Source organism: Peromyscus californicus, unplaced genomic scaffold, assembly GCF_007827085.1.
Source record: "Peromyscus californicus insignis strain IS unplaced genomic scaffold, ASM782708v3 Scaffold_6__1_contigs__length_162567912, whole genome shotgun sequence".
Taxonomy (NCBI): Eukaryota; Metazoa; Chordata; class Mammalia; order Rodentia; family Cricetidae; genus Peromyscus; species Peromyscus californicus.
In genome coordinates this window covers 83,183,107-83,255,195 of record NW_026294584.1, presented here as the reverse complement: position 1 = coordinate 83,255,195, position 72,089 = coordinate 83,183,107, and the positions used below count along the sequence as shown (strand labels likewise).

The 72,089-nt window shown below is 40.8% G+C and overlaps 2 pseudogenes and 4 gene segments (V, D, J or C); 2 read left to right on the top strand and 4 right to left on the bottom strand.

The window, feature by feature from the left end:
- Positions 1–1,530: 1,530 nt before the first annotated feature.
- On the bottom strand, positions 1,531–2,024 carry LOC128099573 (immunoglobulin kappa variable 1-39-like). The segment is given in 2 exon segments: positions 1,531–1,853; positions 1,976–2,024. Coding segments are annotated over 2 exon segments (372 nt in total).
- A 25,915-nt stretch (positions 2,025–27,939) lies between these two features.
- Positions 27,940–28,439, bottom strand: LOC128099572 (immunoglobulin kappa variable 1-12-like). The segment is given in 2 exon segments: positions 27,940–28,262; positions 28,385–28,439. Coding segments are annotated over 2 exon segments (378 nt in total).
- A 14,029-nt stretch (positions 28,440–42,468) lies between these two features.
- LOC128099413 (immunoglobulin kappa variable 1D-33-like) lies at positions 42,469–42,969 on the bottom strand. The segment is given in 2 exon segments: positions 42,469–42,791; positions 42,915–42,969. Coding segments are annotated over 2 exon segments (378 nt in total).
- A 5,747-nt stretch (positions 42,970–48,716) lies between these two features.
- LOC128099571 (polynucleotide 5'-hydroxyl-kinase NOL9-like) lies at positions 48,717–50,762 on the top strand (annotated as a pseudogene).
- A 2,511-nt stretch (positions 50,763–53,273) lies between these two features.
- On the top strand, positions 53,274–54,033 carry LOC128099885 (gem-associated protein 8-like; annotated as a pseudogene).
- An 11,072-nt stretch (positions 54,034–65,105) lies between these two features.
- Positions 65,106–65,672, bottom strand: LOC128099570 (immunoglobulin kappa variable 5-2-like). The segment is given in 2 exon segments: positions 65,106–65,470; positions 65,618–65,672. Coding segments are annotated over 2 exon segments (420 nt in total).
- Between the last annotated feature and the right edge of the window lie 6,417 nt (positions 65,673–72,089).

Here is a 72,089-nt window from a genome sequence, read left to right as displayed (position 1 = left end):
GCCACCAGCTAGCCTTAACTCACCACACCACCATAACTTCCCAAGAGAGATACTTCCTGTCTACCCAGGCTTTTGTTGCCTTGCTGTTCTGCCCTCTCATTGGCTCTTAGCCCAGCTACCTCACTTCCTTGTCACCGCCTGTCTTTACAGAACTCCAGGTCTCCATGGTTGGTACTGAAATTAAAGATGTGTGTCACCACACTTGGCTGTTCCCTAGTGCATCCTTGAACACAGAGACTCTGCTTGCCATGTGATCGGATTAAGGGCATGTGCCACCACTGCCTGACTTTTGTGTTTACCTTAAAATGGCTTGCTATGCCCTTTGATCTCCAGGCAAACTTTATTTATTAACATACAAATAAAATATCACTACAATAAGGCCTTCCCTGTTATTAAATAAATGAGTTTGTTGTTTGCCTTCAACTGACTCCAGGTGTCTGTGCCATTGACCCACAAATTCTCACCCCCTCCCCCAAGGGAGCCATTAGGACCCAGCAACATCTGCCCTCCCCCGAGGGAGCCATTAGGATCCAGCAACATCTGGCACTTGAACTTGGACTTTGACAGCACCCCCATGACAGTGTGTTTCGGTGAGAAGTCCCCTCAGTGTTGTGTTCTTTCAGTCCCTTTGACAGTTAAGCATTGGGACCCCCATTTCTTTCCTTCTTTTGTGTTGTCTGTCATGTTTGTCTGCCTATCCTGTTAGGAAGGCACATTTTTTTTTTCTCTTTAAGTTCACCTGGCACTCCACATAAGGACTGACCCAGCCCAGAGAAGGCTGAACCAAGACTTGGCTCCCAAACACCATCCCATTTCCAGAGACACCATGTGGGCATACAGTCATGGCCTAAAAACCTATGGTGTATCCCCCTAAGCACATACATAAGGGTCTGATACAAATTACACCCCAGTTGACTGTCATCTTCTGACTGTTGTTTGCTTGCTGTTTCCCTCTAAAAGATGGGTAATCTTTTTATCAGCCACACCACTTCCCTGTCAGATATCTCTATAATATTCGACAATGATGAGACAGATAGTTTGGGCCCCAATAAATCTGTCAGTTTTGGCCCCATAAAATCTGTCAAGGAGAATGTAGCTGTCAGTTTGGTTCCCCAAAATCTGTCAAAGAGAATGTAGCTGTCAGTATGAGGCCTGTGAAATCTCTCAAGGAGAACTTAGGTGTCAGTTTGGGCCCCACGAAATCTGTCAAGGAAATGTGAAGTCGAAGGAAAGGATTTTCACCATCCATCAGCACCTGTCCTGTGATATGTCACATGCAGACTGAAGCATCAACAGTATTTCCTTGAACTTCCCAGATGTATCCAAGGACCGCACAGTTAGGCAGTTTATTGCCTGTTGTGGTAGATGCACACTGAGTGCAGGCAGAGGACCACAGAGAGAAGGATTACTATGCAGATATCTGGGCACTTTGAAGCAAAACCATTTCTTGATATGCAAGCAGTATGAGCACACAAACAAGGAACAGCCGCTGGGACAGCACAGCCTCCAACTTCTACTTCTCCCCGTGGTTTATGTCATGGCTTGTATCACTGTGGGAGGAGCACTGTAATGCTGCAGACAATAATAAGTTCCAACATCTTCAGGCTCCAGGCTGCTGATGGTTAGAGTGAAACTTTTCCCAGAGTACTGACCACTGAACCTTGATGGAACACCAGATTGCAAACTATTTGCATAATAGATCAAAAGTGTAGGAGCTTGTCCTGATTTCTGCTGGTACCAGTTTAGTGCATTGCTGATGCTCTGACTTGCCAAGCAGTTGATGGTGACTCTGTCTCCTAAAGATACTGACAGGGAGGATGGAGATTGTGTCACTTGAATGTCACATCTGGAACCTGACAGTAGAAAAACAAACAAAAAATAACACAATTAACAATGTTATAGTAGGAATTCCCTGATTAGAAAGGAAGTGATGGCTACTCTGGACTGAATAATTTTTCTATCCTATGCAACTTACCTGAGAGCCAGAGAAGCCAAATTGCTAGGGCCTGAACAGGAGCCTTCATGACCATGCTGTGTTCTGACTGGACTGACTCCTGCAGGGACTGTGAAGTCAGCTAAGAATCTGTCAGTTAAGGGGGAAATGCTCTGGGCACATGCAAATCAGCAAAGTTTTTCAGTCCTAGGGACAGCTTCAGGGTTTGCTCAGTTCAGTAACACAGGAAGTCTCAGTCTATAGGGACCCTCCACCAGACCTGGGAGACACACACTTGCTGCTGAGAAATGTTTTCCCCTTAGGGACTACAGGATATAATTAGTCTAGAGTCTTTTAAATGGGGTGGTTTGGTTTTGTTTTGTTTCTTACTACATGGATAACATCATACTTTTCTTTTTAACTTTTAATATAAGTTAATTGGAGATGAATATAACTTTGAATATAAGTTAATTAATTCTAAAGTTGAATATAAGACAATTGGAGATTTAATTCTTTGGAAACTGCAAGAAATTTAAGTTGAGGATAAAGTGTTTTCTTTTTTCTTCTCTGGGGTTTTATGTGATAAATCATCAGGACAAGTGATGGACAGAGATATAACTTTGGCTAAAAGTTATATGCATAGAAGGAAACAAAGGGAGGTCAGTATATGCATACATTTATAGCTATATGGTAAAATAATGAAATGTGAAAACACCATATGATAAACATAGTTTAATGATCTGTAGGGAAGGACCTAGATACTGAGTGTCATAACTAAACTGTCACCCTCACATAAGGGTTTTCCTCTATTTCTCAAGGCCTTTTTTCACTTACCTATTCTCTGCCTTTTGAAAGTCTCTGGAATGTCTCTTTCTCTAAGAACACTAAATAATTCCCAATTCAATGTCTCTTATACTCTGGGATAACCACTCATGATCTTTCTTATTCAGACGTTTCCCTGTTAGAAGAAGGGGCATTCTATAGACTGAGTCCACTTTTGAAATCACTCTGATCCACAAACCTGCAAATCCCACATCAAATATCTCTTCTAGTTCTATTTCACACCATGATGATTATTTTTATGTCAACTTGACACAAGCTAAAGTCATCTGAGAGGCGGAAACATCAATTAAGTATATGTTTCCATAAGGTAATGCTGTATAAAATACTATACATAGTTTTCTTAATTAATAATTGATGAGGAGAGGGCTCAGTTCGTTGTCGGTAAGGCCATCCTAGGACTAGTGGTCCTAGGTTCGATAAGAAAGCATGCTGAGTAAGCCATAAGGAAAAAAACTGCCCCATGGCTTCTATATCAGCTCCAGTCTTCAGGATCCATCCCTGTTAGAGTTCCTGTCCTTTCTTCCTTGGATGATGTACAGTGCTGTGGAAGCATTGGCCAAATATACCCTTTCCTCCCCCGTCTGGTTTTGGACATGGTCTTTCATCACAGTAATAGTAACCCTAACTAAGATATACATTGAAAACAATTTTTTTCCTGGCTTTTTGGAGCCCACTACCTATGATGAGACACCTTGCACAGCCTCGAGGCAAGGGGAGGGGTTTGGACCTGCCTCTACTAAATGAATGTCCTCATGGGAGGCCTTACCTTCTTGTAGGAAGGAATAGGGGAGAGGGGGAGGCTGGAGGGATGGGAGAATGAAAGAGGGGGATCATTGATTGGTATGCAACATAAATTTTAAAATGTTCTTAATAAAAAAGAAAAAGAAAATTTTAATTTCCTCACGCTTCCTAACAATGAACTCTGGTGTGTCACCAATCTGTAACTTAACTAAATTATCGTATCTTTGTTCCATAAGAATTTACATATCTAATTATGTTTTCCTTAATTCCTCACAGTTTTGTACATTGACTTAAACTTTTTAAGGAGAAAGTTTTTAATTTAATGGGCTTTACTGTTCATTTATAACCAGTGAGCTTTTAAAGTCAGTTTAGGATTCCCCCATGGCACTGAAAGACACTGCAAAACTTCCACAGCAGGATATAGAGGCCCTGGTTACTTGAGCATCAGCGCAGAAAATGCATGAAGTAAGAGCCACAGAGGTCAGATCTCCAGGAGGAGGCAGCAGAGCAGAATCCAAGGTGGAAAGGATTTTAAGTAACTCACACTGTTTTTTGTTTTTTGTTTTTGTTTGCTTTTTTCTCCTGGCATTGTATGTCTGTGGCAATTAACATGGTGTAGTTTCTCCAGTGTCGATTCTGTGTTGTTCTTGGGAGAAGTCTGCATCAAGTCCAGTGTCCCCACCAGGTTCATTGTGATCTGATAATGCTGTGGGCTTCCTGCAGCAGGAGGCTATAAACAGGGCAGACACATGGGCTAAGGCTCTACAGAATTTCCCCCTAAGACTACTGGGTTTCTGTTTCCCTATTGGCACCTAAGCTGTTCTTAACACAGTGAGAGACTGAATCAATAACATGCTCCATCAGCAAGTGTGTCCCTCACACACCCACCGTCATCCAAACTGCAAGACTCTTTGACACTCAGGTTAAGAGGACTTGGTTTAGATACCCCTCTATTTTTGTGGGATATTTGATCACATTGTGAACCCTGAATTTGTATTAATTAAATAAAACCTTGAGTCAGAAGGTGGCGCCAGCAACTATTTGATAGAAAGTAGCTACAGAGAGTTAGAAGGAGTCCAGAAACTAGATAGAGAAACACACAGGAAGTAGTAGGGAGGGACTTTGAGTTTGGCCGTCTTTTTTGGTTTAGTATCATAGAAGTTTTAGTATCATGGAAGAGAATCTATCTTTCTCAGTTGCTGTGTAAGGAGGAAGACAGCTGGTTGCTTCTCTGCCTTTCTGAGCTAGCAGGATTTCACCCCAGCATCTGACTCCTGGGTCTTTATTGGTAAAAATAGAACTATAGAGAATTAGTCAAAAACTAAATTTGGCTGCAGAGTCAAAGGCAGTTCCAGCACAGTTCACACAAACCTCCTGTCTGAGCAGTGGGGCAGTGATTGAGGAGCCCCAGTCAGTAGCTGGAATAGCAGTAGATTCAGGTGCAGCCACTGTGAGGACAATAAAACAACCTTCCGTTCCATGCTGTCCTTAATCTTACAGAGAATCGGTTTCCTGAACTGTCACTCCTCCCTTTCTAATGCATAAGATCACTCTAAAAATACTTACTGTGCAGTTAGCAATCACTCACTTTAAAGAATATTATTGATAATTCAAAAATATTTTCAGAGTCTCTGTTTCCCTGCCTCTGAATCTGCATCTCTCTCCTCTCTCTCTCTCTCTCTCTCTCTCTCTCTCTCTCTCTCTCTCTCTCTCTCTCTCTCTCTCTCTCTCTCTCTCTCTGTGTGTGTGTGTGATGAGATGATCATCTCCCAGCACTCTTGGAAGTGGCCTTGATCATCTGTATCTTACAAACGTTTCTCCCCTCTTCCTTGGTGTTACAGTTGGACAGGAGTTGGATAGGACTGTTGACTCCTTTTCTCCACTGGGCGCTTTCCAGTAAATTTAAAGAGAAATTTATTTTTAGTCTCTCAAAAATTGGGGAAGCATCTAGCAAGAACCAACAATCTGTGGAGGAATGATAAGAATACTCAGCCCCTGCAACAAACAGTTCAAAGGCCACAAATCACATTCATCCATCTTTCATACATATTAAAAATCCCTTGTGGTTTTTTAAAATTATTTTATTCTTTTTAGAGAACAATGGTCAGGTTAAAAGGTGAAAGAGATATTTCTTTGATGACGGGTAATGTGGACAGGAGGAGACATATTGAAAATGTGGTTAGAGATTATGCTAGTTTAGTTAAGTGTGAGTTGTGGTCTCCAAGATCCTGGGCCTCACTAGCTCCAGGGAGTTGACTGGGTTTCCACTACCAAACATAATTTTCCTTTTGTTTAATGGGCCCTGTACTCAATTAAAAAGCTGCTGATTACCTCAAGCTATGTAGACCACTACTAAACTGCACACTTAGTCACACTGTCCTGGTCACTTTTTTAGTTCATAGTCATCACAACTGGTAGGACTATTGGTGTCTTCCCTCCCTTAACAGCGTGCATAGCACATTCTGAAACAATGAAAGCTAATATCTTGAATGATGCATGCTATAATTTAATTATAATTAATTTTATAATTAGTATTAATTTCAAAATAAGTGTTTAGGCTGAAGAAAAACATTATAAAATTTATAAATCTCTATCACAAAATGTATTTATTACGATGTATGGAAACTAAGAATATTGCATTTCAATTAGTTAAAAAAATATAAAAAGAAATTTGGTATATGACATAAAATGGTTAAATATTTTGAATACATAGGTAAGATAAGTATACTTATGAGGTCCTCGTACCATTGGTGGAGAATAAGGAAGGAGACACTACACTGAAGAGGCATGTTGTAATGAGGTGAGGGGACCTTAGAACAGAGCTTAGGGTGTCTTGGAGATGAGAAGGCAGAAACGGATTCTCTTATTAGTGCACTAGATGAAGCACAGCCATCCCACATCTGATTTTAGCTCAGACAGAGTCCTGTACACTAGTACAATGAGATCATCACTTTGTGATTCTGGATGGTATTTAGGTTGTAGTCATTAATCACAGGAGATACAAAAAACAAATACATGCAGTGTCCTTTTCCCCTTTGAGAGGAAGGTTGCCCTATGATTTTGGAAATCTTGCCACATGATTCCATCTTGGGGGGAAACCTTCAATTTGAAATGTACACTAAAAGAAAGAAGTAAGAAGCTTGAAGAGGAAAGAGTGGTAGTATTTTATTTATATCAAATAATTTCATGTAAACCAGTCCAATAAAAATACTTGACAGAAAAGAAAATACCAAAAATTATTCATCTACATCTATATCAATATTTAAATTTGACTACCGCGAATCATCTTTCCCTTCAGCAATGCAGCTATGCTCATGAACAAATTCTGAAATTGTATTTACAAAAGGTAGGGAGAATTTAAAACAGACAAAAAGTCAGCTTTTCTCTCTTCATGCTCAGCTGATCTGAAGGCCTTTGGACCCTCTTCATGTTGCTGCTTCTTATATAATAAAAGAATGTAGGTATTGGCAGGTGGTTCCTAAGGAATAGCCAAGGCCTTTCTTGTCTACCAGTCTCAAGTTTAACCTACTCCCTGGATGTTTCAGTCTGATCCTCCTATACATGCTTGAAAATCCTGCTGTACTGTTACCCAAACTAAAAAAAAAACAAGGCAGCTGAGCCATCTAAGGCAAGATTTTTTTGGAGTTTGTATCACAGTGGTAGAAACTGTCATAGAATCCATGAGACTATAAGCTTTCCAGCAATTCAGGCTTCATTAAGTTAATTTGTAATATGAAATTGGTCATTGACTCAATGTCAACAAATTGGTCTGTGATGCCAAGAAACTGGTTGGAAATTCTATAGCTGAAGAGCTGCAGAGACTGGACTGGCTTCAGCATCTACCAATCTAAATTGTGTTTCCAATAATCTGTATTAGGTCCTGACTTGATCTGCAGATACTGAAACAGCTTCTCTAGGGCCTACTGGCAGAGTGAGCAGAGTCTGGGTTATCATGATATTACCATTGGATATGAAAAGAATCATAATACAGAAATGTTATTTAATATAGACATAGAAAAATATTTAAAGATTATTTCCTCTTATCCTTTGTTTCCTACTAATCACACCCATAGCTTTTGTTCATATTATAAAAGGTAGTTCATTCAAAAAGAAAAAAACAGATATGTACAAATCATAAAACATGATCCAGAATTAACCTGTACCATACTCTTCCATCTATGGCAGATCTACGACCAGGACACAAATTCTTGTTCATTATGGCTTCTCTCTCAGTCACATATCTAAAACCACATAACCATACTGGAACACTAGATGCCATCTCACACACTGACAAATCATGAATGAGCAGTGGTAAATTCTCAGAGCCCATTTTATGCTAGGAACCTAAGTATTTCTATTGCTGCAAAAATTGATCAAAAAGCAATTTTAGGGAGTAAACAGTTTAATTGGCTTATACTTCAGCATTGCTGTTCATCACCAAAGGAAGTCAAAACAGGAACTGAAACACATCAGGATCCTGGAGGCACGAGCTTATGTAGAGCCCATGGAGAGAAACGGCTTACAGGCTTGTTTTTCCTGGCTTGTTTATCCTGCTTTCTTACAGAAACCAGGACCACCAGCCCCAGGAGTACACCACACCCATGGGCTGGGCCCTCCTCATTGGTCACTAATTGAGAAAATGCTTTACAGCTGGATTTCATGGAGGTTCCTTTCTCTCTAATGGCTCTAGTTCGTATCAAGTTGACAGACAAAACCAGCCAGTACAGCATCCATCTTGGCACCTATTAGCCATCTGTTTCTGACTCCAGTTCCTGAAAGATAAGTTCCCAGTAACTCTAACTCAGTCACCCCAACCCCAAAAATGTGCAGCCATGAATATCTACTTGTTATGATATCACGTGTTCATTCTCATGAGTGAATTATACCTATGAACTGTCATATTTAAATTATTAATCTACAGTCTGCAATGTTGGAATAGAAAGGGTTGACTAGAGACGGATTGAGAAGAAAAGATGAGGGGAGAAAATAGTAGAATGTGTGTGATGTGAAAGTAGACAGTAAGGATAGCAGGGGCCAAGAAGTTTAAGCAGAAATAGGACAGGGAATAGCGGAGAAGAGAAGTTGTTGAGTAACCAAAAATAAGAGTGTATTTAAAAAAAAACCTGTGGAAACACACTATTTTCTTAGTCTATTTTAAAAGGAGACTCGATGATCAATGAAACACACTGCATGGTAGATAATCCTCCTCTAGAAACCACAGGTTATAAAACAAAGGTCCTAGTATCATGTATAGAAATCCTCATTATGAGAGAGGCCCCAAAGCTATAAAACAATACAGGATATTGCCAGTTTTTTTGATTGCCCACCAAAACTAGGGCACAAATACTACTGATAAAGACACTATACATTTTAGTTGCAGAACATAGAGAAATGGTGCTGGAATTCACCTTAAAATCTCCTCCTGGGTGGTTAAATTTTTCAGTTCTGGAAGTTGCTCTGCAAAACCCTGATGTAGAAAAAAGTTATCAAAAGTCTTGCTCAGCTGTGAACTTTATAACCTACAATAATGGCGATCTGCTTGGCAGGATGCTACCTGCTGCAATGATCCTTATCCCCGTGCTAACGTAGAGCTTTCTGGTTAGATCTGTGACCCACTCACTGGCAGAGAACTAGTGTCTGGTATTTTAAGTCCATCCCAGAGTCCATGGCTAGGGATGTCATACAAACAACTGGTGTTTTTCTGAATAGGCATCCTGTCAAATTGTTTTCTTTTCTTTTTTTTTTTATTTTTATTTTGCAATACAATTCAGTTCTACATATCAGCCACGGATTCCCTTGTTCTCCCCCCTCCCGCCCCCCTTACCTTCCCCCCAGCCCGCCCCCCATTCCCATCTCCTCCAGGGCAAAGCCTTCCCCATGGACTGAGATCAACCTGGTAGACTCAGTCCAGGTAGGTACAGTCCCCTCCTCCCAGGCCGAGCCAAGCGATCCTGCATAGGCCCCAGGTTTCAAACAGCCAACTCATGCATTGAGCACAGGAACCGGTCCCACTGCCTGGATGTCTCCCAAACAGATCAAGCCAATCAACTGTCTCACCCATTCAGAAGGCCTGATCCAGTTGGTGACCCCTCAGCCATTGGTTCATAGTTCATGTGTTTCCATTCGTTCGGCTATTTGTCCCTGTGCTTTATCCAACCTTGGTCTCAACAATTCTCGCTCATATAAGCCCTCCTCATTCTCGCTAATTGGACTCCCAGAGATCCTCCCGGGGCCTAGCCATGGATTTCTGCATCCAGATCCCTCAGTAGTTGGATGGGGTTTCTAGCACAACAATTAGGGTGTTTGGCCATCCCATCACCAGAGTAGGTCAGTTCGGGCTGTATCTCGACCATTGCCAGCAGTCTGTTGTGGGGGTATCTTTGTGGATTTCTGTGGGCCTCTCTAGCACTTTGCTTCTTCCTATTCTCATGTGGTCTTCATTTACCATGGTCTCCTAATCCTTGTTCTCCCTCTCTGTTGTTGATCCAGCTGGGATCTCCCGCTCCCCCAAGCTCTCTTTCCCTTGACCCTTGCCCTTCACTACCCCTACTCATGTCCAAGCTGTTCATGTAGATCTCATTTCATATCTCTGTCATTGGGCGATCCCTGTGTCTTTCTTGGAGTCCTGTTTTCCAGATAGCCTTCCTGGTGATGTGAGTAACTGTCCAGTCATCCTTGTTCTACGTCTAGTATCCTCCTATAAGTGAGTACATACCATGTTTGTCTTTCTGATTCTGGGTTACCTCACTCAGGATGATTTTTTCTAGATCCATCCATTTGTCTACAAACCTCATGATGTCATTGTTTTTCTCTGCTGAGTAGTATTCCATCGTGTATATGTACCACATTTTGTTTATCCATTCTTCAGTTGAAGGGCATCTAGGTTGTTTCCAGGTTCTGGCTATTACAAACAATGCTGATATGAACATAGCTGAACAAGTGCTCTTGTGGTATGATTGAGCATTCCTTGGGTATATGCCCAAGAGTGGTATAGCTGGATCTTGGGGGAGATTGATTCCCAATTTTCTAAGAAAGCTCCATATTGATTTCCAAAGTGGTTGTACAAGCTTGCATTCCCACCAGCAGTGGAGGAGAGTTTCCCTAGCTCCACATCCTCTCCAGCATAAGGTGTCTTCAGTGTTTTTGATCTTAGCCATTCTGACAGGCGTAAGGTGGTATCTCAGAGTTGTTTTGATTTGCATTTCCCTGATGATTAGGGATGTTGAGCAATTCCTTAAATGTCTTTCAGCCATTTGAGTTTCCTCTGTTGAGAATTCTCTGTTTAGTTCTATAGCCCATTTCTAAATTGGACTGTTGGGCATTTTGATGTCTAATTTCTTGAGTTCCTTATATATTCTGGATATCAGTCCTCTGTCAGATGTGGGGTTGGTGAAGATCTTTTCCCGTTCTGTAGGCTGTCGCTTTGCCTTGTTGACCTCAACCTTTGCTCTACAAAAGCTTCTCAGTTTCAAGAGGTCCCATTGATTGATTGTTTCTCTCAGTGTCTGTGCTACTGGTGTTCTATTTAGAAAGTGGTCTCCTATGCCAATGCATTCAAGACTACTTCCTACTTTCTCTTCTATCAGGTTCAGAGTAGCTGGATTTATGTTGAGGTCCTTGATCCACTTGGACTTAAGTTTTGTGCACGGTGATAGATATGGATCTATTTGCAGCCTTCTACATGTTGATATCCAGTTTTGCCAGCACCATTTGTTGAAGATGCTTTCTTTTTTCCATTGTGCACTTTTGGCTTCTTTGTCAAAAATTGTATGTTCATAGGTGTGCGGATTAATGTCAGGGTCTTTTAAACCTAAAGATTAGTGATGTTATCAGCCTTCATCAGAGAAACACCTTTATGTAGTGGGTGGTACTTAGTGTAGAACCTCACAACTCTTGAAAGTGCTGGGAATAACTATGGTGTGTTCACACTTATCCTCAACAGGATAAGTATATCCCCCCTTCAGTCTCAAGGGACATCTCCAACAGGATGTAGGAAGAATGTAAGAAGAAAAGAATAGCAAGGAACGCTGTCAAACAGTGGGTTCTGGACATAATCATTGTACTTGTGAAATCACTGCTGTGGTTCCCTGCACAAGATTGGATCCATCAACATTTTTTCATGAATGGAGGAGAGCCTGATGAGTTTCTAATCTTCACTAACAGACTATTAACAGTTAATGGCTTCTAGGAAAGGCTGTGCTGTTCTCCTCAGTGTTGTACCATTATTGCTGTTAGCCAGTAACAAACTGCTCTGTTCCAGTGCATAAGACCCAACTCATGTTCATGCAAGCAAAGAAAATTAACTCAGTAACTTCAAAAAAATCATTATAGTTTGAGGAGGTTGTGGAGAATAAGAGTTTCAGTGTTAGAGGGAAGAAGATAATTTGGAGTAAAAATAAAAATATAAAATAATCATTATTTATGTTTTTAAATCTCCAAAGTATATAATGAATTAAAATAAAACAAAATTAAAAATGAACAACACAGGCAGTATATAGGACACCACCGAGTGAATAGAAATTATATTGCTGGGTTTATGGGAAGAGGAGAGAAAGGTGAAGATACAAAAAACATAGTTAATGAAGTTCTATCTGAACATGCAGGTCCTGGAAGCTCAAAAACTCTCAAATAAATTCAATGCAAAACAACTGTCCAAAATATCAAATCTCAGAGAAAGAGAGCAAGAGAGACAGACAGACAGACAGACAGACAGACAAGAGACAGAGAAACAGAGGGAGAGACCTAAGATACATTGAAGGGAATCCTGCTAGACTCACACTAATTTCTTAATAAGAATATAACATGTAGAAGATAATTGGGTAATATAGCCAAAGTTCTAGCAAGAAACAACAACAAAAGTTCCCTGCCTCCACTGATGACAGCTTATGATGGAGAGGATTCGGAGCAAGAAGAACACTCCTCCAGTGTTGGTGGGAGTGCAAATTTGTACAGCCACTTTGGAAATCAGTATGGTGGTTTCTCAGAAAATTGGGAATCAATCTACCTCAATATCCACCTATACTACTGTTGAGCATATACCCAAGGAATGCTCAATCATACCACAAGAACAAATGCTCAACTATATTCATAGCATCATTATTTGTAATATCCAGAACCTGGAAACAACTAGATGCCCCTCAACCAAAGAATGGGTTAAGAAAATGTGGAGTACTACTCAGCAGTAAAAAACAATGATGTCATGTGTAGATGTAACCAACCTTCTTATTAAATAAGAAACACAGAACCAATGCAAAGAAGAAAGCCAAGAGGTCAGAGCTAAGAGCTAAAACCTTACCCTCCCTCCTGCAGTGGTCCTACCTCTCCGAACCAGAGCTACCCCTGTGTTAAAGTCTTTATATAGAGTTCCTGTTCTGCCTTCTCATTGGTTGTAAACCCAACCACATGACCGCCTCATCACGGCCTGTCTGTATAGGCCTCCAGGTTTCAATGCTTGGTATTGAGATTAAAGGTATGTGTATCCAATAATGGCTGTATCCCTGAACACACAGAGACTTACCTAGCTCTGCCTACCAAGTGCTGGGATCACAAGTGTACACCACCACTGCCCTGCTTTCCTATGGCTTGCTAATAGCTCTGACCCCCGGGCAACTTTATTTATTAATATACAAATAACATTTTAATACAAATAAAATATCACCATAGTCATGAAATTTGCAGGCAAACGGATGGAACTAGAAAAATATCATCCTGAGTGAGGTAACCCAGAATCAGAAGGACAAGCATGGTATTTACTCACTCATAAGTGAATACTAGATTTAAATCGAATGATAACCAAACTATAACCCACAACTCCAGAGAAGCTAGCTAACAAGAAAGATCCTAAGAGGGACACATTGATCACCTTGGGAAGGGAAAACATGAGATCTCCTGAGTAAACTGGGGGTGGGGGGTCAATAGAGGGTAGAGGATGGAGGATGAGAACATAAGGGAACAGGATGGTGGAGGCTGAACAGAGAGGGAGTAAAAGGGCAATAAAAGAGATACCATGATAGAGGGAGACATCATGGGGATAGGTAGAAACCGGGTGCTAGGGAAGTTCCCAGGAATCCACAAGGATGACCCAAGCTTAGACTACTAGCAATAGTGGAGAGGGTGTCTGAAATGGCTTACCCCAGTAATCAGATAGGTAAATACCCTAACTGTCATCATAGAGCCTTTCTCCAGTAAATGGTGGAAGCAGAAGCAGAGATCCACAGCCAAACACCATGCCGAGCTCTAAGAGTCGAGTCAAAGAGATAGAAAAGGGGTTCTATGAGCAAGGGGCATCAAGATCATGATGGGGAATCCTACAGAGACAATCAAACCAAACTAATGGGAACTCATGAACTTTAGATTAACAGCTGTGGAACCTCCATGGGACTAGACAAGGCCTTCTGCATAATTGAGACAGTTGTGTAGCTTGATCTGCCTAAGGGGTGCCCTGGCATTAGGATCAGGATCCATCCTTGATTCGTGAGCTAACCTTTTGGAGCCCACTACCTATGGTGGGATTCTTGCAAAGCCTTGATGCAGGGGGAGGGGCTTGGACCTGCCTCAACTGAAGGTACCAGGTTCTGCTGACTCCCCATGGGAGGCCTTACCTTGTCTAAGGAGGGAATGGGGGTGTGTGTTGTGGGTAAAAGGCTGACGGACAGGAAGAGGGAAGAGAGCAGGATCTGTGATTAGTATGTAAAATGAATAAAAAGTTTCCTAATTAAAAAAAGACCAATAACCTGCTTTGTATTCAGCCTGTTTTCCCTGCATTTAAGAGAACATTGTTACAAGCTGCCTTGCTTCCTTAAGTTTTGAAAAACTGAGCATTTACAAAAAAAAGAAAAAAGAAAAGAAAGAAACAACAGCAAAAGTTCCCTGCCTCCCAAAAAATACAATTAGTGGAAACCTTCAGAAATGAAAGAAAAATAAGCACTCTCTGGAAACTAAAGAAAAGTAATTTAACCTGAAAGTAGGTTTACATGAAATTCACCACATTTACACAACTATAGAAGAAAAAAGTTAAAACTTTATCAATACATAAAAACACCAAACAAAAAACAAATTGGAACAATGGAAAGAAAATATTAAAAACAACCAGAAACTTCCAGCATGGATATGTTCCTGCCCATCATTAACTGTGCATGTACTTGGAATGAAAATAAACATGGAGTCAAAATAGTAACAACAGGTAGATGGAGATTAAACAGAACTATTTGTTCATCAGAAAAGTAAGACTTCATGAGTAAAAAATATTCTAAACTTAGGGAGTCAATGCACATACTTTACTCAAAGAGAAAACAAAGAGGAATAGAATATACAATATTTATATTAATAAAATGGAATTTAAGTCATAGGCACAAAATGTGACAAATGAAGTAATTATATATTAAAGAGGAAAGTTTAACAAAGAAATACGTCTCAGTTTCTTGTCTGTTTTACAGGATAATTTTGAGTGATGAAGGCAGACAAGAACTATTTGATCAGAATGGGTTTTCACTCAGCCTTAGCCCAGTCGTTCAGGGTTGCTGAGAATGCATGTGTTCACCATTTTTTTTGAGGCAATTTCATTGTTACTGCAGCTGAAGAAAACTGAGTTGTGTGACCCTTGAGGTGTAACCAAGGCAGGCACTCATGCTCCAAATCCCTCAGCTGCAAGCAATAATCTGGAGATTCTCAGTGCCCCTCCCTCTCTCACACAGATAAGTAACATATTTGGCAGCTGGGCCTCCCCAAGCAGGGATGTTTTTGTTAGGGTCTGAATCACTGTGGGTGGAATATATGAACCTTGCATGAAGTAATACACTCCTAAATCCTCAGGCTCCACTCTGCTGATCTTGAGTGTGAAATCTGTGCCTGACCCACTGCCACTGAACCTGTCTGGGACTCCAGAAAATCGGTTGGAAATCTTGTATATCAGGAGCTGTGGAGACTGGCCTGGCTTCTGCAGGTACCATTCCAAATACGTGTTTCCATTACTTAGTAAGAGGCTCTGACTAGACCTGCAAGAGATGGAGGCTTGATCTCCAAGGCTGACAGGCAGGGAGGTTGGAGTTTGGGTCATCACAACATCACCTCTGGAAGCTGAAATAAAGACAGAGAAGTACAAACTTAAGGACACACTTCATGAAAATCTTCATATATTCTTTTTTTATATTTATTTCAGATGAGATGTTCATTTTTACACACAATTCTTTATACACTAAAATTCCCTTATTTGACAACCAAATGGATTAAAAGTCCTAAGGGGCTTCAAGGCAAGAATTATACCATCCCATTCCACTGTGCCATAATCTTCATTATAGAACAGGTTCTCTCCTATCTGAAACCTCCCTCCAATAGATGTATACCTCACAGTCCCCATCCTGGATGATAAAACCCCTCTGTCCTCTCATACATGGACAGAATATACATATGATGAGCAGGAGCCCAGGGTTCATTCTCCCTACCCATTCTCCTTTCTCACTTCCCCCTGTCCTCACCAGGAATCCTGAGCAACAGCAGCACCAACAGCAGAACAGGCAACTTCATTTTGAAGAGGCAGTCTGTGGAGACTGATCAGTCGTCACAGGATGCCAACTGAGCTTTTATCTCAAACTAGCAAGGGTGGGTCCTCCCTAGAGAGCAATATGCAAAGGTTGAGGCTAGTGTTACAGTATAGATGGAGGAAAGAGTCATGCAGGCTTCTTATGATTGCAAAAGTCATGGAACATCTTCTATGTCAGGGGTGACAATAATAAAAGTGTGCTTACAGGAAAAGACGATGCTAAAAACTGTCAGTCTGTACTACAGTAGACATTCAATAAGTGCTGTATTACAGAAACACTAGAAGGAGTGGAAATGAAGACATGTATGCAATCATTCTCTATGAGTTGAATAATCATGCTTTTGCTCCACTCTCATGAGTTTTACAGAGAAATCCCTCTTTTTACGAATGGTGAATGTAGAAGTTAGGAGTTGCCTTTCCTGAGATATATTGAATTTGTCTCTGTAGGAACACAAAATTAAATAAACATATCACGAAGGTATATCTTAAATTTTTATCATACAAATGTTAAAGTGATGGACACAAAATTAAATAAACATATTTGGAAGGTATATCTTAAATTTTATCATAAAAATGTTAAAGTGATGGATATTAAAAATAATTCTTCATGGGTGGTAGTGGCACATGCCTTTACTCCCAGCACTTAGGAGACAGAGGCAGGTGGATCTCTGCAAGTTAGAGGCAACCTGGTCTACATAGCGAGTTCCTGGAAAGGCAGGACTATTACACAGAGAAACCCTGTTTCAATAATAATAATAATAATAATAATAATAATAATAATAATAATAGTCATAGAAAAGATGTTTTGAGGAAGGGTCCCTGGTGTTTATGTCTATTGATATTTAACAGGTGAATTTCAACTCATTTGTTTTATATGAATTAAATATATATAATTTTTCATCCAGCAATTATACCTCAGTAAAATTATATTTTCTCATTTATGTATTTATAATGTGTTTGTACGCATGTGTGAAAGTACGTTCATCCCATGGCACACAGGTGGAAGTCAGAAGACACTTGTAGGATTCAGTTCTCACCTACCATGTTGGTCCAGGGAAAACTGAAGTTGTTTTAATCACCTTAATGAATTTAAGGAGTCCTAATGAGGTACTAAAATGATATAAAATTTAATAACAATATAACAAAATAGAATAGAAAATCTTAGGTTATTTTCCATAGATTAATGATCTGCTTTGGTTTATAGAGGGATACTTCGATGGCCAGATAGATAGACATTATCTATCTTTCATCTATCTGTCTAACTAGTCACCATGTGTACATTGGAAGTACCAGAACCTCAGGGTTACTAATTTAGAAATCGCTGTGTTGTCTCAAGTCTTACTGACTTTTTCCTATTATACACATCATTGCTGTATTGACAGCTAGCACACTGCCCTAGATTTGAAAATAGCTAAGTAACTAAGAAAGTAATTGTAGATGTAACCAACGGTCTTATAAAATAAGAAACACAGAGTCAATTCAGAGAAGAAAGTCAAGAGGTCAGAGCTAAGAGCCTCACCCTTCCTGATTCAGGGATCCTCTTCAGCCAAGAGAGCTCTCCAAAAAGGACCTACTTCCTGTGTGTCTGTCTTTAAAGTCTTCCTGTTCTGCCTTCTCATTGGTTGTAAACCCAAACATGTGACTGCCTCGTCACTGCCTGAATGTACTGCCCTCCAGGTCCTTAAAGGCGTGCGCCACCGCCGCCACGCACTTGCTATGGCTCTAATAGCTCTGACCCCCAGACAACTTTATTTATTAACATACAATTAAAATCACATTTCAGTATAAGTAAAATACCACCACATTTCCCCTTTTCTATTTTAATAAAAAGGAAAAAAAGAAAAAGGTTATAACTAACAAAAGAAAAACTATATACAAAAGTACAATGACTAGATACAATATATACAAGTAATAAATGTCTAAACAATGTCTAGTCCATTTGTATTTGACAAATTCAGAGAAAATAATTTCATTATCTATCCTATTTTGTTAAGTCCAAAATGTATCTAATTCACTTTCTATCCTAATTAGTCTTCAACTATAACTAACTAACCTTCAACTATAACTACCTAATCTTCAACTCCCTCAGAGACCCAAGAAGGAAATAATATTAGCTAACAAAAATAAAAACAGAAAGTGCATGCAAGCAACTTACAAAAAAATTGTGAGTTGACAGAAACAGCCAGCTGCCTGGACAGTCACCTGAGGTTTCTCCACAGTGTTGGGGCATCATCTTCAGCCTGTAGGCTTAGCATATCTGACAGACTCATTTGTGAAGTAGGATGTGCACAAGGTCAACAGTTCAACCTCACATTGGGTGAGAGCAGTCCATGTACCAGAAACACCTGAATTCCACTAGTGTCATGTCATGATTCAGGATTTTAAATTCTGGAAATTGTTGTTGATTTTTTAATTTAGCTGTCCATTCTTCTTGGCTGTGTATATATGGCTTCATCTTAGCATCCCGTTCTTCTCCACATCCCTCTGTCAAATGCCAGTTTACTATTGCGAGGCGTGAGCTTAGTTACTCTTCAAGAATACCTGTTTCAGCTGCTGTTCCATTGCACATCAGAAGCCATCGGCCCACTGCCTATTCAGCTGCCTTCGAAGAAAAGGGCACTGTACCTTTTCCGAATTGCGAAGGCCACTTCAGGGATGGTGCCATATTGCCCTGGCCTCAGAAGATGCCTTTTGATAAAGCCATAACCACACTTGTTTTGGCAAGAATCAGTAGTCCTTTGTTTCATGTCCTGTCTGTCCATTTTGTCAGCAGTTGATTCAAGGATACTTTGTTGTCCAGTGGCTAACTTTTGCCACAATGAAAGTTAACTCCATACACAGTTTCTTCAATGCCCATATTTTCCCTGAAGTAGATTGGTACTGCCAGGAGCCGACATGTCTCATAATCATAACAAAAAAGAAAAATTTTCTAAGTTATTAAAACATTTTAAATGCCATATTCTGTAGATCTCTGAAGGGTTTGAAGATGACCTGTCTAAAATATATCTGCTCAATTTTTAAAACATATCTAATATGACTACAAGTTCTATTGTAATGTCTAACTACTAACTTTCATTTCTTTATATCCTAATAGTTGGTAATAATAACATTCAAGGATCAGAAAATTGCATTGTTAAATGAACGGTATAAGTACAATTAGAAATATACATATAGCATTTTCTAACAATATCAATTTCAATATATATAATTTGTATACAATATAAAACAATCCAATCCAATGTAAAGTATTTAAAACTAGTAATTGTCTTTTTTTCTTCTTTTTTTCTCTTTTTTTTTTAAACAAGAACCCTAAATCAAATCTCTTTTGCTTAGCCTTTTTCCTAACCCTTGACAACAACTTGTAACCAACTCCCCTAAACAATGAAAATTATCCCAGACCCAAAACCCATTAAAAAGACCAAAAAACCACCCGCCCCACACCACCTCTTTGGGAATGTGGGCGTCGTATTCTTAAAATTGCTTCCTGCTGGGTATGGGCGAAGTTATCTTTATCCTGAAAGAAAAATTTTAGGTTAATTGTCAAATTCTAGGAAAGGTAACCATATCCTTCATTATCCAACGGTCTTATAAAATAAGAAACACAGAGTCAATTCAGAGAAGAAAGCCAAGAGGTCAGAGCTAAGAGCCTCACCCTTCCTGATTCAGGGATCCTCTCCAGCCAAGAGAGCTCTCCAAAAAGGACCTACTTCCTGTGTGTCTGTCTTTAAAGTCTTCCTGTTCTGCCTTCTCATTGGTTGTAAACCCAAACATGTGACTGCCTCGTCACTGCCTGAATGTACTGCCCTCCAGGTCCTTAAAGGCGTGCGCCACCGCCGCCACGCACTTGCTATGGCTCTAATAGCTCTGACCCCCAGACAACTTTATTTATTAACATACAATTAAAATCACATTTCAGTACAAGTAAAATACTACCACAAGTAATATTTACTGAGATGGAAACACTGGAAGGAGTAAAACTCATACTCTGATCCTCTTGCTGTTATGGCTAATAACCTCAGGAAGTGCACACAGTAAACAGAGACCATTATGGGTCCCCTTAGAGATGAGCATATGTCATTACTACAACCTCTGACATCATAGAGAAATGTTGTTACTTTATTAAAAATGTCTTTTCTAAATCATCCCTGAGTGAGGTAACCCAGATCAATAAAGACAAATTTGGTATGTACTCACTGACCAGTGGATATTAGGTGTAAAATAAAGGAGAGATATCCAGATCTAGATGGAAAGGGGTAATACAAGAGCTTTTATGAATGTACTGAGGGCAGGTGGGGATGGGAGCATGAGCGATAAGGTTGGGGGGACATGGAGGGGTACAGTGCTGAGCCAAACATTAGGTGGAGTTTGGGAATCCTGCAGAGGAGAAGATAGGAGTGTAGGGGCCAGAGGGATCAAGAGCACTATGGGAAGGCTCGCACAATCAACTCAGGTGGACTTATGGGGATCACAGAGACTGATCCAAAGACCACGGAGCCTGCATAAGACTGACCTAGGCACTCTGCATATATGTTATAGTTGTGTCACTTGGTCTTCTTATGGGACCTCTAACAGAGGGAACAGGGGCTATCTCTGTTTTACTGGCTGTGGAGATCCTACTTCTCATACTGGGTCACCTTACCCAGCCTTAATACATGGGGATGTTCTTAATCTTACTGTAACTTGATGTGCCAAGTTTTATTGATACTCATAGGAGATCTGCCCTTTCCTGGATGGAGACAGAAGAGTAGAGGATTGAGGGTGGGAGGCAGGAATGGGGAAGAGGGATTGGAAGTGGAGGATTGGTGAGAAGATGGGACTGGGATGTAAAGTAAGTAGATGAAAAATAAATAAATAATGAATAAAGTATCTTTTCTAACAAAGTTGTTTGATGTGTAAAGTGAGACAGGGATAAATTAAATTTTATTTTAGGATCTCTTCCTCATGATTCTGCTCCTCTTGTTCCCCTTCTGATTCTCCACCTTCACCACCTTGTTTCCATGGGATGCATCATGACCTAGTTGAATGTATTTCACAGGACAAAGACCATTTTTACATTACAAATTGTATCCAGATAGTTCATCCTTCTGACAATGAAGATGGATTGTATAATTATCTCTACATTGTTTTAAAAATCATTTCTATGCGAGTCAATAGATAATTATGATAAATCTCTAAGAAAGCAAAGCATAGTGCCAAATTATCTTACTGTCATATGCTGTCTATAAAGCTCAGGCAAATATAATACCTAGTTTTTAAAAAGTTGGGCATTTTATACCTCAGATTACAAAAAAAGACCGAAATGTCTGCTGTTACCTCTTGTATCTAAGCTAATAGCACAATGTACAAAATGTAGTAAGAAATCAGCAATGGGAGAAATAAAATAAATTATTTGCTAATAGATCTGCACACAAATTCATAAAGAAGGAATGTCAACATAAATATTTAGGAGTAATCACAATAAAATCTCTACATACACCAAGGACAACAGAGTTGCCCTTGTACATTAAAAGTCATACATGTGAATAGTGAATATGTCTGTGTTCATAATAAGAACCACTCTAAAACTATATTTTCCAATGGAAGACTATTTTTCCTGCATGTTTGTAAGAACATTATGTGCATGTCTGGTGCCCTCAGAGGCCAGAAGAGGGTACTGGATCCTGCTGTGGGATGTTCTGTATGGCAAATGTGTTGCTGATTGGTTAATAAATAAAACACTGATTGGCCATTGGCTAGGCAGGAAGTGTAGGCAGGACAAGGAGGAGAATAAAGCTGGGAAGTGGAAGGCTGAGTCAGAGAGACACTGCCTGCCACCACGATGAGAAACAGCATATGAAGATGCCGGTAAGCCACGAGCGACGTGGCAAGGTATAGATTAATGGAAATGGATTAATTTAAGCTGTAAGAACAGTTAGCAAGAAGCCTGCCACGGACATACAGTTTGTAACCAATACAAGTCTCTGTGTTTACTTGGTCAGGTCGGAGTGGCTGTGGGACTGGCAGGTGAGAGAGATTTGTCCTGACTGTGGGCCAGGCAGGAAAACTCAAGCTACAAATGGCGTCCAACGTGGTAGCAAGAGTTTCCACCTAAAAACTGAGAAAAAAGATTCTAAAACAGAGCTAAAAACAGTTCCTAATTGTCTCTCTCAAATGAGCGGCAGCTGCTGGTTTGAGCTACTGGTGGGTTCCTGGCATGTGCGCTTGATCTGCAGTATGGCAGGAATGAGGCCTCTGTAAGTGGCACATTAAGCTGCGTGGTGGATTTGGCCTTTGCTGGTACAAAACAAAAAAAGAGGTTTCTGGGCTACACGCTGCTTGGATAAAAGCATAGACCCAGGATAGCTCCCAGAGCTGGTGGAAAATGTACTACTGCCATGTTGGGAAGCTGAGGTGGGCAGAGCCAGCAGCCACAGCTGCTGCAGTTTAAAGCAATAGATTCACAATAAGACAGATTCAGATGTAATAGTTTACAATGTGTGTAAAATATACATAGGCTTGAAAGAGACAAAAAAGGTGATATATACAGTTATATAAGCAAATACATAGTTTTAAAAAATAAAGTTTTTAAAGAGACAGTAAAATTAATATAAAAAATAAGCCATGTAAAGATGAATATTACACAGAGAATCTGGATTGTGTTGTCTTTGGGATTTTCAACTGCAGAAAAACATTTGATTGTAAAAACTGTTGAATTATGCCAAAATGTTTATTTTAAAGGTACCTTGACTTCAAAATTTGGATATAAGGATATGTTGCTTTGGAAAAGAGTCTCTTTTGTTCTCACAGAAAGCCAGAGGCTTTGGATTTGTTCCAGATTAAGATACATCAGGTTTGACCAGCCAAGTCCCCCTGAAAGGTCTCCGATGACACCATGGCCCAGATGATCCAACATCCAGAATGGTTTCAAGGCAACTGGCTCAGACAATACAGCCTCATGGACTATTCCATAATCCTAAAATTTTCTTTGTGTTCCCATAAGATACAGCACCCCCCTCCAGCAGGAACTAGTAAGAGAAGAAGCTACGCCCAAATTCCCAAATTATATGTAATTTTACTTTGTTAAGGTTAAAACCTTCCTTTTTGAAAAAAAAAAGGGGGAAGTGCTGTGGGATGTTCTGTATGACAAATGTGTTGCTGATTGGTTAATAAATAAAACACTGATTGGCCATTGGCTAGGCAGGAATTGTAGGCAGGACAAGGAGGAGAATAAAGCTGGGAAGTGGAAGGCTGAGTCAGAGAGACACTGCCAGCCACCACGATGAGAAACAGCATATGATGATGCCGGTAAGCCACGAGCGATGTGGCAAGGTATAGATTAATGGAAATGGATTAATTTAAGCTGTAAGAACAGTTAGCAAGAAGCCTGCCACGGACATACAGTTTGTAACCAATATAAGTCTCTGTGTTTACTTGGTCGGGTCTGAGTGACTGTGGGACTGGCAAGTGAGAGATATTTGTCCTGACTGTGGGCCAGGCAGGAAAACTCAAGCTACAGGATCCCCTGGAACTGGAGTCAAAGATAGCTGTGGGTCACCATGTGGGTGCTGAGAATCAAACCCAGGTCCTCTTCAAGAGCAACAAGTGCTCTTAACCGCTAGTCATTCTCACCAGCTCCATGAAGCACTTTTAATTGTATATTTTCTCCAATTGGCACATAAACTCAATGTAATGTAAATAATATTGCTGGATGGGTTTCTAAGGCTAATTAAGTCAGTATAGAATTTATGTAGAAAATCAGACAACATAACTAAGAAAATCTGAAGCCTATAAAAGTGTTATCATATCCTAAGCTGGGCGGTGGTGGCGCACGCCTTTAATCCCAGCACTCGGGAGGCAGAGCCAGGTGGATCTCTGTGAGTTCGAGGCCAGCCTGGGCTACCAAGTGAGTTCCAGGAGAGGCGCAAAGCTACACAGAGAAACCCTGTCTCGAAAAACCAAAAAAAAAAAAAAAGTGTTATCATATCCTCTGACTTGATGGTCCTCTTTTGTATAAAACTGTAGTAATTAAGTTGTATGTACTGTAGATGTGCAGGTAGATGGGTAGATGAATGGGACATCACAAAGAGACAAGTAATAGATCTTACCCACAAAGGATTTCTAAACTAAAATAAAATATATAAAGAATAGAGTATAGATCACTGTTATTTTATTGCTGTTCTCTTCTTGGAGAGGGTATTGAGACAGAGTTTCTCTGTGTAGTCTTAGTCATCCTGGAACTCTCTCTGTAGACCAGGCTAGCATTGAACTCATAGAAATATTCCTGCCTTGGCTCCCAAGTGCTGGGATTAAAAGCATGTGCCACCACTGCCAGGCTTTGTTTTGTTCTGAAAACTATGCTCTGCAATATCATTTTTTTATTTTTTTAATATTAAAATTAATTTAATTTTACATATCAGCCATGGATCCTCCTGTCTTCCCTCCTCCCCTGCCCTCGACCCTCCCTCCATTCCACCTCCTATTCCCATCTCCTCCAGGGCAAGGACTCTCCTGGGGATTCAGCTCAGCCTGGTAGATTCAGTCCAAGCAGGTCCAGTCCCCTCCTCCCTTCACCCAGGCTGAGCAAAGTGTCCCAGAATAAGCCCCAGCTTCCAAAAAGCCAGCTCATGCACTAAGGATAGGTCCCAGTCCCACTGCCTGGGGGCCTCCCAAACAGTTCAAGCTAATCAACTGTCTCACTTATCCAGAGGGCCTGATCCAGTTCCATGGGGGCTCCTCAGCTATTGGTTCATAGTTCATGTGTTTCCACTAGTTTGTCTATTTGTTCCTGTGCTTTTTCCAATCATGGTCTCAACATCTCTCGCTCATACAATCCCTCCTCTCTCTCGCCAATTGGACTCCCGGAGCTCCACATTTGAAAAAATCCAACACCCCTTCATGATAAAGGTCTTGGAGCGATCAGGAATACAGGGAACATACCTAAACATAATTAAGGCAATTTACAGCAAGCCAACAGCCAACATCAAAGTAAATGGAGAGAAACTCAAAGCAATTCCACTAAAATCAGGAACAAGGCAAGGCTGTCCACTCTCCCCATACTTATTCAATATAGTACTTGAAGTTCTAGCCAGAGCAATAAGACAACATAAGGACATGAAGGGGATATAAATTGGAAAGGAAGAAGTCAAGCTTTTGCTATTTGCAGATGACATGATAGTATACATGAGTGACCCCAAAAATTCAACCAAGGAACTGATACAGGTTATAAACACCTTCAGCAACATAGTAGGATACAAGATTAAATCAAAAAAATCAGTAGCCCTCCTATATACAATTGACAAAGAGCCTTAGAAGGAAATCAGAGATACATCACCCTTTACACTAGGCACAAATGATATAAAATACCTTGGGGTAACTCTAACTAAGCAAGTGAAGGACCTGTATAACAAGAACTTTAAGTCCCTGAAAATGAAATTGAAGAAGATGCCAGAAAATGAAAAGATCTCCCATGCTTATGGATAGGCAGGATTAACATAGTAAAAATGGCAATCTTATCTAAAGCAATCTACAGATTCAATGCAAATCCCCTCAAAATACCAACACAATTCTTCACAGACCTGTAAAGAATAATACTCAACTTCATATGGAAAAACAAAAAACCCAGGATAGCCAAAAGAATCCTGTACAATAAAACAACCTCTGGAGGTATCACGATCCCTTACTTCAAGCTCTACTATAGCGCTACAGTAATAAAAACAGCTTGGTACTGGCGTAAAAACTGACATGTGGACCAATGGAATTGAATTGAAGACCCTAACATTAATCCGCACACCTATGAACATATAATTTTTGACAAAGAATCCAAAACTGTACAATGGAAAAAAGAAAGCTTCTTCAACAAATGGTGCTGGCATAACTGGAAGTCAACGTGTGGAAGGCTGCAAATAGATCCATATCTATAACTGGGCACAAAACTTAAATTCAAGTGGTTCAAAGACCTCAACATAAATCCAGTTACTCTGAACCTGATAGAAGAGAAAGTAGGAAGTAGTCTTGAATGCATTGGCATAGGAGATCACTTCTTAAATATAATACCAGTAGCACAGACACTGAGAGAAACAATTAATCAATGGGACCTCTTGAAACTGAGAAGCTTTTGTAAAGCAAAGGATGGGGTCAACAAGGCAAAGCAACAGCCTACAAATGGGAAAAGATCTTCACCAACCCCACATCTGACAGAGGGCTGATATCCAAAATATATAAAGAACTCAAGAAATTAGACATCAAAATGCCCAATAGTCCAATTAAGAAATGCGCTATAGAGCTAAACAGAATTCTCAACAGAGGAAGCTCAAATGGTTGAAAGACATTTAAAGAATTGCTAAACATCAAGGAAATGTAAATCCAAACGACTCTGTGATACCACCTTACACCTGTCAAAATGGCTAAGATCAAAAACACTGAAGACAGCTTATGCTGGAGAGGATGTGGAGCAAGGGGAACTCTCTTCCACTGTTGGTGGAAATGCAAGCTTCTACAGCCTCTTTGGAAATCAATATGGCACTTTCTTAGAAAATTGGGAATCGATCTCCCCCAAGATCCAGCTATACCACTCTTGGGCATATACCCAAGGAATGCTCAATCATACCACAAGGGCACATGCTCAGCTATGTTCATAGCAGCGTTGTTTGTAATAGCCCAAAATTGGAAACAATCTAGATGACCTTCAACTGAAGAATGGATAAATAAAATGTGATACACATACACAGTGGAGTACTACTCAGCAGAGAAAAACAATGACATCATGAGGTTTGCAGGCAAATGGATGGATCTAGAAAAAAATCATCCTGAGTGAGGTAACCCAGACTCAGAAAGACAAAGATGGTATGTACTCACTCATAGGTGGACATTAGATGTAAAACAAAGATGGTGTTGTTTGCCCAACAACAGATAAATAGATGATAGCTACATGAGCAAACTGGACATGAGAGGGGGGTTAATGAAGGGCAAGGGTTGGGGGAAAGAGAGCTTGGGGGAGTGGGAGATCCCAGCTGGATTAATAACAATGAGGGAGAACAAGAAATGAGAGACCATAATAAATGAAGACCTCATGGGAATAGGAAAAAGCAAAGTGCTAGAAAGGCCCCCAGAAATACACAAAGATACCTCCACAATAGACTACTGGCAATGATCAAGAGAAAGCATGAACTGCCCTACTCTGGTGATCAGATGGCCAATTTTTTTATTAAAATCACTTATGGGAGCATGTTTAAGACAACCCTTACAACGCATACGATGTCATATAGACAAATGCATATTCTACTTCATGCAGTGGGACTAAAAGTCATAGAAGCGTGGTTCAATATTATTTGATTTTTGTAAGCAGACCAGAGGACATAGGAGCCATTAAAATTCTATGTAGAGTGCTGCAGACAGCTGAGAGCATCAGGACACACTGCTGGAATTTCAAGACACAGCAGAGGATCATGGTTAGACAGCCTCCCCCTTTCTCTGATACTTGTGCTCTAGCTTTTATGAGAAAACCAGACATCCTTTCTGCTGTCAGCTTCTCTCAGTAAGATTTCTTTGCCCTTTAAATACTGGCATTTAGAAACTAATTTTCTGTATTTAAATGTGTTCTGAAATGTTCACAGTAGTTTCTACTGTTCTATATTGGGGATATAGTTAAGGATACTATGCTGAATCCTCATGGAGAATGGCTGTGTCCTCTATTAAGGCAGAAAAGGCATTGGTACTCTGAAAGCCTCAAGATGAAGGGGAAGAATGATAGGGTACAGAGAGGACTTTTAGCTTCTTTTGTAAAAACAATGACTCTCCATGAACTTTGCTAAAAATCCTATGACATCTGCAAAACAGTTTCAGTGAGTGACTCATGACGAGGAGCTGCTGGGGCAGCTCACCCTCTCACTTCTGCTTCCATGGAGGTTTATGGTATGACTTGTATCACTGTGGGAGGAAACTGAGCATACTGTTGACAGTAATAAGTTGCCATATCTTCAGGCTCTAGGCTGCTGATTCTGAGAGAATAATCTGTCCCAGACCCACTGCCACTGAACCTCGATGAGACCCCATCTGCCAAGTTGGATGCAACATAAATCAGGTGCTTAGGAGATTTTCCTGGTTTCTGCTGTAACCAGATTAAATTACTGCTAATGCCCTGACTGGCCCGGCAAGTGATGGTGACTCTGTCTCTCAGAGATGCAGACAGGGAGGATGGAGATTGGGTCATCTGGATGTCACATCTGGCACCTAGGAGCGGAGATAAAGTAAACAACCACATAGTAAATCATTATACAAAAGGACCTCCCCCAAATGCCAGTCTACACTAATCAGAGTGTAACAGTGAAATTCCCATTTCAGTCCTTTTTTACCTGGAAACCAGAGCAGCAGGATCCCGAGGAGCTGAGCAGGGGCCCTCATGTCCATGCTGAGTCCTGACTGCACTGACAACTGCACAGGGTGTGACTGGTATATGAAGAAGTCCTCAAGGCTGTGCAGTGAGTGCATGCAAATCACTGGGGACCAGTTAGCATGGGCACAGCTGCAAGGCTTGCTCATCTCAGCAGCTTGGCACAAGCTCAGGGTCCCTAGATGCCCAAAGTTAGACTGCATACATACATGTCTGCAAAGAACACACTTCTTCAATTTTAAAATTGTACATGATATTTCTAATGTATAGCACCTCTATTTTGAATAATACATTTCAAAGATACATTGGAGTAATATAGACAAATATCCTACTTTGAGAAAATATACAACAGTGAAGGGACTATTAAATCCTTAACTCACTTAAATATTTCTGATTGGTTGAAAAAATACTTTGTGATTTCATTGTGAAATGTTTATGAGTTTGAAGTAGTCATTTATTTAAATCAAAAGCACAATTTATCAGGATCATAGGATCATTTTAATGATTTAAAAATAAGATTTTACAGCTCTAACCATACTTACTATGGTACAAAGAGTGCAATTATACAGTAGGTGCACATATAACAACTTGATCCCCCAAATCTGTTTACTTGGAGGTCTAACCCCTTATGAAAATGGAAGTACTTTCATACTAAAGAGGTTGCATCTTTTTCTCTGAGATCCTCCATATTTCCTCTTTCCTACAATTTGCTTCTATTTCCCACAATTCCTCATCATAAAGTATTGACTAGTGAGGACAGACTTGAGCATCTAACAGAAAACATTACTACTCAATATATGGCTCTGTTGTGTATTACAAATGATATTTTCACCTTCACTCTTGAGCAGTAACTGGAGATATTATCTTAATTTAGTTGGCATCCTCACTGTCCGCATATGTGTCTCCGTCTTCAAACAAGCTAAGAAGCAGAAATGTTTGTGCATCCTTGTAACACAAATATTTAAATACTACAGAACACACATATCTATGTTCTCACCTTGGCATCCAGGCTTATTTACCATCAGAAGTAGAGTCTATTCAGTCTTCAGTACCCTTGTCCTGGAGCCTGAGGATCCAAAGGGTCTTTTAGAAACATAACTGTGAAAGGCTAGACAGTGTTGCAGCCTGAGCCTGATTGTGGATTCCACAGAGGCTATCTAGAAGATAGGCTAATCAGGAGAATCTGAGCTTGCTTTACCCAGCTGTATAATGGGATGATTTGACCACAGGTGTAATTACCAAGAGTTTGGAAGGGTCTACACTTGGCCGTATGGTGTGCTTTGATTTTGCAAGGCGAAGGCCTTTTGCCTCTCCCTTTGGCATATTATAAAAAGCCCTTTTTAACAAAGAACGAGGCTGTTTGGTACTGATCCAGGCTCTCTTGAAACTATCCTGTGTTTCTGTCTTTCTTTTCATCGGCTAGGTGTCTCCTTCTATCTGATATTTTCCTATCCCTCTCTCCTCCTCCTAATAACCCTTCAAAATGTGGGAGATGTACTCCCACACCTGACCTGACTGATTTTCCAGCATCTGATCTTAAGTGATGGGTGTGAACAAAACCTAGAATTAAAGCAGCTTCATCAAGATACAGGACACCCTCCCCATCAGGAGTACCACACAGCAGCTTTTGGTGGATCAATAGTAATGCTGGCTTCCCCGCCTCTTCACTTCACTCTCTTTCTGTTGATCTACCAGCTGTACCTCTGCCTCTTGTGGTGATACATTGTGTCCCCCAATATATTGTTCACCCCAATAAAGCTCATCTAAGTATCAGAGGACAGAGCTAACCACTATATTAGACATAGAAGCCAGACAGTGGTGGCACACACATCTTTAATCCTATCACTCGGGAGGCAGAGATCAGTCTGGATATCTTTGAGTTCAAGGCCACACTGGAAAACAGAGCCAGGCAGTGGTGGCACACACCTTTAATCCCAGTACTAGGAAGCATACACGCCTTTAGTCCCAAGAAGTAATATGGCAGGACATAGAAAGGTATATAAGATGTGAGGACCAGGAACTAGAAGCCTTTAGGCAGTTCAACTAAGACCCTCTCGGGTTAGAACTCAGAGGCTTTCAGTCTGAGAAAACAGGAACTCTCTTGAGATGCTCTTGGGCTGAGGATTTAATAAAGGTAAGACATAGCTGGTTTGCTCTGACACCCTCTTCTGGGCTCCATAGGCACCAGGCACTCATGTGGTGTACATCCTGGTAGAATACCAGTACACATAAAACAATAATTTATTTTTAATTTACAGTATTATTTGTTTTGCTATTTCCCATAGGTTTATACATTTGTTGTTATTTTATAAAGTTTATGGAGCATTGGTATCAAATCTTTTTAATAAAATCTCTACAGAATAGTTTCATTATGCTTAAAAAATGAGGAAAAGGGATATGTAATAGTTATAGGAAACTTTAGAAGACAACCACTCTTGGTGACACGCACTGTATTGAGGCAGGAGTGTAAACAGTTTATACTACATGAAGGAACTTGTCTTAAAAAGCAAGAAAATAATGATGACCCACCGAAAATTTTATTCTCAATGTTGAAGTTTTCAATTAGTGAATTAAATAAATACTAATTTTGATATGTTTTTGATGAATATTTGATGCTTTTAAATTTTATTTTGTCAATTTCAGTGTAGACAAATTTTATATTTTTCCTAAGATTGAATGTGAGATATTTAATTCTCTGAGTTTATAATTATGTTACCTTTTTATTTTAGTTACATAAAGTTGGTTGTATTTTTAACTTTTAATCAAATTATTTTGTATTCTCTTGTAGAGTCTAATAATTTAATTATAAATTAATTTGCATATTTATAGATAATCCTTTCACCTGTGAAGTATGATAGTTTCCATCTTCTTTCCATATTTGTCACTTGCTGTTAAGGCTGCTCTATCACCATGGCATGAATAACTTCAAAGGTATCTGTTCAAATATGTTTAAGTGAAATATCCAGGAGTGAGAGAGAAAATCTTGTCAGCAATGCTCTTGACTGTGGAACCATCTGTCGACCTTCTTAGCTAATCTTCATGGATTTCCAAGCCCTTTCCCCCTTTTCTTTTGAACTTAGCTGTCCTTAGATATTTATGGTGTCACATGTCAAAAAATTCTGAATGTCTGTCTTCCTCCAGAAGCCCCAATGGTCTTAATTAGTGGTGGAGGTCATAGTTCTCCTCATTTCTAATGATTTTGCTTTAATTAACAAATCCCACAAGCTTTCAGTCTAGAACTTTCTCAAGTATTTTCTTATTTATGTACTCTCAAAACTTTACCTTCCCCAAACCCACTCATCCTCCAAGACCACAGCTGCTCCCTGAGACACAGACTCTGCCAGCTCCAAATAGACCAAGAGTGTCTCCCTGAGACAGAGACACTATTTGCACCAATTGGAGAAAAAAGGGTAGAAGCCAGTGCAAGAATACATTCAACAACATAAAGAGCAATATGGCACCACCAGAACCTAGTGGTGCTACACCAGCAAAACCTGAACATCCCAACGTAGAAGAAACAGAAAAAAAAAAAGACCTTAAAAATGACTTTAAGACAATGATAGAGGCATTTAAGGAAGAAATAAAAAAAATTCCCTTAAAGAAATTGAGGAAAAGACAAAAAAATGGAAGAAATCAATAAATCCCTTAAAGAAAGCCACACACACACAAAAAGAAAAAGCAATTAAACAGGTGAAGAAATAGTTCAAGACCTGAAAATAGAAATAGACACAATGAAGAAGACAAAAATTGGGGAAATGATAGAAATAGAATATCTGAGTAAATGAACAGGAACTACAGATGCAAGCACAACCAATAGAATACGAGAGATGGAAGAGAGAATCTCTGACATGGAGGATACAATAGAGGAAATAGATTCATCAGTCAAAGAAAATGCTAAAGCCAGAAAATCATAACACAAAATGTCCAGGAAATCTGGGATACCATGAAAAAGTGAAACCTAAGATTAATAGGGATAGATAAAGGAGAATACCAACTCAAAGGCACAGAAAATATATTCAGCAAAATCATACAAGATAACTTTCTCAACCTAAAGAAGGAAATGCCTATGAATATACAAGAAGGTTACAGAACACCAAATAGACTGGACCAAAAAAGAAGTACCCTTGCCACATAATAATCAAACCACTAAACACACAGAATAAAGAAAAATGTTAAGAGCAGCAAAGGAAAAAGGCCAAGTAACATATAAAGGCAGACCCATCAGAATAACACTCAATGGAGACTCTGATAGCCAGAAGGTTCCACAATTATGCAGATACTAAGAGACCATGGATGCCAGCCAAGACTACTATACCCAGCAAAACTCTCAATTGCCATGATGGAGTAAACAAAAAATTCCATGATAAAAACAGATTTAAACAATACCTACCACAAATCCAGCCCTACGGAAAGCACTAGAAGGAAGAATCCAACCTGAGGAAGTTAGATGCACCCATGAAAACACAGGCAATAGGTAATCCCACACCAACAAATACCAAAGAAGAAAAATACACAACACTACCACCAAAAAAAACAGGAAATAATAATCACTGGCCATTAATATCCCTTAATATCAATGAATTTAATTCACCTGTAAAAAGTCACAAGCTAAGAGAATGGATATGAAAACAGAATCCATCTTTCTGCTGCATACAAGAAACACATCTCAATTTCAAAGACAGACACTATCTCAGAGTAAAAGGCTGGGAAAAGACTTTCCAATCAAATGGACTTAAGAAGCAAGCTGATGTAGCTATCCTAATATCTAACAAAATAGACTTCAAACTAAAATCAATCAAAAGAGATCAAGAAGGACATTACATATTCATCACAGGAAAAATCCATCAGGATGAAGTCTCAATTCTGAACATTTATGCCCCAAATAAAAGGGCATCCACATATGTAAAAGAAACATTACTAAAGCTTAAATCGCACATCAAACCCCACACATTAATAGTGGGAGTCTTCAACACCCCACTCTCACCAATGGACAGATCTGCCAGATCGAAACTTAACAGAGAAATAAGGGAAATAACAGATGTTATGAGGCAAATGGACTTAATAGAAATCTACAGAACATTTCACCAAACACAAGAGAACATACATTCTTCTCAGCACCTCACAGAACCTTCTTTAAAATTGACCACATACTTGGTCACAAGGCAAATATCAATCAATACAAAAAAATTGGAATAACCTCCTTATTTTATCAGACCACCATGGCTTAAAGTTAGATTTCAACAACAACACAAGTTACAGAAATCCTACAATCTCATGGAAATTGAACAAGTGTCAACTGAATCACCTGAAGAACTAGTCAAGGCAAAAATAAAGAAATTAAAGACGTCCTAGAATTCAATTAAAATGAATGTACAACATACCCAAACTTATGGGACACTGTGATAGCAGAACTAAGAGAAAAGTTCATAGCTCTAAAGGCCTACATAAAGAAGTTGGAGGTATCTCACACTAGCAACTTAACAGCACACCTGAGAGCTCTAGAAGATAAAGAAGCAAACTCACCCAGGATGAGTAGATGCCAGGAAATAAGCAAATTGAGGGCTGAAATCAATAAAATAGAGAACAGTACAAAGAATCAGTGAAACAAAGAGTTGGTTCTTTGAGAAAATCAATAAGATAGACAAACCTTTATCCAAACTAACTAAAAGGCAGAGAGAGAACATCCAAATAAACAAAATCAGAAACAAAAAGGGAGACATAATAAATGACAATGAGGAAATCCAGAAAATCATCAGGTCATACTTCAAAAACTTGTACTCCACAAAATTGTAGAATCTAAAAGAAATGGACAATTTTCTGGATAGGTACCATATACCCAAATTAAATCAAGACAAGATAAACAATTTAAAGAGACTGATAACCACTATGGAAATAGAAGCAGCCATTAAAAGTCTCCCAACCAAAAAAATCCCAGGGCCAGATGATTTCAGTGCAGAATTCTAACCAGAATTTCAACGAAGAGCTGATACCAATACTCTTCTAATTGTTCTAAATAATAGAAACATAAGGAACATTGCCAAACTCTTTTTATGAGCCTATAGTTACCTTGATACACAAACCATTCAGAGATGCAACAAAGAAAGAGAATTACAGACCAATCTCCTACATGAACATTGATGCAAAAACACTCAATAAAATCCTGGCAAACCAAATCCAAGAACACATAAAAAAATCATCCATCATGATAAAGTAGGCTTCATCTCAGAGATGTAATGATGGTTCAACATATGAAAATCTGTCAATGTAATCCATAATATAAACAAACTGAAAGAAAAAAATCACATGGTCAGCTCATTAGATGCTGAAAAAGACTTTGACAAAATCCAACACTCCTTCAAAAAAAAGGTCCTGGAGAGATCAGGAATACAAGGAACATGCCTAAACATAATAAAGGCAATTTACAGCAAGCCAAAAGCCAACAGCCAACATCAAATTAAATGACGAGGAATTCAAAGTGATTCCACTAATCAGGCAAAAGACAAGGCTGACATCCACTCTCCCCATATCTATTCAATATAGTACTTGAAGTTGTAGGTAGGCAATAAGACAACAAAAGGAGATCAAGGGGACACAAACTGGAAAGGGAGAAGTCAAATTTCTCTATTTGCAGATGAAATGATAGGTTATATAAGTGACCCCAAAAGTTCTACCAGGGAACTACTACAACTGATAAGCACCTTCAGTAATGTGAAAGGATACAAGAATAACTCAAAAAAATCGGTAGCCCTCTTATACACAAACGATAAACGGGCTTAGAAAGGAATCAGAGAAACATCACAATAGCCACAAATAGTATAAAATACCTTGGGGTAACTCTAACCAAACAAGTAAAAGACCTGTATGGCAAGAACACTTAAGTCCTTGAAGGAAGAAATCGGAGAAGATATCAGAAAATGGAAAGGTCTCCCATGCTCATGGATAGGTAGTATTAACATAGTAAAAATGGCAATCTTACCAAAAGCAATCTACAGATTCAATGAAATCCGCATCAAAATCCCAATGCAATTCTTCACAGACCTCAAAAGAGCAATACTCAACTTTGTATGGAAAAACAAAAAAAAAACGGGATAGCTAAAACAATCCTTTACAATAAAGCAACCTCTGGAGGCATCACCATTCATGACCTCAAGCTCTATTATAGAACTATAGTAATAATAACAGCTTGGTACTGGCATAAAAAAAATGACATGGAACCAATGGAGTCAAATTGAAAATCCTGACCTTAATCCACACACCTATGAACACCTGATTTTTGACAAAAAAGCCAAAACTCTGCAATGGAAAACAGAAAGCATCTTCAACAAATGGTGCTTGCAAAACTAGATGTCAGCATGTAGAGGATTGCAAATAGATCCATATCTATCAACGTGCACAAAATTCAAGTCCAAATGGATCAAAGACCTCAACATAAATCCAGCTACACTGAACCTGATAGAGGAGAAAGTAGAAAATACCCTTGAACACATTGTTACAGGAGACCACTTTCTAAATATAACACCAGTAGCACAGACACTGATAGCAACAATTAATAAATGGGATCTCCTGAAAATGAGAAGCTTCTGTAAGGCAAAGGTTACAGTAAATTTTAATTTAACAAAATGAGAGCCTATAGAATGGGAAAAGATTTTCACCAACCCCACATCTGACAGAGGGCTGATCTCCAAAATATATAAAGAACTCAAGAAACTAGACAGCAAAATATCAAATAATTTAATTTAAAAATGGATGACAGAGCTAAGCAGAGAATTCTCAACAGAAAAAATCTCAAATGGCCAAAAGACATTTAGGGAATTGCTCAACACCCTTATTCATCAGGGAAATGCAAATCAAAATGACTCTGAGATACCATCTTATACCTGTCAGAATGGCTAAGATCAAAAACACTAATGACAGCTTATGTTGGAGAGGATGTGGAACAAGTGGAACACTCCTCCACATGGTGGTGGGAATGCAAACTTGGACAGCTACTTTGGAAATCAGTATGGCAGTTTCTCAGTAAACTGAGAATCAATCTTCCTCAAGACCCAATGATACCACTCTTGGGCATATGCCCTAAGGATGCTCAAGCATAAAACAAGGACATTTCCTCAACTATGTTCATAGCAACATTATTCATAATATCCTCGAAGCAACCTAGATGCCCCTCAACCAAAGAATGGATAAAGAAAATGTGGTACATATACCCAATGAAGTATTACTCAGCTGTAAAAAACAATGACATCATGAAATTTGCAGGCAAAAGGATGGAACTAGAAATATCCTGAGTGAGGTAATCCAGACTCAGAAAGACAAATATGGTATGTACTCTGTGGTGATATTTTATTTATATGTAAATAAATAAAGTTTGCCTGGAGATCAGAGGACATAGCCAGCCATTTTAAAGTAAACACAGAAGTCAGTCAATGGTAGCACATGCCCTTAATCCAATCACATGGCAGGCAGGGTCTCTGTGTGTTCAAGGACATACTAGGGAACAGCCAAGTGTGCTAACACATGCCTTTAATCCCAGTACCAACCATAGAGACCTGGAGGTCTGTACAGACAGGCAGTAACAAGGAAGTGAGGTAGCTAAGCTAAGAGTCAATGAGAGGGCAGAACAGCAAGGCAATAAAAGCCTGGGTAGCCAGGAAGTAGCTCTCTTGGGAAGCTACAGCAGCATGGTGAGTTAAGGCTAGCTGGTGGCTCTCGTTATTTCCCTGATCTGTAAGGCTTTCACCCCTATATTTGGCTCTGTGTTTCTTATTTAATAAGACCATTTAGAAATTCATCTACAGTACTCAATCATAAGTAGATAATAAATGTAAAGCAAAGGATAATCAGATTACAACCCACAGCTCCAGCAAAACTAGGAAACAAGGAGGACCCTAAGAGGGATGCACAGATAACCTTGGGAAGGGGAAAGAGAGGAGATCCTGATGAGTAAACTGGGGATGAGGGGAGGCAATGGAGTGTAGGAGACTGGGGATGAGAACATGAGGGAACATGATGGTCGAGTTAGGGAAGGGACGGAGTGGGAGAGCAATGAAAGAGATATCTTGATAGAGGGTGACATGGTGTTAGGGAGAAACCAGGTGCTAGGAAAATTCCCAGGAATCCAAAAAGACTTAAACTAGCAGCAACTTAAACTACCAGCAATAGTGGAGAGGGTGCCTGAACTGGCCTCCCCATGTAATCAGATTGGTGGGTACCCTAACTGTCATCACAGAGAGTTCATCCAGTAACTGATGGAAACAGATGCAGAGATCCACAACAATGCACGGGACTGAGCTCCAGGAATCCAGTTGAAGAGAGGGAAGAGGAATTACATGAGCAAGGGAAGTCAAGATCTTGATGGGGAAATCTACAGAGACAACTGAACTAAGCTCAAAGGAACTCATGAACTTTAGACCAACAGCTGTGGAAGCTGCTTTAGACCAAACTAGACCCTCTGCACAAGGGACACAGCTGTGTAGCTGGGTCTGTTTGAGGGGCCCCTGGCAATGTGACCAGGATCTATACTGGGTACCTGAGCCAGCTTTCTGTATCCCATTACCTATATTCAGACACCTTTCTCATCCCTGATAAAGTGAGGAGGGGCTTGGTCCTGCCTCAACTGAATGTACCAGGCTTAGCTGTTCCCCCATGGGAGAATTTACCCTTTTGGAGGAGGGAGTGGGAGGAGGGCAGGTGTGGGAGTGGAAGGAGGGATGAGAGGGGGATCTGTGGTTGGTATGTAAAATGAATTAAAAAAACCTTCAGAAAGTGATCTGTGGCATTGTTCTCCTGTCTTACACACTCTTCATTCAGCTTTATTATAATTATTCACTGACGTTTACCCCATGGCTTGTGTGACCAAAAAGTGACTATTATCATTCTGGTGCACATGGTATGATTTCCTCAAATAATTCCTTCATGATTTTATCATACATTACAGTTAAAGGCAATTCAATAGCATAATGTTTCATATATTATGGCTTTTTATAAATCACTGATATGATTAATTTAATTTATAACTTTCCTTAGTTATTCATGGTACCACATGTCAGAAACCTCTAAATGTCAATCATCCTCCAGAAGTCCCATTAATCACCTTAATGAATTTAAGGAGTCATAACAATGTACCTAAGTGACAAAAATTTTAATAACAACCTTGTTGAGGACCAGCCCCTGCTTTTACAACCCAGGATACTCTTGAGTAGGAAGAAATCAGAAATATTAGACAGAAAGAGATACCTAGATGACGAGAGGAAAGACAGAAACACAGGATAGCCTCTGGAGGGCCTGGATCAAAACCCACCAGCCTCGAACTTTATTCCAAAGGACTTTTTATCATAATGGCAGGGGGCGAGGCAAAAGACCTCTGTCGGCTAGATATAACCAAGTGTAGACCCTTCTAAACACCTGGTACCCAGGCCTGTTGTCCAATCATCCTCTTATGCAGTCCTGCTGGGTAAAGCAACTAGGAAACCTGGGTGGGTTCCAACAAAACCTATAGCAAAACAAAATAGAAAATCTTAGGTTATTTTCCATAGATTAATGGTCTGCTTTGCTTTATGGATGGATAGTTGGATAGACAGATTGATGATAGATATCTATCACCATGTGTGCTCTGGAAGCCCCAGAACCTGAGGGTTACTAACTGCAAAAATAACAGTGTTGTCGCCGGGCGGTGGTGGCGCACGCCTTTAATCCCAGCACTCGGGAGGCAGAGCCAGGCGGATCTCTGTGAGTTCGAGGCCAGCCTGGACTACCAAGTGAGTTCCAGGAAAGGCGCAAAGCTACACAGAGAAACCCTGTCTCGAAAAACCAAAAAAAAAAAAAAAATAACAGTGTTGTCTCAAGGTTTACTGACGTTTTTTTCTATTATACACATCATAGCTGTAATGATGTCTACCACATCATCCTAGCTTTAAAAAATAACTAAGGAATTAAGACAGCAAATATTCACTGAGATAGAAAATTGGAAGAGTGAGGCATATACTATGATCCTCTTGTTATCATTAAGGACCACAATGAATGCACACAGTAAACAGAGACCAATATGGCTCCCCTTAGAGATTAGGAGATGTGATTATTACATCCTCTTACACCATAGAGAAATACTGCTATTTTATTAAAAAATGTATTTTCTAACAAAGTTGTTTGACTGGTGTGTAAAGTGAGATAGTGATATAGAGGAAAGGAATAAATTAAATTTTATTTTACTATCTCTTCTTCATGTTCCTGCTCCTCTTGTTCCCCTTCTGATTCTCCACCTTCACCACTTTGTTTCTGTGTGATGCATCATGACCTAGTTGAATGTATTTAACAAGACAAAGTCCATATTAATATTATACACTATACCACATAGTTCATCCTTCTGACAATTAAGATGAATTGTATTAATTATCTCCATAGTGTCTTAATCATTTCTATGGGAGTTAATAGGTATTCATGATAAATCTCTAAGGAAGCAAAACATAGTGACAAAATTATCTTACTGTTATGTGCTGTCTATAATGTTCAGGCGAATATACAACACAGTTAAAAAATTGTTGGACATTTTATACCTCAGATTACAAATAAGATCAAAATGTCTGCTGTCACCACTTGTATCTAAACCAACAGCACAATATACAAAATGTAATAAGATGTGATCAATGAAAGAAATGAAATAAAATATTTGCTAATAGATCAGTACACAAATTCATAAAGAAGGAATATCAACATAAATATTTAGGAGTAATTACAATAAAATTTCTATATACACCAAGGGTAACAGAATTATCCTTGTACATTAAAGATAATACAAGTGAATAGACACTATGTCTGTGTTCATAATATGAACCACTTTAAAAATAATTTTATATGTATGACTATTTCATCTGCATGTTTGTGGGAACATTATGTGCAAGTCTGGTGCCCTGAGAGACCAGCAGAGGGTGCTGGATTCCCTGGAACTGAAGTCAAAGACAGTTGTGGGTCATGATGTGAGTGCTGAAAATTAAACCCAGGTCCTCTTCAACAGGTACTCTTAAGCAATAGGTGTTCTCTCCAATTCCATGAACCACTTTTAAGTGTATATTTTCTCCAATTGGCACATAAACTCAATAATTTAATGTAACTAATATTCCTGAAGGGGTTTCCAAAGTTGATTAACTCAGTCTAGAATTTATGTAGAAAATCAGACAATGGTAACTAAGAAAATTGAAACCTGTAAAAGTGGTATTATATCTTCTGGCTTGATTGTTCTTTTTTGTATAAAATATAATAATTAAGTCTGTGTATAGTGTCGGTGTATAGATAGGTAGATAAATAAATGGGACATCATAAAGGGACAGGAAATAGATCTTACCCACAAATGATTTCTAACATAAAATAAAAAGAATAGGGTATAGATCACTGTTATTTTGTTGTTGTTATTTGGGGTGGGGGACTTGAGGCAGGGTTTCTCTGTGTAGCCTTGGCTGTCCTGAAATTCTCTCTGTAGACCAGGTTGGCCCCGAAGTCACAGAGATCCTCTTGCCTCTGCCTCCCAGAGTCCTGGAATTAAAGGCATGCACCACCACTGCCCAGCTTTGTGTTGTTTCTAAAGCTATGCTCTGGAATATCAATTCTTCTTTAATATCACTTACAGAAGCAAATGTAAGACAATCCTTTACAACCTAATTGATGTCATATATATGAATCCGTTTTCCACTTCACAGAGTGAAATTAAAAGTCATATGAGTGTGGTTTGACATGATTTGATTTTTGTAAGCAGACCAGTGTGCATAGGAACCTTTAGTTCCTATGTGAAGTGCTGTAGATAGCTGAGAGCATCACGACTGGAAATTCAAGACACAGCAGAGAATCTTGGTTAGACAGTCTCCCCTTTCTCTGACACTTGTGCTCTAGATTTTATGAGAAAACCAGAATCCTTCCTGCTGTCAGCTTCTCTCAGTAAGATTTCTCTGCCCTTTAAATACTGGCACTTAAAAGCTAATATTCTGTATTTAAATAATATGTTCTACAATATTCACAGTAGTTTCCACTGTTCTGTATGAATCCAAGCTGGAGATATAACTCAGACTCCTTATAAAGAATGACTGCGTCCTCTTGAAAGACACTAACCCTTCAGGCTTGCACACACACCCCCAATCCCCAGGAGAATGAGGAACTAAAAAGCTAGTTCCAAGGGCAAACTGACTCAGCCACCCCTGCCACAACGTAACAATGTAAAGAGATTTCTGTTAAGAGATGCGCTCAACTGTGACTGGGATAATTGCAAGTGTTCCAGGAAAGACCACTGTAACCTTTGTGTAACCTTCATTCCCACCCTGATACACCCCTTGAGGTTTCAGGAAGAATGTGCATGCGGACGTGACTGCACCCACCCTGTGATCAGGCCATGATCTTGTGAAATTAGCCTCTAGACATAAATCAATCGAAACAAAATTGTATGGGAATTGTAATCTTATGGCTTTTGTTGGTTTTTCCTTTAAAAGTACCCATGTGGCTGCAGTAGGCGCGACTCTTGCTCTCAGGACAAGAGGAGCCCGACTGCCCAGCCGCATCAATAAACCTCTTGCTGTTTGCATCAAATGGACCGGAGTCTGGGTTCTTGGGGCGCCCACTCAAGAAGGTAGTACCCTGGGTCTGAGGGTCTATCATTCTGTTAAAGCAGAAAGGTCATTGGTACTGTGTAGTGCTGGAGATAATGAAGGAAGATATTTAGGGTACATAGAGGACTGCTTAGCCACTTTTATCAAAACAAATGACTCAGCTGGGCGGTGGTGGCGCACGCCTTTAATCCCAGCACTCGGGAGGCAGAGCCAGGCGGATCTCTGTGAGTTCGAGGCCAGCCTGGGCTACCAAGTGAGTTCCAGGAGAGGCGCAAAGCTACACAGAGAAACCCTGTCTCGAAAAACCAAAAAAAAAAACAAAAACAAAAACAAAAAAAAAACAAATGACTCTCCAAGAGCTTTGCTAAAACTCCTGTGATAGCTGAGAAACAGTTTCATTGAGTGATTCATAAAGAGGAGCAGCTGGGGCAGCCCAGCCTCTCACTTCTGCTTCCTTGGGGGTTTATGTTATGACTTGTATCACTGTGGGAGGGAATTCATCATACTGTACACAGTAATAAGCTGCAATGTCTTCAGCCTCCAGGCTGCTGATGGTGAGAGAATAATCTGTCCCAGACCCACTGCCACTGAACCTCGATGGGACCCCATTGTCCAAGTTAGATGCATAGTAGATCAGGCGCTTAGGAGCTTTCCCTGGTTTCTGCTGGAACCAGCTTAAATAATTGCTAATGCCCTGACTGGCCTTGCAAGTGATGGTGACTCTGTCTCCCAGAGATGCAGACAGGGAGGATGGAGACTGAGTCATCTGGATGTCACATCTGGCACCTAGGAGTGGAGACATAATAAATACCCACATAGTTAAGCATGATAATAAAGGACCTCCCCCAAATGCCAGTCAACATTAATCGCTATGTCACAGTGAAATTCCCATTTTAGTCCTTCTTTTACCTGGAAGCCAGAGCAGCAGGAGCCCAAGGAGCCGAGCAGGGGCCCTCATGTCCATGCTGAGTCCTGACTGCAGTGACAACTGCACAGGGTGTGACTGGTATATGAAGAAGTCCTCAAGGCTGTGCAGTGAGTGCATGCAAATCACTGGGAACCAGTCAGGATGGGCACAGCTGCAGGGCTTAGTTATCTCAGTAACTGAGCACAAGTTCTGAGTCTCCAGATGTCCAAGGTCAGACCACATACATACCTCCAAAGATTACATTTCTTTTTCAAGTTTTAAAATTATACATGACATTTCTAATGAATATAAGCTCTATTTTGGATAATATATTTCAAAGACATATTGGGGTAACATTGAAAAATATCCTGCTCTAAGGTAACACACAGCAGAGAAGGAAATATTAAACATTTAACAAACTCAAATAATTCTGATTGGTTAAAAATTAACTAGTGCTCTCCTTGAAATGTGTTTGTGAGTTTATAGTAGTCATATCTATGAATTAAAAGAACAATTTAAAAGGAACATTTCAATGTATTAAAAAATAAGGTTTTACAGCTTTAACTATGCCTACAATGAGAGGAATTACACACCGGGTGCACATATAACAACTTGATCCCAAAAATGTGTGTCACTTGGATTCCTGACTCCATCTGAAGATGGAGGTTCTTTCATATTCACAGACTAAATGGGTTGCATCTTTTTCTCAGTTTAGGATCTTCCATATTTTCTCTTATCTACCATTTACTTCTATTTCCCACTATTCCTCGTCATAAAGTATTGATTAATGAGGACAGACTTGAACACCATAACAGACAGCACTGCTACTCAATACATGGCTCTGCTGTGTATTACAAATGATATTTTCACTTTCACTCTTGAGCAGTAACTGGAGCCATCATCCTGGCTTAGTCAGCAACCTCATTGTCTTCATGTGTGTCTCAGTCTGCCAACAACCTAAGATGCAGAAATGTTTGTGTATTCTTATAACACATACATTTGAACATCACACATCTCACACCCGTGTCTTTGCCTTGGCCATCCAGCCTTATTCGTCGTCAGAAGTAGTATCTATTCAGTCTTCAGTACCCTTGTCCTGGGTACTGAATCCTGAGGGTCTTTTAGGGGATTAAAAAAAAAAAAACTGTGAAGGTCAGACAGTGTTGCAGCCTGAGCCTGACCCTGCTGATTTTCCAGCATCTGGTCTTGAATGACGAGTGTGAACAAACACCCAAGATTAAATCAGCTTCTTCAGGATATAGAACACCCTCCCTATCAGGAGTACCACACAGCAGTTTTGGTAGATTAATAGGAATGCAGGTTTCTCTGCCTCCTCACTGTCTTTCTGCTGGTATCTACCAGCTGCCTTCATGTGTCTCTTTGATCTTTGACACTTGGAAAGACAGTTCTTCCTTCTCACATGATAGTCAGGAATAGGAAGGAAGCCTCATTCAGGAAACTTCAGTAGATGATAACAGGAAGATGACAGTTCCTCTCAATCTAAAACAATAAACAAATCATTATAATTTTGCAGGACATCTGTGATCTAAATTCTTACCACACCACCTATAATGATATGTGCAAATATGAAGGGAATTCCAGAAACATCCAACTTCTTTTTACCAATTGTCCTTAGATTGGATAAGACATAAATGCTTCTGTTTCCTAATAAAATGTGTTGATGGTATAGTAGTGAGCACAGTTGCCTTCTAAAAAAAAATCCAATAACCTCTCAGGAATCTCTAACTCATACATACTGAATAAATACCTGTACACCTGGAGATTTATGTGTCTTCTTCCTATGTTCCTTAATAAATAGGACTTCTGATTTTTTTGTTGTTGTTGTTGTTCTTTAAAAAGGTCACGTTTTAAGGAGAGGATACTAGCTATTGGTTGAGGGATAATGGATCTCACTGAACCTTCCCATAACTATCCAAATTTAGTTTCTAGAAATTAGAAATTGAAAGTTACATGTCAAAATGATTTGTCAGGTGTGATTGGGTTATGATTGTGAGATGGTATAGACATCCTAAAGTATATGGGTGTGATCAATATAACCACAAATGCCTTTCTAGTAGGGAGAGAGGAGGTTGAGCTAAGCAAGGTGATTGTTACAATGGAAAAGATTCTATCCATGAGCCTGGGACCCACTGCAGACCTGAACAGTACTGAATTAAATACTTCCATTACATTTGTGATTTCAGTAGATGAGAATCTGAATATTAAAATTCTGTAGAAGGCCAATGTTTTCTTCTTTCTTTTTCTTTTTATTATTGACTCTGAAAATTTCATACAGTGCCTTTTGATCATATTTATTCATGCACCCACAAGTTCTTCCATAATTGTTCCTTTTCTCTCCACCTCATTCCTCATTTCTTCCCTTACGTTTTTTCTATTTAAGCTGCATTCTATTTATAGTATCTCCTAATATGATGAGTCAAGAGTCAGAGATTTAAATGAAAGAAAGCAGACATACTAGGGCAATGTCAGGTATGCTGTGCCACAGTTCTAAACTTGCTTCAGTTTCTTAATCTGTTTTTGTCTTTTCTAGCATTCTATAGGCTTGAGTCACATAGTGGAGAAATGTGTCCCCAAGCAAAGAAACTGTAGGAAGCAAGACATGTCTTCATTCAAATCCCATTCCCAGCACCCACTGACCAAGTAACTTCTAACAAACAATTTGTGGGCTTTGATAAAATCACAATCTATAGCAAGTATGTGCTCAGTTTTGAATAAGATGGTGCACCATATAGAGTAACTTTCAAAAACATTTGTGTATTTATTGATTGATTTTTAACATGTGTCTGTTTGAGCCTGAGTGAGTATATGTACAGCATGAACAGGCAGGTTCCAGAGGAGTCCAGAAGAGGGTAGTTGTGAAACACTTGATCTGGGTGCTACGAACAAAAAAAGACAGATCCTCTGCAAGAGCAGTAAATGCTCTTGACTGTGGACTCATCCTTCCAGCCCCCAGTTTTTAAAGAGAATCACACAAAGGGCTGTGTACTCTGCACTCATGTAACATACAACTGGACAGTTGCAGCTAGTACTGTGTGAACAGAAGTTCCTGAAAAGAATCATGACTTCCACTGAGTCTTCTGCTAGGCTGATTAACTGTCAAGAACTACAGTGATTGTGGAGAAACAGGAATGTTGTCTGTCCAGAGAATTAAAATTTATTTTGAGAAAACTTTAGAACCCTTAACAGCCAAACTTCCTTGTCCACCTCCCTGACTGACCTAACGTCTTTCACTAAACAAGTAAAAGGGTTTGTTAACAGACCCTGAGCTACCACCAATCACCAAAGTAAGAATGTGATCAAGTAGCATCTGAGGCCTGCAGCAAAGCTTTTTCTGCTTAGGTTTAATATTATTAGTGTTTCCACCAATGCATTAAAAAGTGGCTCAGAATCCGGGCGTTGGTGGCACACACCTTTAATCCCAGCACTCAGGAGGCAGAGCCAGGCAGATCTCTGTGAGTTCGAGGCTAGCCTGGTCTACAGAGTGAGATCCAGGACAGGCACCAAAACTACACAGAGAAACCCTGTCTTGGAAAAAAAAAAAAAAAAAGAAAGAAAGGGGAAAAAAGTGGCTCGGTTCATGACTTTCTTTGTTCTGTTAACTATAAAAACTTCATCAGACTGTTATTACTTGGTAGGAACATGGAATTAGGGGTAACCTAAATCTGTGTTCCCAGGCTAAGGTTATTCATACTTGGCTACAGAACAAACTATCTCTTATACTTTCTGAGATGTGAGTAGTGTTTGTGTGTTGACAACTGGGACATCTCATAGTGGTGAAGCATATATGCTAACAGAAGTGAAAGTAAGAAGCCTAGGGAGGAGAGTGAGCAGTAAACAATGGTGTGTTAATTACAAAATATCTTCTGCTGCATGTATCCTACCAACTGGTTGATCATGGCTCTGGTCCTGAAATAACGTAATAATTTTATTTATAAAAGTTAGCTAGGATTGGGATGAGCCTACAAGTCAACTCTTCCTTTCTTCATGCCTCATTGTTCTGACCACACTTGCAACCTTTTTATTCTGAAGGTACTTACATCCTACCAAGCATGTAGGGCATAACAAGTAGTGCCGGAGTTATGCTACAAGATCTAACAAATAATCCCTGAGTTATGCTACAAGATCTAGCAAATAATCCCTGAGTTATGCTACAAAATCTAAGAAATTACAAGTAGTCCCTGAGTTATGTTACAAGATATAATAACTGCTAGTGGTCTCAAAACTTCCTTTGGAAGAATTGACATGAGTTTTATTTTTTTTGACATGAGTTTTAAATTAAAACTTTTAAAATTTGTTTTTAAAGACATACATGACCTATAATTCTGATATAAATGTGATCTCTTTTATCATTATCCCAATTTCTGGTTCTACAACATGGTCCCTGTTATTTGAGTGTATAAATTACCTGTAAGAAATGATTGTTCCTACTAGATATATGTATTTCCTGTTGGACAAGTGTCCTCCTTTTACATATGAATAAATTATATCTGTGTCTTTAAATATGTTTATATTTAATGAATATATATGTGTATATATATATATATATATATATATATATATATATATATATATATACACACACACACACAAGCATTTTAAGAATTTTAAAGATATTCTTGATGGCGTCTCTAAAAACAAACGAATGAAGAAATGGGTTTTTCAGGATCCTTATTATAGCCAGACCTATGTAAAAAAAGAAACACTCATATGTATATCTTAGAATACATGGCCTCTGTCCTACCTTCTATGTTAAATGACTGCCATCTTCATACCTGTGCCTGTGCTAACTTAAAATGATCACAGCAGGACTTGTTAAATAAATATCAATACTCCTTCACAAAAAGAAGAGATGAACTGGATATCCCAGCCAATTTAAAAACACAAAAAGTAAATGGAACTAGAACATATCCTCATACATACTGAATAAAGATTTTTCAGTGAGACTGCTTCTGGGTCACTCACACTCACATCAATAACTCCTTACCAATTATCTGTAAATAAGCCCAGCAAATTCGTTGGTACCCCAGAGAGAACTTTAATGAATTTGAACTTTGATTTGTCATGGAGACCTTATGAAGAAGGGATAAACATTGCCTGGCTCCCCTACCCAGGGACAAAATTCTCGCAATAATAATAATAATAATAATAATAATAATAATAATAATAATAAATAGATATAGATAATGATTATAAATTCATTTGTTAATGGTACTATATCTCATGGTACTATAAAATAAAAATATTAGAAGCATGTAAATATGGAAATTGTTTTAGTAAAGAAGGCTTTATACAAAAATTAAGATGGATGGATGTTTTCAGAATAAAAAATATTAGCTTTTGCAAATTAGGAAGGTCTGAGTATGTTATTTGAAGTATGTAAAGGATGAGACTTAGACATAATGTATATGGTATTAAAGTTTCTAAGATCTAAGATCAATGATTTCAAAAACTGGCTAAGCTGTATGTCCACTCAATGCTTATTTAGAAGTATCTGACTACTAAAATATTGAACAGCGGTTAAAAGAACCAGACTGGTGTAACTGATCTTCTGGATGTTTAGTAACCATACCTGCAAGCTATTCTAATGTGATCAGAAGGACTAAAAGAGAGAATATTTTCTCCCTTGATTTCTAAAGTCACTGAGATCTTAGGAGGGGGTCTAGAAATGTTCTGCAGTCATGGGAATTCACCTGTTCTCTCTTTAAGGGAGGACATGGGGACCCCACTCAAGGTCTAACAGGAATCCGTTCTACAAAGAGTAGGGTCAAGGTTCCGGGCCAAGCATGGCAAACTCAGAGGTGCTGCACAGGCGGGTTCCAAGCTGCTCCTCTTGGCAGTGGGTTCGCAAGGCTGGCCTCACCTCCTCCTCAGCTATAGGGGTGTCTCCACTATGGGGTCCTGACCTGGGGTGAGCTGAGGGCGCCTGCTATGGCGGCGGCTGCGGGCCCACGCGTCGGGTGGAGACTGGAAGCTGGGTGTCACCGCGGGCTCGCATGTGGCAGGAAAGTGCAAGGTCCGGACCCGCAGTCAGCCCACGCCCTGCATGCAGCCCACGCCAGACAGGCAGCCTGCGCGCCATGTCCAAACCCTGTCGTGGAAGGTCACCGAACCCACGAAGGACTTAGGCTCTTGCTGTGTGTTGTTGCTGCTGCCAGCCGGGGAGGGTTTTACTTTTAGTGGGATCTGCCATGTGACTTGCATCTATGGCCAGGTGGAAATATACGGCCATACCATCAAACAAGGCCAGCCTGCCCAAGATGTCTTTTCTACCTATACCCACTCTTACCTGACCATCGACGGGGTTCAGTACTCAGAACCTGAGAAAAGTGAAAAGGAGATGAGAAGAGAGATACTATACGGGCTCTGCTCAAGCCTCACATGAAACTGGACGACAGAAACTGGTTAGTTCAGTATTTCCCTCCTCTGGGCTCCATTCTGCTGCTGGAGCAGCTGAGGACCCCCGCTGTAGACTTCATGAGCTCCTATGAGTGTGCATCTTATGTCTTCCTGCAGGAGAATACTCCTGTGCGGATTAATTCTGAATATATAACTTCTATCGGTATCAGAAGACAGAGGAAGAAGAAGGGCATCTGCCTGAGTGAGAGCAGCCTTTGTGCCCTGGAAGAGCGAGTCAGCACATCCTGTGATGGCTGTCCTGTCATCCTGTTGTGTGGCGCACTGGAAAGTCAACGTTCAGTAGAATACTGATGAAACAGTTATTGAATAGCCTTCCTGGAGTTGACTCTCTGGAATGTGACCTGGGGCAGACGGACTCCACCTGGCTGCATTGCTTTACTTAACATTACAGAACCACTGCTGGGACCACCTTACACCCACCCAAGGAGGCCACAGAGGATGGTCCCCACTTATCATCAACACAATAGTAGGCTGGGTGACAGATGACGGACTGCTGCTGCTGGTTGACCTGATCCGATTGTTGTCTCCCGACTATGTTGTTCAGTTGTCTACTGGCCCAGGTAGGTTGATGCCCTCTCTGACCTCAGAATATGTAGAGCTCACAGATGGCCGGTATACAAAAAGCAAAATCAAAAGGAGACATCGAGGTTTTGAAATTGAAGAATTTGAAGACAGTTTGGGATTTACTAATAAAGAGAAAGACTCTAGTCCAGTTCTGGTCTTCACTGAACATAAGCTGATGTCTGTTCGCTCAGAATTTTTATGTGATAAAAAATGAAAAAAATAGGGCCAAATACAACAAAATTTTTTGAGATCTGGCAGTGTTGGGTTACCTTAGCCAGCTGATGCCTCCTGTGCCAGGGCCACTTAGTCCTCTGCACAGCCTCACACCCTATCAGGTCCCCTTCAGTGCCGTTGCTGTCCGGATCACTCATGCTGATGTTGCCCCTGCCCACATACTGTACTCCGTGAATGCCAGCTGAGTTGGCCTTTGCAAGATCCTGGATGATATGAAAGCATACGCTCAGGGGCCCATCCTGCTTGCCCAGAACCCCATATGTGACTGTTTGGGCTTTGGCATCTGCACAGGCATTGACATGGACCAGCGGCTGTACCACATCCTCACCCCTTTGCCTCCAGGAGAGTGGAAAACTGTGAAGTGTCTGCTGATTGGTGCCATTCCTGTTCCACGTTGTATTTTCAAGAACCAGCCTGGGCCCAAAGGGACAATTCCTTATATCACCACGGATTATAACTTTAAACTTCCTGGAGCCTCGGAAAAAATTGAAGAAAGAGAGTATGGAAATGTATTTCCTGAGTACAGAGCCTGTAAAAGGAAAATAAAGCCTTGCTACAGACAGAGCCTTTCTACCTGGGAACCTTGTCCTCAAGCCCTGAGGCAGCAGGCTTAGTGGGGCTTTACGGCTGTGAGCAGCAAACTCATGTCCAGTGTTGATGCGACTGGAAAATGGGCTGCGTAGTAAATAGCTTTTCTTTTTCCTCTAAGGCAGGGTCTCCTGTAGCTCAAACTCTGGGTCTTCCTGTCTCTGTCATTCAAGTGTGGCATTACAGGCCTATGTCACCACACCTGGCTTTCAAGCTTTTCTCCTAAGTTGTTTGCTCTCGAACTTGGCCTGGACTTCTTCACGACTGGCCGTCCCGGGTAAGTGGAGCATTTCCTTAAGAGCTGTGAAGCAGCAAGGAATGCTGTGCTCATCATCAGACAGGAAGAGTGCAGCCCTCTCACTTCACCAAAGACTGCCGGAATCGAGATAAAATTAGGGAATACAGGGCCACAAAAATGTGCTGTGGCCAGGTGGTGGTGGTGCACGCCTTTAGTCCCAGCGCTCGGGAGGCAGAGCCAGGCGGATCTCTGCGAGTTCCAAGGCCAGCCTGGTTTACAAAGCCAGATCCAGGACAGGCACCAAAACTACTCAGAGAAACCCTGTCTCAACACCCTCCCCCCCCACCCCCCCAAAAGAGTGCCGCTTACCAGGGCAGCAGGCTGACCCAGCAGTTCTCAGGCTCAGTGTATAGCTGCCGAGGTCAAGGGCAGGCTGTGTGGATGTGAGAGACTTTGAGCCACATGGACCTTACCATTTAGGTAAGATGACTCAAATGCCTGATCCTTTGATGCCACTGAATCTCCCAATCATGTTGTCAAGTGTTAGAGGATTGTATTTGATATGTTAGTTTTAATTTTAATCATAAGACTTTATGTTGAAGAAGTTGCTCTGACATCCAGAAAGCCTCCAGAAGGATCTTTAAGTCTGGGTATGCTCTGACTCCTCCATTAAGGCTGGACACACTGCCACGGGGCCATCAGCCTATAAACAGACACATTTGTGCCTGGCTTGGACAAACCTTTGCTACCAGAGCTTTCTTCTAGGGACCAGGAGGCCACTGCAGGTACCATTTTTCCTAGTGGATTTTGTAACTAGAAGTGACTGGGTCAGATCATTTTTGTGGTTGAAAAAACAGGCCACTGAGAAAACTTCTCAAGTTGGCATGACTGACATGTCAGGACTCCACCTTCCAGCAGGATCATGTTCAAAGACCATTCAAGGCTGTGGAAGGTTTAATGTTTATGTTCACATACACCATTGATTATCTCCATCTTGTCTGTAACCATACCACCCTGAGTGTTCCCAGTCTTGTCTGCTTGGCCCATCTTTGTGACACTTCATGGTGGCCTCAGCATTTGAAAAACCCATTAGGAGACAGAACTGCAACGGTCAGCCACTTAAGGACATCCTAACTAACTGTCCCTTATTTACATCTAACTTTAGCTTGTGTCTTCCTGTGTGGTGAGTAGGGGCTCTTATCATGCTGCCCAAGCAGGTCTCTGTGGTTCCGTTGCTCTCCCTCTTCCGAGTGCTGACGTCACAGGTGCACAGTTGTGCACTTCTAGCACCATCCCTCTTCTATGTTCCCCAGGTCTTTGTCTTCACAAGAATCAAGATCCTGAAATGGGAAAAAAAAAAAGAATAAGGTCAAAACAGATGAAAGATTTACTCAGTGATTCCAGGGGCAGCAACACCAGGACAAGCAAGGCCTTTGACTTATCCTCACAAAGATGGACAACTGGTAAAGAATGGCTCAGAGTCAGAGATTCCTCTCAAGCCCAAATAACCTATGAAAACTAGATCTTCAATTGTTCCTAACAGTACAAAAACAAAGAATAATTTTGGTCACCTATGGTCTAAACACCTAGAAGGAAAGTACAGCCAACATTAAGATGGTAGGTATGTTTCTTTAACAATTCAGGGAACGACCATCTTCAGACAGTATATGTAGCCATATGAAAAGCTTTTTGGACAGTTATTTCTCACTAGTGATTCTCTTCTTGATAAGATCTGCATTGACTTACTTCAGTTCTACAGTGTCTATCCACAGCTGATAAACAAGCTTATCTGCTTAAATGCTGAAGTCTAAAAGGGGTTCTCTACAACTATGAAGCACTATCTATTTCTGGAAGAGTACTTCTCATAGATATAATGTGTCCTTCCATACTGTCAACATTCTGTTCACTGAGTAAAGGAGACTGCCAGATACACATTAGCCAAACTCACAGGTTTGGGAAATTATTCAGGATATCCAAAGGTGTTCTCAGGATTTTGCTAAACAATCCTATAAAAGGACTCAATAGGCTGCCATGTCTCTTAAATTGTCGGTCAGGATGCTGACTTGAACTAACTCCTCTTACAAAGCTCATAGATGATTGTTCCTTGTACTGTAGTCTTATGTGACAAACAGTGGGTTTCAGTCACCTTATCATTCTACAGAACTCTGGTACATGATTCCATTACACTTATTCTCACTAAATAGAACTTGCATTAATATTGATGTTAAAATTTTTCCTCATGCCCTTCGCCAAGAACTGGGCCCATGGTTGCCCACCGCCTGCATGCCCAAGAGTGCCCACTTGGACTTTTGCAGTCAGAAACAGCAGCAATGACATCAAAATGGAGAGCTACTGCATCTTGGTATTCTCACCCAGTATATGCAAGATACTGGCAACATTATCATCATGCAATGTTTTGGATGCGAAGCCACCAGAATGCCTACAGAAAGTCCAGGGATTCCTTTCATGTCCCCGTGGTTCTCCCCTCATGGAGTTCTTCCGTGGAACTCTCTTGCTTATGAGGCTAGGCATCCTTGGAATTTTCAAGGCCAGCACGTGGCCTGGCAGGAGCCTCCCTACAGTGTTCCACATCTCCAAAGCTCTGGGCTGCCTCTGTGTGATAGCAGTAGAACCCAGGCCTCCACAGGAGAAGACAAAGCCCCGCATGAAGACGAAGAGATGGAGTCCGATTCAGATAACGAAGTAGAATGCGACTTGAGCAATACGGAAATCACCGAGGAGCTCCGCCAGTACTTTGCAGAGACCGAGAGGCACCGAGAGGAGCGGCGGCGACAACAGCAATTAGACGCAGAGCGCCTGGAAAACTATGTGAATGCCGACCACGGCCTGTACTACAACCACCACCGATCAGCGGAGCCCCCATCCGAGAAGCCTGGGGAGTGGCGCCAAGCGGAGAAGAAGTGCCTGTATGGGGACAGTGCCCCCAAGATCCTGGCCATGGAGGCTGCTGTGCAGCTGAGCTTTGACAAGTACTGTGACAAAAAGCAGCCAAAATACTGGCCTGTCATTCCCCTTAAGTTCTGAGTCCTGGGCACAGGGACCCTAGGGAATGCCTCCAGAACCCTCTTACTTTTGGATGTGTTCTTTTCATCTCTCCTGGGCATTTTTCAGAGAAAGAGGTCTATACACTGACACAGTGGATACAGTCTGTCAGCCACTTAGAATTCTGTCAGCAGAAGGTGTACTATTGCCAACACAAGGAATGCCATAAAGCAATAATCATGTATATTGTACTGGCTCTTGAAAAATTTTTTTTTCCTCATTAACTTTGTCTCTTAATGTTCCCCACAATTTGTACAAGTAATACTTCCCTCACACAGCACAATCCAGAATGCATGCTATGACCCAACAGCTGACTTATGTTCTGGATCTTTGGCATCTGTTAAGTTTTATTGTGGTCCCATAGATGGACCCTCTTCTGAGGCACTCTAATTGTTACCCCTTTCCACATCACCCCTTTTGACATCTCTAAGCAGTTAGGAAAGATCTGTGTCCTCAAACTCCTGTCTTGGTTTGAAAGATACTGACCCTCAAAGGAAGTGGTAATACTAGGAGGTGAGGCTTTGTTGGAGTATGCGTGGCCTTTTTGGAGGAAGTGTGTCACTGTGGGGGTTGGCTTTGAGGTGTCCTATGCTCCAGCTACTCCCAGTGAAACAGACCACTTTCTGTTGCCAGCATAAGATGTAAGTCCTTCTCCATTCTCAGCTCCTCTTTAGCACCATGTCTGTCTGCATGCTGTCATGTCACACCACAAAGATAATGGACTAAACCTCTAAAACTGTAAACAGCCCAAGTAATTCTTTTTCTTTATAAGAATTGTCATGGTCATGGTGTCTCTTCACAGCAATAGAAACCCTAACTAAGACAGAAGTTGGTACCAGGGACTAGAGCATTGCTGTGAAAGGCCTGACCCATGTTTTTGTATGAAGGAATATGGACCTTGAAACTGTGGATTAAAACAGCAGTTGAACGCTTTAAGTGTCATACTAGTAAGGGCATGGAAGACTGAATGTAATTTGATGAACTCTGGGGGCCTTGCTCAATAGGTTACAGAGAAGAATATTAATATGTGGCCTTGAGTTCATTCTTGTGATATTTTGGTGAAGAATATGTCTGCTTTTTGCCCTTATCCGAAGAGTCTGCTGGAGGATAAATTGAAGAGTTCTGGATTCATTCTGTTGGCAGAGGAAATCTCAGACTAGCGTAGACTCTGTCATGTGGTTATTAGTGAGAACTCTAATTGAGATTCATAATGAAAATGCAGAAGTCACACAGGATATAAACAGATTAAGAAATGGAATAAAGGGAGTGGTGACATTGGGGCAAGATCCCACCCAGCTAAGTTTCCAACTTATGAAAAAGAATTAAAGTAAAGCTCAAAGCCAGGTGCGGTGGTGCACACCTTTAATCTCAGCACTCTGAGGCAGAGGCTGACAGCTCTCCGAGTTTGAGGCCAGTCTGGTCTACACTGCAAGCTCAAGGACAGCCAAGCTTAGACTGTGAAGATAGCCATGAAAAACAGAAAGCTGATGAAAGTGTAATTGAACAAGGGGGCCATGTTCTAGCCCCGGCAAGCAGCAGAACTTGGAAGCTTCAGCCACGTAGTTCTGGCTTTACTCAGGAGCAACTCAATAAAGCTGCTGAGGCCAGGCATAAGTCAGAAGTATCCCTGAATGGAGGCCTAAGGAGGTCATTGCATGAATCTGTGTAGTTGAAGCCTGGATTGCCTTGGATATCCCAAGATGCTAGAGATGCCAGAGCCATAGGATACCTGCCAAGGAAAGGTGAAAACAGGGAATGGAACCAGCCCAAAAGAAAAAACTGTGTTGCAGTCAACAAAGCTGAAAGGAGTTGGAGATCTGAAGAGTACTTTGACATCAGACATGGAGATGCAGTTTGGAGTTTGCCCCAGCTGGCCCTTTCCTATGTTTTGGAATGGTAATATATATATGTGTGTGTGTGTGTGTGTGTGTGTGTGTGTGTGTGTGTGTGTGTGTGTGTGATCTGCTTTTGATTTTGGTTTTTTTCTGCTTTTGATTTTGCAGGGGATTACAGTTAGGAGATTGCATGAATCTAAAAAGAGACTTTGAACTTTGAACTTTTACGTAGTCAGAGATTTACAGATTAAGAAGACTTGTGAAGTTGGACTGAATGTATTTTTGCATTATTATATGGCTCCAGCCTTTGGAGGCCAGGGAATGCAGTATGGTGGTTTAAAAGAATATTGTCCCCAAAGTGAGTGGCACTATTAGGAGGTGTGGCTTAGTTGGAGTAGATATGGTTTTGTTGAAAAAGGAGTGTTACTGTGGAGGTGGGCTTTGAGGTTTCCTATGCTCAAGCTACTCCCAGTGAGACAGAACAATTCCTGGTGCTTGCAAGTCAAGATATAGGACTCTCAGCTCAATTTCCAGCACCATATCTGCCTGCATGCTACCATGTCAAACCATGATGATGATCGACTAAATCTCTGAAAATGTACGCCATCCCAACTATATGTTTGTCTTTTATAGGAGTTGCCACAGTCATGGAGTCTCTTCAAAGCAATAGAAACCCTAACTAAGACAACTCTTAAAAGCATTTCAGGTATTCTCTGGAAATGAGACTAATGAGCCATCCAACTCATCCCTCTTCTTGCCACTCTGCACATTGTTTTTTCAGGACTCAGACCTAAAACACCAGACCTGAAGATACCTTTGCATCAGTTAACCTCTCTGTCTCACCATCTCTCAGAAAAAAAATTAAAGAAATTTCAAATTGTTTTAATATTCTTCAGCACCAACTTGATTCTTTGGTTGCTGCAATACTCTAAAAGTAAATAGGACTAGATCTGAAGACTGTTAAGAATGGGAGTTTTGCCCTCCTTAAACAATGCTGCTTCCTTGTCAACAAATCCAAAGGGTTTTGAGATGGGTCCCAAAGACACGGGGACCAGAAGAAAAATTCAATGACATGGCTCTACCTATGCATGGGCTTTTTTCCCCTTCCATGCAAACAATTCCCTTTGATCAATCCTTTCCTCATTATTACCCTCATGGTCACATTTTTGTTATTTCCTTTAAATGTTTTACTTACTGCACACGACTTCCTTAAAGCAGATTCCTTCTATAACTGAACAGGAATGCTCCATGGAAGTTCTCCCCATGACTCTCACCCTAAAACAACTTCATTCATTTCTGGGGAATCTGCTAGAAAACCTTTTGGACACTGAAGAGGGGCTCTGGCTGCAAGGGACCTTCACATCTTTCACCCCAGACCTTTCATCAGTCCTATATTTTCTCCTCATCCCTCCCTTCCAAGCTCTGCAGCCCCTGTTGCTTCTGCTAGCTTACTTGTGTGTAGCACATGTGGCAGTGCAACTAGTCACTAATTTCCTGAATGACTGAACCTAGAAGAAAAAAATTCTCCCAACATTCTTTTATCTCAATTGTACTACAGTCCTTGGCTTCATTCACTGCCACCCTTACTTCACCCTCTTAGGGTGTTCCCCCATCTCTAACTTTTCAAAATGAAATATGCTTTTCACTAGACACAGTCCTTTTTACCTGATCATGATCATTCTATGGACTTTACTCTTGCCTCAACCCTTAATCTCTGCACAGGAGAGATGGATACCCTGTTAAACAGAACTCACCAGTTCCTAAAGGTGTACAGTTCCACTTACTCATCCAACTGCTGGGGCTATCTGTCCATTAAGGTCAAGTGCTCTTGGGCTGTCTCTGCCTCCCTGTCACTATAGATCTGCACTCCTCTCATACTGCATATATACATAATGACTGACTCCATTCTGGGCCTATACAGATAGGATTAAACAGCTTTCTCCATCCTCTACCATCCCATACTGTTTCCTTAATCCCAAATGGTGAGCTATTTTTCTCCACCAAGTTATCATTTCTATTGACATCCTTCCCATTCTGAACCAACTCAGCACTGCCAAATGCCTACAGACAATTGAGACACAATATGGAATCCTTCCCCACCCTATATGGGAGCATCTATGTATGGAAACCCACCTCTTCTTTCTGGCTCCTCTCTGTATCTCCCACCTCTACTTTACCCCTCCCTGGGCAACCTGTTTTACACTGTGTTAAAATCGTATATATTTAGCCCTCTAACTGTTATTTATCTAAAGTTTCTCTAGGAGTATATTATGGTAATCACATGATTTACCAAAGCTGATCAAGTTAAATCTGTCCTCCTGATATATGAAGCTATCAAACCTGTGCTTCTTAGACCCTGATGACAAAGCCCAGCTACTCCCATCAACCCCCTTATGAAAGAAGTAGCCAATAGGAGACTACTACATCACCCATCCCTTCTTTTTATCTGTCATCAGGTTTGGAATGAAGGGTTAATTACCTCAAAAGCCTCAGCGGACTGAGAAGCTCTGAATAACAAAGTTGACTTGACGAATAACACCTGTGGAAGCTTCTGATCGGGAGATGCACATACCAAACCCCTGGTGTCTACCACTCCCAGACTGCAGGGTAACTGATCTGCAGATGGACTCTTCCATCCCCAATCTTCCACCTTTTCCATCCTATAAAACCCAAGATCCCCATGCCGCTTGTGCTGTCTTCACTTCCTCGGAAAGACTGCAGCCCTTCAGTCATCCTTATTCAAGAACAATTCTAGTTCTGGAGATGTTGGACTGCCTTTTTAAAAATTTCAGTGATACTTCCATCAATCCCAATCTAACATTAGATAACCTTAAGCAAAGTAAGAGAGAGAGAGACAGAGAAACAAGAAGAGCTAGGAAGGACAGGGACAGTAGATGAAAAGAAGGAAGAGAGCTCCGGGCCCCCCGCGGCCTCCGGCCAGTGCCGGGTGAGCCCGGGGGCCCCGGGAACAGCCTCGGTCTCCGTCCTGCGGACCCCAGGAACCTGAGCCCTGACAGCAGCCACCAGCCCGGCCGATCGCGATCCTGCAGCTACCCTTTCCCCCGCCGACGAAGCTCCTCGATGGCGGCGACCTCTGCGCACGGCCTCCTCGACTCTACCGGGCCCCTGCTCTCCAGGACGGGGCCATGGAGATGCCCCAACCAGGCCTTCGAGGACTTCTCCAGCTGCCGGCGGGCGTGGCACGGCGGAAAGAATGGCGGCCACCCGAAGGCCAAGCTTGGCCCTTCCGGGTCTCTGCAGCCTGAGGCGGCGGGTCTGCGCAGGAACACTGGGCCATCGCTGGGAGGAGACCGCCCGGTTGACGAGCCCCCCCAGACCTGGATGAACAGAGGGCTCGATGGTCCTGGAGGAAGGTGAGCGGAGCCCCGCATAGCGGCCGGAGGAATGATCGATCGTAGGGCCCTCCTCCCACCCAGAGAGGCCGGGACGTGACATCGCATGCGGCCCTCGGCAACGCTGGCGAAGATTTACCCGCCGCCGGTAGAAGGCCTTGTACATAATATGAAAAAGCTGCTCTCAACCTTATCCCCGACCCTTTTAGAGAGATCTTTGGCTAAATCTGGACATCTAGCTGTAGAGATTGCCGATGCAGGGTAAAGTAGAGGTAGGAAATCGGAAATCAGGTGTGTACCCAGTCGTCTTTGAAAACATCGTAGACGTGTCTTCTAGAAGTGACTTTGAAAAGGAATTGTTTAGGCCACCTCTAGAAAAATCCAGGAGCAACATTCGTCCTTGTTTGTTCAGTAGTTAGAGGACCCAGCCAGCCGGAGGAAGAAGAGGTCCAGAGCCAGATTGGTCGTGTGAAGACGTCGTCTTTTTTTGATGTTCTAATTATTGTATTGTGTATGCATTTTATTCATTCCCCACCCCCACCCGTGTGTGTGTGTGTGTGTGTGTGTGTGTGTGTGTGTGTGTGTGTGTGTGTGTTTGACAATGCCAAGTATTTTTTGGAAATATCTTTCTAGATGCTCTAAAGTGCCTGACGTATTTTATAAGTAGCGAAACAACACATCGTGTAAATACGTTTTTGTTAGGATTCATTTGAAATATTATTTGGGGAGGAATAGCCACACCCCTCCTGAGTTGACCACATTGTGTTTGGGCCCTGGTTCTCGGGAGAAGGACACGCAGAGCTCAAGCCATTGTGCTCCATGGGTGGAAAAGAAACCACTGTCCCATTGTGTTTGGCTTTGCTGTGTACATAGTACATGTAAAGGACATAGGAGTCCTAACTTACAACATCTAGTCACTCTAGATGTTAAAGAGGTTGCCAGTGTATGACAAAGTAGAGGTAGTAGAACAATACATTTTGTACTTTTTGTGTTAAAACTTTTTCTTTTTGTGTTAAAAAAAATTTATTACTCTTGTTACATGTGTGCCATTTACTGGACTGCTGTGTACATAGTGGACAACAGTCCTTACTTGAAACATCTGGTCTATCTAGATGTTTAGAAGTGCCCAACGTATGTTAAATGTAGAGGTAGTAAAATAATCACTTTGTAAATATCTTTTTGCTAAAATTCATGATACGCTGCCTTTGGGGAGTAGAATTTGAACCCCTCTGTGAGCAGTACTGTCTGTACTTGCTCAGTGGTTTGGAGGAAGTACTGGGAGGCAGCGCGGTCATGTGCTAGTGTTTATATGGGACCTTTCAGACGCCATTTCTGTAAATTTGTATTTTGTGTTGCTGGGTGTATACTGTAAATAATGGACAAATCTGTGAACTCTTCAGCTTCTAGTCTCTAGATGTTAGAGAGGTTGCCAGTCTATGACAAAGTAAAATTAACACATTGTGGACCCTGTTAAAATTTATAGGAAAGATTGTTCTGTAAATGATTTGGGGATATGAATTTGTTCAGCTATTTCTAAGCATTACATATACCTGTATTTGTCTGCTGGTTTGAAGGCAGAGAGGAGGAAGAAAGTGGGTCGTCAAAGCCCAGAGGGTTGTGTTTAGAAGATACCTCAGATAATAACCTTTGCTTTGCAAACAGTTATTTACCAGTGCAGTGTGAATAGCAGATAAGGTCTTAATGAAATCCCTAGTCTTTCTACATATTTAAAAGTGCTTGATACATTTAAAAGTAGAAGTAGTAGAATACTATTTTGTGTAAATAGTTTTTGAAAAACTGGAGATACTATGTTTAGAATAGTTAACCCACCTCTGAGAACAGTGCACTAGCTGTACTTGTTCAGTGGATTGAGGAGGTGGGAGGGAATAAACTGCAAAAAGATTCCCTTAGTGTGCTAGACACCTTTAGCTTACCAGTCACCCCGTGTGGTAGATACACTTCATTTAATGTTGCTGTTCTGTATATAGTGTACAGAGTGGACAAACGAGTCCTCATTTTATGATCTCTAGTTTCTAGATGTTGAAGAGGTTGCCAATGTATGACAAATGTAGAGTTAGTGAGCTAACACATCCTGTATACTCTGTTAAAGTTCATAGCAAGGTTGTCTTCTGAAGAGAGTTGTGAAAGTATCCAAGTGACGGGTGCCCATTTCATGTGGTACAGGGGAGGGGCTGGAGAAAAAGAAGGATGAGACCAGAATGCTCTCAGCAGAAGACACTTTGAGATCTCACCATTGTTACATGTGTATATAGGGGACAAATTTATGTCCTCATCTGAAACATCTAGTCCTTCTAGGTGTTTAGAAGTGCACAAAGTATGTTAAAGGTAGATGTAGTAACTAATACATGTTGTAGACTCTCGTTTAAACTTGTGGTGAAATGCTGTCTTTGGGAAATGGAATGATAAAACCAGTTCTGAGCAACACAGACTTGTGCTGGTTTGGGAGGGGGGAAGAAAGAAAGCGTACGAAGAGCCTAATACTAATGTAAGTTTTGGTAATGCAAGATTAGCCATTGTCCCTTTTATGTGTGTCTTACTTTGTGATATATCATGTATACAGAAGATAGACAAGTCTAAATATGTAGTGCCTAGTCTTCCTATATGGTAAAGAGGCTGCCAGTGTGTGACAAAGTAGAGTTAGTGAAAAGACATGGTTTAAAGTTGTATTAAAATTCATAGGGAAAAAAACCACTTAGGAAGTGAAATTGTTAATATCCTTACATAAACCTGACCCCTGTGTTAAGAGAGATGGGAGAGGTTCTAGACCGGAACGTTGCTATATAAGTCTGTAAGGTTTGTGCAGTTTCTTTACCCTACTGCACTGTGCATATGCTGGGGAAACTGAATGTTATTGACATCTAGTCTTTAGACTTTTAAGTGCATAATAGACTTGCTGTGGTAATGCACGCCTTTAATCCTAGGCTGAGGCAGGTGGACCTTGCAAGTTCCAGGCCAGCCAGGGATACACAGACTTTGTCTCAAAATAGTAAGAAAATGTGCATAATGGACTGGTAGGATGGCTCAGCAGGTAAAGGCACTTGCTACCCAGCTGGTAGACCTGACTTTAATCTCCAGGATCCACATGATAAAAGGAGAAAACTGATTTACAAATTGTCTTTTAGCCTCCATACATGCACAGTGGCATGCATGTGCCCACTGCATATGCTAATTCATAAATGTAAAAAATGCACAACATGGTAAAAATAGAGGGTTACTAATACCTTTTAAGGGTTGTTATTTCATAGGGATGGTTACACTGGGGGAATGGGATTGTTAAACTTGGTCTCTGAGCAGATACTGTTACCAGATGGTGGAGGTGCATAGGGGAGGGAACAGTACAGAGTAAGGTACTGTGCCTGCTGCTTGGTTCCCGGGTGTCCAGCCATTGCTCTGGTGTGCATTTCAGTTAATGTTGCCAAGTGTTAGAGGATAAGTCCCAGTGCCCAAAGGATGTTAGAAGTAGCAAGATAGTCACCGTAAATGTCCTGCTAGTCTTTTGGAAGGGCTGTCTTCTGGGGGTGACCTTTGTAATACCCTCACTAGAATCATCCCGAACTGGAGTTGTGCAGAGAAGAGGATGGATGAGGGAAGAGCTCTTTGCTAGGACCACCACATACAGAAAACTGTTACAACTGTACCCAGGGATCCATATGTGCATTTCTGGGAAGATACTTGTGTTTCTTGTGCACAAACTTCATTCCACAACATCTGAAATTCATAAATGCCCTAAAGGAGACCATATGGTTAAAAGGACAGATTGACAGAAAAGGTTCCTGTTGAGCATAGAACTGTTAAACCATGTCTGGACAGTGTGAGTTAATTCATGTTGCTAGGCTGACTGTGGAGGGGCAGAGGGAGGCTCACAGGACGAGATGTGCAGCACTGTGCTGTGTTGAGACTGACATCTGAGAAGCCCTGCCATAGGTGCATCTTCAGCTACTCCATAAGAATGCGTTTATTGGGCAGGAACACGCCTTCTTCCTCATATTTTAGTATATAGATCTAATGATAAACTTAGGAATGCTGTACTTCATGTGGTCTGTGGCTTTGTTTTCTTGTAAGCTGAGCATTGAGGAATGCAGAATTTTAATTGTAACTTCGCCAGTGCTTCTATCTAGAAGCCTGCTGCCATTTTTGTCTTCTATGAAATTTTTGTTGCCAAGGAAGACAGGATTACAGTTTTGTCTGACAGATTGAGATAGCGTGGTGTATTCTTGGTTATCAAAATACTCCTGTAGCGTGGGGTTTTTAGTTGGTGAATATTCGCAATGTGGGGGAAAGCATGGTACATACTGTATAATCTCAATTCCCTAAATGTGTGTACACTTGCAGCATCTAGAAGGACACATCAAGCTGAGCTGCTTGTGACTGGGTGGCTGTTCTTGGCTTTTTGTGTTGTGTTTCCTGTAATGCACATATTACAAAATAAATAAATGCTTCTTTTAAAAGCTTAAAAAAAAAAAGGCCGGGCGGTGGTGGCGCACGCCTTTAATCCCAGCACTCGGGAGGCAGAGCCAGGCGGATCTCTGTGAGTTCGAGGCCAGCCTGGTCTCCAAAGTGAGTTCCAGGAAAGGCGCAAAGCTACACAGAGAAACCCTGTCTCGAAAAACCAAAAAAAAAAAAAAGAAGGAAGAGAGAAGAAAGATGGGAGAAAAGACAAAATGAAATAGTGAGAGAGAGGGTGTGTGTGTTCCAAGGTCATTACAATAACAAAAAACAAATGAATCAGGTGATATTAATGCAAGTTAACAGTAAAGATTAATTTTCCCCATACAATTAGACTACTGCTGTGGAGCACACTTGGAGTCAGGTCGAAGATTGCTTTTAATGATATTGTTTGTGATAGTTAATCTTCATGGTCACAATGACTGGACTTAAAATCATCTGAGATACACACCCAGAGGTGATGCCAGAATGTGTTTCTAGAAAATATTGAATAAAGGGGAAAATTCACCCCAAATGTGGACTATTTTACCCATGGGTTTGACTGAATAAAAAGTGGAAAAAAGGAAATGGACACAAATTTATTTATTTAAGTCTTTCTGTATATCCTAGGGGACCTGAGCTGGTTCCTAACACACAGAGGAAAAAAGCCAGGTGTGGTGGAGTCAGGTGGATCGTTGGGAGTCACTGGCCATTCAGCCTGACCAAATGTGTGATTTCTAGGTAAAAATGCAATACCTTGTCTCAAAACAAAAACAAGCTGAAAAGTGTCCAGGGAATGACATCTAGAGTTGAGATCTACCTTGCACACCACACACACACACACACACACACACACACACACACACACACACACGTGCATGTGCCATGCACATGCACACTTACACCGAATCCATCATTGAACATGAATGCAGAAACACAAGAACACACAACACACAAGCAAAGGGAGAAAAGGTGAGTAGCATGCCACAGTTTACCTTCCTCCCTTTCCTGATTGGCCTAGATTTGAGCAAACTCTCATTGCCACAGTAGGAGCTTCCAGACCAGTACGTCTTCTTCATCACAATGATCTGTATCCTTTGATACATGAATCGAAGCAAATATTGCCTACCTTAAGATACTCATTGCCTGGTATTTGATGACAGCAAAAATAATACCAACCAATACCACCTGGAGCCTAAACCAGATTCATTGAAGTCTTTGATTTGATCTCAAAGGTGGAAATGAGTAGGGCAATGGACAGGAAATTACATCCCTGGAAAAACGATGTAAAGGCTGTTTCAGTCTCTTTCAAGTGAAGTGTGTCAGGAACAGAATAGAGGGCTGTGGAGGCTACTGAACTGAAAAGGGAAGGAAGAACACGTGTGGTGGAGGAAATAAACACCAAAGGCTGCCAGCTTTGCACACTGAACAGCTTCAGTAGCAGCTGAGGCAGTGTGACAGACAGCATCTGCAGGTTTCTGTAAGAGGATATATCACTGTGCGAGGGTGATTATCGCTTGGCTGACAGAAGTAAATTGCAGCATCCTCAGACTGCACGCCATCAATTGCCATGGTGAAATCTGTTCCATAGCCACTGCTGTTGAACCGGGGTGGGACTCCAGAAACACGGGTATTGCCTTCTGAAAAGAGGAGCTTAGGATCTTCCCCTGTCTTATGCTGGTACCAGTTCATATCATCATCAATATCTGTGCTGGTTCTGCAAGTGATGGTGACTTTTTCTCCTCTGGCCATGGAAAGGAATTCTGGAAACTGGGTGACAGCTGTTTCTGCCCTGGAATCTGTTCATAGAAGAAAAATAAGAAAGACAAATCAAATGTGCCGTATTTATATAGACTAAAGTCTCAACTCCTTTGGAAACTATAGAATTCTATGGGAATTATGAACACGTAACGAATGTCAGGAAGAAGAGAAACTGTTTCCCTTACCAGAGATCCAGAGGAGGAGGATGCTGAGGAGCTGAGCGTGGGACAACATGGCCATGGCCTTGGGTCCTAGCTAGTTTCCCACTCAGTGTGACAGCACGCATTGTATGCCATCAGAAACTGAGGAGGTAATGGGACATGCAAATTATACTGAATATGACAGAGGTTGGGAAAGCAGAGTTGAATGACAGTGTAAACCTTCACATAGAGTCTGCCTGCTAATTTCTTCACAGCTGTGTTGTTGATGCTCACATGGCTGGTTTAAAATGTTGCCTCCTAGGCTTTTATCTTTCCTCTCCTTTAATCTTCTACCAGATTCTGTGTTTCAAGGTTCAGTGTTACAGTGACTGACCTGACAGAGGGAAAGTCCACAGTGACATCGTTGAAAATGTCCATCTTTCACCTCACAACATCCTAATGTTTGTGATAGAAGGGAGCTAAGAGAATCAAATAATTCACGTGACTTTTGTCTGGATACTAAATATTCCGATTCTCAGTTCTACTTTCAGATGATGTTTCCAAACATCCATATTCTTTCTGAAATTCATCACCTTAAAGTAGAATGCAACTGTCTAGTAAAGGCCATGGTTTTAAATTTTATTTTCTTTGAAATCAGTGATCAAGTTAGCAGGTTACCAGTGGAACTGGTGGCAGTTTCATCTTGCATACAGTATTTTCTGTTTACTATAGATTTGTATTTTCATATGCTACATTCAGGATTTGAAAATGGAAATGATAATTACTGCTACATAAGAGGACAAAATATGCCCGGACTTCCCTTCTGGAGCATAGTTGAGTGCCCTAGCTGGGCCCGGACCCCATCCCTGGGCACTAGCCACTCTGGGGAAGACCTGTCCAACTTGGCCCCAGGATCTGGCCACCAGGCAGGTTCCCTTCTAGCCCCACCGTGAAGGATCCCCTTCTCCACCACCCCTGGCAGACCCTGCAGTCTCCACGCCATGCCCCCACACCCATCTGCCCGAGCCCCCAGCCTCTTCCTGAGACTTAGAGGCCGTCCCCCAGCTCCCATCCTGCCTCAGACTTCCCTTCTGGAGCACAGGTGAGTGCCCTAGCTGGGCCCAGACCCCATCCCTGGGCACCAGCCACTCTGGGGAAGACCTGCCCAACTTGGCACCAGGTTCTGGCCATCAGGCAGGTTCCCTTCTAGCCCCACCGGGAAGGATCCCCTTCTCCAAGACCCCTGGCAGACCCTGCAGTCTCCACGCCCTGCCCCCACGCCCATCCGCCCGAGCCCCCAGACTCTTCTTGAGACTTAGAGGCCAGCCCCCAGCTCCCATCCTGCCTCGGACTTCCCTTCTGGAGCACAGAGAGAGAGAAAGAGAGAGAGACAGAGACAGAGAGAGGGAGAGAGAGACAGAGAGAGACAGAGAGAGAGACAGAGAGAGACAGAGTCAGAGACAGAGAGAGAGAGAGAGAGAGAGAGAGAGAGAGAGAGAGAGAGAGAGAGAAGAGCTCCCATCGTGCCCAGGACTTCCCTTCTGGACAATAGCTCCCATCCTGCCCCGGACTTCCCTTCTGGAAAAGAGCTCCCATCCTTCCTCGGACTTCCAATTTGGACAAGAGAGCTCCCATCGGGACAAGAGAGAGAGACTTCCTGAATCTGTCAGCTCTGTCTGAACCAAGTGTGCGGATAAGGCCAAGAACGAACCACAAGGAGATGGGCAGACGTCAAGGCAGAAACACATACAACAAAATGAATAGCAATACAGCATCACCAGGACCTAGCCCTCCTCCAACACCTAGACCTGAACATCAGAAATTGGAAGAAGCAGAAGAAAAGAGCCTTATGAATGACATCATGAAGAAGCTAGAGGCTTGTGTAGAGGAAAAGACAAAAAAATGGGAAGAACGCTTTAAACAACTAGAGGAAAGGGCAAACAAATTAGAAGAAATCAATAAAGTCCTGGAAGAAAACAATAAAGTACTGAAAGAAAATCAAGAAAAATCAATGAAACAAATGAAGGAAACAGTCCAAGACCTGAAAAGGGAAATAGAAAAAATGAAGAAGACACAAACAGAGGGAATGCTGGAAATAGAAAATCTGAGTAAACGATTGGGAACTTCAGATGCAAGTATAACCAACAGAATGCAAGAGATGGAAGAGAGGATCTCTAGCGTTGAAGATACAGTAGAAAAAATAGATTCATCAGTCAAAGAAAACACTAAAGCCAACAAAGTCATGAACCAAAATGTCCAAGAAATTTGGGACACCATGAAAAGACCAAACCTACGAAGAATAGGGGTAGAAGAAGGAGAAGAATACCAACTCAAGGGCACAGAAAATATATTCAACAAGATCATAGAAGAAAATTTTCCCAACTTAAAGAAGGAAATGCCTATGAAGATACAAGAAGCCTATAGAACACCAAACAGACTAGACTCCCAAAAAAAGTCCCCTCGCCACATAATAATTAAACAACTAAACGTACAGAATAAAGAAAGAATATTAAGAGCAGCAAAGGAAAAAGGCCAAGTGATGTATAAAGGCAAACCCATCAGAATAACACCCGATTTCTCAATGGAGACTTTGAAAGCCAGAAGGACCTGGACAGATGTAATGCAGACACTAAGAGACCATGGATGTCAGCTTAGACTAATATACCCAGCAAAACTTTCAATCATCATAGATGGAGTGAACAAGACATTCGATGACAAAGGCAGATTTAAAACAATACTTATCCACAAACCCAGCCCTACAGAAAGCACTAGAAGGAAAATTCCAACCTAAGGAAGTCAGATACACCCTCGAAAACACAGGCAATACATAAAGCCACAGCAGTAAACCCCAACGAAGAGAAGTACACACACATCACCACCAAAAAATAACAGGAATGAACAATCACTGGTTATTAATAACCCTCAATATCAATGGACTTAATTCACCAATAAAAAGACATAGGGTTACAAAATGGATATGAAAGCAGGACCCATCTTTCTGCTGCATACAAGAAACACATCTCAAATTCAAAGATAGACACTACCTAAAAATAAAAGGCTGGGAAAAGACTTTCCAATCAAATGGTCTTAAGAAACAAGCAGGTGTAAGCCATCCTGATATCCAGCAAAATAGACTTCAAACTAAAATCAATCAAAAGAAATCAAGAAGGGCATTACATACTCATCACAGGAAAGATCCACCAAGATTAAGTCTCCATTCCGAACATTTATGCCCCAAACACAAGGGCACCCACATATGTAAAAGAAACATTACTAAAGCTTAAATCACATATAAAACCCCACACATTAATAGTGGGAGACCTCAACACCCCCACTTTCACCACTGGACAGATCTCCCAAATTGAAACTTAACAGACAAATAAAGGAATTAACTGATGTCATGACTCAAATGTACTTAATCGATATCTACAGAACATTCCATCCTAACAAAAAAGAATATACCTTCTTTTCAGCAACCCATGGAACCTTCTCTAAAATCAACCATATACTTGGCAACAAAACAAATACACTAAACAGATACAAAACAATTGGAATAACCTCCTGTGTTCTACCAGACCACCATGGTCTAAAGTTGGATTTCAACAACAACAAAAACTACAGAAAACCTACAATCTCATGGAAACTGAATAATACCCAACTGAATCACCAATGGGTTAAGGAAGAAATAAAGAAAGAAATTAAAGACTTCCTAGAGATAACGAAAATGAAAACACCACATATCCAAACCTATGGGACACTATGAAAGCAGTACTAAGAGGGAAATTCATAGCACTAAATGCCCACATAAATAAGTTGGAGAAATCTCACACTAGTGACTTAACAGCACACCTGAAAGCTGTAGAACAAGAAGAAGCAAAGTCTCCCAGGAAAAATAGACGCCAGGAAATTATCAAAGTGAGAGCTGAAATCAATAAAATAGAAACAAAGAGAACAATACAAAAAATTAATGAAACAAAGAGTTGGTTCTTTCAGAAAATCAACAAGATAGACAAGCCCTTATCCAAACTAACCAAAAGACAGAGAAAGAGCATCCAAATCAACAAAATCAGAAATGAAAGGGGGGACATAACAACAGATATTGAGGAAATCCAGAGAATCATCAGGTCATACTTCAAAAACCTCTACTCCACAAAACTGGAAAACCTAAAAGAAATGGATAACTTTCTGAATAGGTACCACATACCTAAGTTAAATCAAGACCAGATAAACTATTTAAATAGTCCAATAAGCCCTAACGAAATAGAAACAGTCATTAAAAGTCTCCCAACCAAAAAAAGCCCAGGACCAGATGGTTTCAGCACAGAATTCTACCAGATCTTCAAAGAAGAGTTAATACCAATACTCTCTAAATTCTTCCACACAATAGAAACAGAAGGAACATTACCAAACTCCTTCTATGAGGCTACAATTACCCTGATTCCTAAACCAAACAAGGATACAACAAAGAAAGAGAACTACAAACCGATCTCCCTCATGAATATTGATGCAAAAATACTCAATAAAATACTGGCAAACAGACTCCAAGAACACATCAAAACAATTATCCACCATGATCGAGTAGGCTTCATCCCAGGGATGCAAGGGTGGTTCAACATACGAAAGTCCGTCAATGTAATACACCATATAAACAAACTCAAAGAAAAAAAAAACACATGATCATCTCACTAGATGCAGAAAAGGCATTTGACAAAATCCAACACCCCTTCATGATAAAGGTCTTGGAGTGATCAGGAATACAGGGAACATACCCAAACATAATAAAGGCAATTTACAGCAAGACAACAGCCAACATCAAATTAAATGGAGAGAAACTCAAAGCAATTCCACTAAAATCAGGAACGAGGCAAGGCTGTCTGCTCTCCCCATACTTATTCAATATAGTACTTGAAGTTCTAGCCAGAGCAATAAGACAACATAAGGACATGAAGGGGATACAAATTGGAAAGGAAGAAGTCAAGCTTTCCCTATTTGCAGATGACATGATAGTATACTTGAGCGACCCCAAAGATTCCACCAAGGAACTGATACAGCTTATAAACACCTTCAGCAACATAGCAGGATACAAGATCAACTCAAAAAAATCAGTAGCCCTCCTATATACAACGGACAAAGAAGCAGAGAAGGAAATCAGAGATACATCACCCTTTACTATAGCCACAAATGACATAAAATACCTTGGGGTAACACTACCCAAGCAAGTGAAGGACCTATATGACAAGAACTTTAAGTCCCTGAAAAAAGAAATTGAAGAAGATGTCAGAAAATGGAAAGATCTCCCATGCTCATGGATAGGCAGGACTAACATAGTAAAAATGGCAATCTTACCAAAAGCAATCTACAGATTCAATGCAATCCCCATCAAAATACCAACAAAATTTTTCACAGACCTGGAAAGAATAAAACTCAACTTCATATGGAAAAACAAAAAACCCAGGATAGCCAAAAGAACCCTGTACAATAACACAACCTCTGGAGGCATCACGATCCCTGACTTCAAGCTCTACTATAGAGCTACAGTAATAAAAACAGCTTGGTACTGGCATAAAAACCGACATGTGGACCAATGGAATCGAATTGAAGACCCTGACATTAATCCGCACACCTATGAACATATAATTTTTGACAAAGAAGCCAAAAGTGCACAATGGAAAAAAGAAATCATCTTCAACAAATGGTGCTGGCAAAACTGGATATCAACATGTAGAAGGCTGCAAATAGATCCATATCTATCACCGTGCACAAAACTTAAGTCCAAGTGGATCAAGGACCTCAACATAAATCCAGCTACTCTGAACCTGCTAGAAGAGAAAGTTGGAAGTAGTCTTGAACGCATTGGCATAGGAGACCACTTCCTAAATAGAACACCAGTAGCACAGACACTGAGAGAAACAATCAATCAATGGGACCTCTTGAAACTGAGAAGCTTTTGTAGAGCAAAGGTTGAGGTCAACAAGGCAAAGCGACAGCCTACAGAATGGGAAAAGATCTTCACCAACCCCACATCTGACAGAGGGCTGATATCCAAAATACATAAAGAACTCAAGAAATTAGACAACAAAATGCCCAACAGTCCAATTAAGAAATGGGCTATAGAACTAAACAGAGAATTCTCAACAGAGGAAACTCAAATGGCTGAAAGACATTTAAGGAATTGTTCAACATCCCTAATCATCAGGGAAATGCAAATCAAAACAACTCGGAGATACCACCTTATGCCTGTCAGAATGGCTAAGATCAAAAACACTGAAGACACCTTATGCTGGAGAGGATGTGGAGCTAGGGGAACTCTCCTCCACTGCTGGTGGGAATGCAAGCTTGTACAACCACTTTGGAAATCAATATGGCGCTTTCTTAGAAAATTGGGAATCCATCTCCCCCAAGATCCAGCTATACCACTCTTGGGCATATACCCAAGGAATGCTCAACCACACCACAAGAGCACTTGTTCAGCTATGTTCATATCAGCATTGTTTGTAATAGCCAGAACCTGGAAACA